The sequence below is a fragment of the Desmodus rotundus genome, chromosome 5 (genome assembly GCF_022682495.2).
Source record: "Desmodus rotundus isolate HL8 chromosome 5, HLdesRot8A.1, whole genome shotgun sequence".
Lineage (NCBI taxonomy): Eukaryota > Metazoa > Chordata > Mammalia > Chiroptera > Phyllostomidae > Desmodus > Desmodus rotundus.
Window position 1 is genome coordinate 110225485 of NC_071391.1, and position 72089 is coordinate 110297573.

The window sequence follows — 72089 nt, forward strand, 5'->3', positions numbered from 1 at the left end:
AAGTCACATAAAACTAAATGATGATTTTTTCTGTTAATACACTCATTACCTGAGCTGTTGCTTTTCACAAGTCCTTTCTTTGTTCATTTGCTGAAATCAGAACAACCAAGATAGTGGGAAATGTCAAAGAGAAGCAAGATTATCCTGACTAAAGATGAAAACAGAATAAAAAAATGCTTTGTATTAATTCTTCTCTCAGTGGCAGACTGTTCCCAGCAGAGACATTTTTCAACATGAACTCAGAAGTAAACTTTTGAGATGACTTATAAAGCAGAGGTAGGTCATAGCTATCCAAAATAAATCCATTGAGAAATATTGACAAAGCAAACAGTTCCCACCATTTCATCACATCTTTGTGCTCAAATGAGAATCTATTCTTCCTAGGAGGACACTATCAGACTGAACTGCTGGTCCTTTGAATGGAGTTATAGCTTAACGGATGTGAACTCATTCTTGACAATGGTTTGCTATCAGCTATGAATCTTCATTTACTTCAACAAAGCTGTAGTTCTTGAAGTACTAGACACTGCATCTGAATGGGCTGCTATTGACAACAAATCTTTAGCAATAAGAGTAAAAGAAAGAAATAAAACTCCCCCAGTCCTAATGATCACAGCTCAGACTAAGTGTGATACCGGGGTCACTAGAGGAGGCTGAGTGGTTGGGCTTCCTACCACTTCGTCCCTTTGTCCCTTCGTCCCAAAGGACAAAGTCTCTGACACTTCTTGGGTGATACTTTTCTGTGTTCCTGATCCTTTTCCTTAATATAGGCTTCCCCTATGCATCTAACTATGAACTGTCTCAGAACAGCTCCAAAAAACACATACACCTTAACATCTCTTAGGAAAGACTGACCTCTAATTATAGCACAGGATGAACACATAACATCGCACAGGTTTACATATTACAGTACAGTGCCCTCTTACATATAGTAACTGTGGTCAAAGACTGAATCTATAGCAATGCTTCCAAAACTACCTGTTCACATTCCTGAAAAATTACTAAAAATCCACGAGCATATTACAAAATAGATATTGCACAATAATGTTAGAAAATATTTAGAAAAATGAATTATTTTAAGATATTTAGAACAATCTATCTTGCTTCCTTATAAAATAGGAGCTGTAAACAAACTATGATCTCTAATGTCTATGATCTCCTACTCACTTTAAAAGTCTTATACTCAGCACTGCCTTCCTGAATCCTTACACCAGTCTCGTAGACAAGTGGGTTCTCCAGAAGTGATTCTGAGGCTCAGTTTAATGACAGAAGTTTTATGAGAAGGTACCTTATAATAAGCACATTTGGAGGAGATAAGACATCAAGAATTGGACAAAAACAAAGTCCAGGCACATGGCAAGTCCAAACAACAACAATGACAAGCCCAACATAGCTCTGAAGCTAAAATGTCCCATAAGAGTTGTCTCATATTGGGCTGAAATGGTCAATTTAAACATGTTTCCATCAGTCATTGCACATGGACTGTCCCCAGAAGGACTTGGCTTTGGGTAAAGTGGCAACTGAGGCAATCATTGAAGGGGTTAATACCTGAAGTCTACCTGTAGATATCACTACCATCAGCCAGGCCAACAAGTCCTTTGAAGAAGAATCTGGGCAGCATGTCTCCATGCCCACTATAACCTCTTCCTAAAATAGAAGAGCATAACAATAAGAGAGATAAGAGTACTTGATGTGTGTAAAACCTCATAGCAAGTGGTGGATCTGGAATTCATAACAGGATTTTTTTTACTCTATCATAAAACCACAGCTCTTCCCAATACTCCCAAAGTACCTCTTGAGAACTTAAAAAAACACAACACTGAAAGTCTTTAACATAATCCTTTTTAACACCCAATTTATAAAACACCTTTCTTTCTTCCTATTCCAACATATTACAGAATGTTCATCAGATGGACTTCATCCCAGAATAATATTCTCCACTTTTATTTTTCAAAAAATCCACTGCCTACACATTTCATTTTATTTTATCTTTTTCTCAATGTGTCTGAAAAATTGACCCATTAATCATTCCCTCTTTCTTACCTTCAATTTCCCCCCTATGGTTTATTTTTCTCATCACATTTAACATGCACTCAAAATGTCGGAGTTTGGACATTTCTCAAGGTGATGACAACTGAGAAGTTAGGAGACTTAGTAGTGCCTAAAATTCATTTTCCTCGCTGGCCTAGGCCAAAGATTTTTAAAGGTTATGGGACACAGATATGCTTCAAGTGTGCTAGCAGGGCAAGTTTTAATAAGAAGACCTTGGAACTTGGTCATTTATAGTAAAGGGCTATAACACCAATCTTGCCAGAGAGCGGACCCTTCAATTCTAAAAGTGTTCTGGTTCAAGTTTTATGTCCTGACAGCTTGCTCCATGTTGGGGAGGGGAGCATGAGACTTTGGTTCTAAGTGCAGTTGGGGGTCCAAGTTCTCTCCTTTGGGTATGCACAGGCTGCAGTTAAGACTTGTGGTCTCGATCTGTTGTCCCTGAAAAGCAACTCAGTATTTTGTTAGACAGGATAAGGTCATTTTGAGCCAGGCTGTGGTTACAAACCTAGTCCAGCGAGTAAGATGGATTTGAGGCATTTCTTTTCTCAAATATATTTTATTGATTATGCTCTTACACTTGTCCTATTTTGTTTCTTCATTTTATTCCTCACTGTCCTGCACCCACCCCCATCAGGATTCCTTTGCCTTAGTTCATGTCCATGGGTTGTACATGTAAGTTCTTTGGACTAAGTTGAAGGACTTAGTTCTCTCTTTCCCATACTATTCTTAACGTCCCCCTGTCTATTTAGTACCTACCGTTTATGCTTCTTGTTCCCTGTACCTTTTCCTCCATTCTCCCTGCTAACTCTCCCCGCTGAGAACCCTCCATGTGATCTCCATTTCTGTGATTCTGTTCCTGTTCTAGTTGTTTCCTTAGTTTGTTATTGTTTTTGTTTTAGGTTCAATTATTGATAGTTGTGAGTTTGTTGTCAATTTACTGTTAAAATTTTGGTCATGCTCTTTTTCTTAGATTAGTGCCTTTAACATTCATATAATAAGGTCTTGGTGATGACGAACTCCTTTAACTTGACCTTATCTTGGAAACACTTTATCTGCCCTTCTATTCTAAATGATAATTTTTCAGGATAGAGTAATCTTGGATGTAGGTCCTTGCCTTTCATGACTTGGAATACTTCTTTCCAGCCCCTTCTTGCCTTCAAGGTTCCTTTTGAGAAATCAGCTGAGAGTCTTATGGGAACTCCTTTGTCGGTAACTCTCTTTTTCTCTTGCTGCTTTGAAAATTCTCTTCTTATCTTTAATCTTGGCTAATGTAATTATGATGTGCTTTGGTGTCTAACTTCTTTGGGATTCTCTGAGCTTCCTGGACTTCCTAGAAATCTATATCCTTTGCCAGATTGGGGAAGTTCTCCTTCATTATTTTTTTCAAATAAGTTTTCTATTTCTTGATCTTCCTCTTCTCCTTCTGGCACCCCTATTATTCAGATGTTGGAGTGTTTAAAGATGTTCTGGAGGTTCCTAAGCCTCCTCATTTTTTTGAATTCTTGTTTCTGCATGCTGTTCTGGTTGAATGTATCTTTCTTCCTTCTGCTCCAAACTGTTGATTTGAGTCCTGGTTTCCTTCCCTTCACTGTTGTTTCCCTATATATTTTGCTTTATTTCACTTTTCATAGACTTCACTTCTTCCTCTATTTTGCAACCACACTCAAACATACCTGTGAGCATCCTGATTACCAGTGTTTTGAACCCTGCATCTGATAGTTTGGCTATCTCTCCATCGTTTAGTTATATTTTTGGAGCTTTGATCTGTTCTTTCATTTGGGCCATATTTTTTGTCTCAGCTCACCTGTTATGGACTAAGGGGCAGAGCCTTAGGTATTTGCCAGGGCAGGGCAACCCACATTGCTGCATCCTGGTGCTGTATGTGGGGAAGGGGTCTGAGAGGGAACAATGCTGCTTGCTAGGCTCTTGTCTGGCTTTCAGTCACTTCCCTCGAACCCACAAGCAAATTGGACCCTTCTGGTGCTAATTCCTGGGTGGGTGGTGTGGTGTACATTCTAGGACCCTATGGGTCTCTCCAGTAAACTCTCCTGCAAGGCTGAAAGTTTCTCCCACTGCCGCAACCCCCATAGGTTTTTTCAGTCAGAGGTTTTGAGGCTTTATTTCCCTGCTCTGGAGCCCTGGGTTGTGCAGTGTGTCTTGCTACCCAGTTGTTCCTCCCAGTTTAACCACATGCAAATGTGGGACCACCTGCTCTGCCAGCCATGTTGCCTGCCCCAGTTCTCCAGCTGCTGTCTTGCCATGAGTCCTCTCCACCCCAGCTGCCCATCTCTGCCCCTCCTACCGGTCAGGATGAATGTTTCTTCTTTAAATCCTTGGTTGTCAGACTTCCGTACAGTTTATTTTTCTGGCAGTTCTGGTTATTGTTTGTTTTTTTAATTTGGTTGTTGTCCTTATTTTGGTTGTGCGAGGAGGCAAAGTGTGTCTACCTACACCTCCATCTTGGCTGGAAGTTGCCAGATTTGAGGCATTTCTATGTCTCAGTCTCCTTGTTTGGTGCCTTCTTGATCAGTAATCTTTTCATTGTCCAAACTCTCACATTTTTGGTTTTGCCTTTTTGAACCACTGGGCATATGAACCAGAGTTCAGTAGCAGAAGCCTCTGTGACAGAAAGTTATTCAGAAACATATCTTGTATTTATGAGCTATTCGTAGGTGCCAGCACTGTGGAAGTACTAACCAGTCATGTATGTAATGGAAACAATAGTATATGAGATAGGTACACTGCTCTCAAACCTATAACTAAATTTACACATATACAGATCTGTTTGGAAATACAAGATTAACACAGTTAACAAACAAGCAACTTTCAGTTATATTCAATGTTTTTTGAGTGCTCCCTGCAGTGCAGCTCAAAATGTTTTTACCAATTACCAGTGATAGAAGAGTGACACATATAAGGCAGGAAGGGGGTGGTAATGTTAGAAAACAGTAATATTAGAGTATTTTTCTTTTTTGCACTCATATTTTTGAGCAACATTATTCAATGCATGTCAGGAGACATGAGTTTAAAGAATGGGCATCAGCTTTTATAACACCCCTCACATTTCTTATTTTATTACTCCTAAATACATTCCTACACCAAACACCTGTAATTAGATATAAATCCATTAATAAGAATGGCCTGCAGACAGACCTTTAGGATTAGCAAAGAAATGGAAATAAACACTGAAGGTGGGGCATGAAGGCAAATTTTTCAATTTGCAGCTATGTCTGAAGTGGGAGGATGTCCCTCAAAGCATGGATTGATGATTGATGTTAAAAATTAAAATAAAATAGATTTTAAAAACTTTATCTTTATCTTTATTCCCTGGAAATTTTTGTCAAGAATACATTAAGGGCAGCTTGTTGGAGAATTTTAATCACAGAAATCCCTCAGTTTAAGTTGTAGCATCTGTAGATTGAGGGAGAAAAGAAAACAAAGAGAAGAATGAGGATTAGTAGAGCTTCTTTGTTTTGATATGCTAATAGGTCTTGTCTGAGGTGCTGAGTAATTGTAACACCCTATACAAAGTCACCTCCACTATGCTCACATTATGTTACTGTCCATAAAAAACATTCAAACTTGTAGAGAATTTTTGGTGAGTTTATTTGAGCCAAACTGATGACAATTGCCAGGGAGCAATATATCAAAGGATTGAGATATGCTCTGGAGAATGGCAATTTAATATATTATTTTATACATTAGAATCAAAGGAGGAGACAAAAGAGTGTCACATGAAACCCACTGGTGATTGCATGAAAGGCAAAATGATAGACACTTACTTCTTTTACATAGGTGAGTAAGAGATAGTCAACAGTTAACTGTAAACATGATGTCAATAACAATGAGAGGATTTGTGGTCTCAACTTGTGCCCAAGGGGTCTGGGAAAAAGAGAAGTTACCTGGACATTCTAAAGGTTTGATATCATAGATGCAAAAAGACGATAAGTCTTAGATGACTTAAAGGTTGACCTCTGTTTGTGAAAAATAGGCAGTAAATTTTTGCTGGGAATTCTCTGCAGGTCCAGCATTTCCTTAATTCCTGCATATGAGCAGAGTCTTTCTTGTATTCTAATGTTATTAGGGATCATTTTTATAATCTTCTAGATTTAAATTTTGTCAGATATTTGACTGGAGTTTATTGCAAATAAGATACTAAGAGAGTCTACTTACTGACATCTTACACCAATGAAAGCCAGCTGTTTACAGGTAAGATGGTGTTGTTAAAAAATAAAATCCTACTGAGTAAATTTCCATATCTGATTGGTTTTGTTGGTGTAAGAATCATTCAAACCTGTAGAGAATTATGTTTTTAGTTTATTTGAGCCAAACTGATGACAATTGCCAGGAAGCAAAACCTCAGCTAGTTGAGGTAATGCTCCAGAGAGTGGCAGTTTAGCATCTTCTTTTATACACTACAGCCAAAGGTGGAGACATAATGGAGTTACAGGAAATCCACTGGCGCTAGATTAGGGAGGCAGAAGGAAGCAAAGTGGGGAAATCTCTGGGATTGTCTAAAAAGTAAAATGGAGAGACACATACTTTTTTTTCATTGGTGGGTATACAACAGTTAACAACAAACATTCACAGCTCCCAGAGATGGTTTGCGGAGAACAAGGTAAAGATGAGGGGCTCTCCACTCTGGTGGGAGATTATGCCCTGAAGATGCAGATAAAAGGGAATTATCTTGGCATTCCAAAGGTACGTTATCTTAGATGCCAAAAGACAACAGACAGGCTCAGTTAGGTAAAGGTTTGTTAGGGAAAGATACCAGTTTAGGATGGGACTATCCACCATGAACTGCTTTTAGTTAGTAAGTTTTAATTTCACACCATCCTTTGTGGTACTTTGGGTCTCTCAGTTAGTAAGACTTCCCCTGAGTTTGTCAGGTTAGTATGTGGTCCCTTTACTACCACAGCTTTATTAATGATTCATGAATCCGGCAGCATCCCATCTAGTAAATGGAAAGGAGCACTGAGAAGCTGTACAAAATGAAAAGCATCTAGAGGCATAAAGAAGGTGGGAAAAGAAAGTGAAGAGAATGGGTTATTTCAGGAAAGGTCACCTTTCCTTAGGGAAAGACAAGGATTTATCAGGCAGATTATCTCACTAGTACTGACCAAGAAATTCCAGTTTGACTTCTGAAAACAGCATTCCTGTGGGAGGCTAAAGTTGCAACTAGGTTAAGGTATTGTCTTGTTTTGCTGATGTGGGCTTAGCACAAGTGACTTCATTTGGGGTCTATTGTAACTTAACAGTATTAAATAAGCTTGACTTTAGTGATGTGGAAAGCTCATTGTAATCCTTGCGACATGAATAATGAACTACTACTCTTTATTTGTTTCCTTTGGAAAATTTTCAAGACTTTTGGTGACAAATAACTTACACTTGACTTAGACACTCACTAATTTGTAACTATGTTTCTAATTTCAAATGTTTTTCTCCATCACCTCAGTTTCAATGATTGGTTCATACTTGTAGATAGAAGAACTTGGGATGAGACTTTGGGACATTCACTGTCATAGAATCCTGAGTCATACTCATGGCTGTTTTTTTTTCCTTACAAACATTAATAGTGCCAGCTTTTTCCACCTTAGAATCTTTATTTGATTCCTGAGAGAACATGGTGTTTAGTTCTTTGTTATGGATCTCACAGATTCAGACTGTGTATAACACTAAAAATAGTTGCATTTAAAACATATCTAACAACTTATCTAAACCATTTCAAGATCTAGCTGAGCACTAGAATACAAAATTTCTTGATATTAACAAATCTGATTGGTACTTTTTAAATTGCTCCAAATTATATCCTGTTTTGGACTTGGGGCTACTTTCTAAATGTGTCAGAGTGGATAGAGTACAGTACTATGTATTCTGAGGTTGCAATCATAGATTACTCAAACTGCAACCTCAAGAACTGGGTTATAGACTTTGTTATCTTATGGTCTCCATTTCTTTGGTTACATTACTCTTGTAAGACCACAATGCCTGGGCTAAAAAGTTGGTTTGACAGTGACATTTTCTGAAACTAGTCTATTTGTACAAATAACAAAATTTAAAATCTGATTAACCTGTGCATTCTAGCTAGCACCAACTGCACTGGCACAGAAAGATCTCAGGGATAGAATTGAGACATGATTCTCTCCCTGAGTTTATCAGTAATGATCTATAGTTCCTGAGCAAGGTGACTAGCTACAATGTCGTTCAGTCTCAATGTTCTATTCTGCAAAGCAAAGCTGCTTTTTAACAATAGAGAAGATACATCACAACTACAGCATTTTCATACTTATAATAAATTCATAATTTCACTTGGTATGGCCTCTTACTTTTAGAATCCACTTTTAACACAAGTCTTGAATGTGATTCGATATCATTGGAACAAATCTGTGCTTTTATATACTTATTCTGTTATATAATTGCAGTAAGACTGATATTCAATTAAAGATAAATTATTTTGAAACAGGGGACTTCCAGTAGAGATGGAGATATTGGTAAACATGTTTCTCCTCCTCAAACCATTAACAAAAATTACGATTAGACTACAAAACAAATATCACACAGATTCATCAGAAAATCGAGCTGTATAGAAGTCCAACAACCAAGAATTTAAGGAAGCCACATTCATCCAGACAGGTAGGAGGAGCAGAGACATAGAGATGCATGGAGAGGCACAGAGAGTTGGAGAGGTTCAGAGAGGCATGGAGACATGAAAAGATGGTCCCACATCCACATATGGGGGATAAAAATAGGGAAAAATACCTCGGGAACAAGGGATCCCAGCCCCAGACCAGGCTACCCAGCCCAGGGTTCCAGTACCAGGAAGTTCACTCCCCTTAACTTCTGGCTGTAAAAACCAGTGGGGATTGGGATGGCGAAAGAAACTGCAAGATTCTCAAGAGACCCCTCTTAAAGGGCCCAATGGACTTAGGACATACAGACTCACCCACTCTGGGATTCAGCACCAGGGCAACAGCTGAAAGGGCACCAGTGGCATATGGGGAGAAATCGAATTGACTGGCTACAGGATAAGTGCCGGGAGACAGCTCCCTCCTTAATAGAACTCCAGAGGACAGGCAGTGGCATTGTCCCCTCTGTAAGCCCTCCCCCACACAGAGCTACAGAGCGGTGACACAGGTTGCCTTGCCCTGGCAATTACCTAAGGCTCTGCCCCATACAATTTAGAGGTGTGCTTTTCTATAATAGGCCATACTACTAAGATGGAGTAAAAGCAACTCTACCTAATACACAGAAGCAAACACAAGGAAGTTGCGAAATGGACGAAACAAAGAAATACTGCCCAAATGAAAAAACGGAACAAAACTTCATAAAAAGAACTAAATGAAATGGAGGTAAGCAACCTATCAAATGCAGAGTTCAAAACACTGGTTTTCAGGATGCTTACAGAATTTATTGGGTACTTCAACAGCATTAAAAAACACCCGGTCTGAAATAAAGGTTACATTAAGTAAAATAAAGAAAAATTGCCAGGGGCCAAAAGTAGAGGGGATGAAGCCAAGAATCAAATCAATGATTTGGAACATAAGGAAGAAAAAAACATTCAATCAGAACAGCAAGAAAGAAAAAGAATAATAATAAAAAAAAAGAGGATAGGCTGAGGAGCCTCTAGGACACCTCCAAATGCACCAACATCCAAATCACAGGGGTGCCAGGAGAAAGAGAAAGAGCGAGAAACTGAAAATTACTTGAAAAAATAATGAAAGAAAACTTCTCTAATTTGGTGAAGAAAATAGACATACAAGTCCAGAAAGCACAGAGTCCCAAAAAGGATGGATGCAAAGAGGCCCTCTCCAAGACACATCACAATTAAAATGCCAAAGGTTAAAGATAAAGAGGGAATCTCAAAAGCAGCAAGAGAAAAGAAGATAGTTACCTACAAAGCAGTTTCCACAAGACTGACAGCTGATTTCTAAAAAGAAACTTTGCAGGCAAGAAGGGACTGGCAAGAAGTATTCAAAGTAATGAAAAGCAATGACCTATATCTTAGATTACTCTATCCAGCAAAGATGTCACTTGGAATTGAAGGGCAGATAAAGTGCTCCCCAGACAAAGTAAAGCTAAAGGAGTTCATCATCACCAAGCCATTATTATATGAAATGTTAAAGAGAATTATATAAGAACAAGAAGAAGATCAAAACTATGAAGATTAAAATAGCAATAAATTTGCAACCATCAACAATTGAATCTATAAAACAAACTAAGCAAACAAGCAGAACAGGAACAGAATCATACATATGGAGACCATTTGGAGGGTTATCAGCTGGGAGGGGGAAGATGGAGAATAAGGGAAAAGGTGCAGGGAATAAGAAGCATAAATGGTAAAAACAAAATAGACAGGGGGATGTTAAGAACAGTCTAGGAAATCCAGTAGCCAAAGAACTTATATGCATGACCCATGGACATGAATTAAAGGGAGGACTCCTGGTGGGAATGGGGGTACTGGGTGGGGAGGGGCACAGGGGAAAAAATTGGGACAACTGTGACTGCATCGTCAATAAAACATATTTTTTAAAAAAGGAAAATTGTTTTAGGCAAAAATTTTACTCCTATGTGGCAATTAGTTCATAGCGGTCTCTTTACAATGGTAACTGAGGCCAGTGATGAATCACTTTCAAATAAATACTGCCTCTGAATGGGGTATATATAAGTGGCTCTCACACAGAGCTGGGTATTCCAAGATACCAACTTGGATTTACCATGACACTTGGATTTGTATTAATTGTCACATTTCACTATATTTGCTTTGGAAATAGCTGCAGAAGTTCCTGAAACATTTTTGTACCTCTAAGACCAGTGCAGAAGGTAAGCTATCACTCGGGCTCTTTACAAACAGCATCTGACACCCTGGATTAGAAAACAGAGAAACACTGTCACTCAACCCAGGACTGACTTTCATCTTTGGAGTGACCTTTCCCTTAAGACAAGTGCCTTGATGATTGCTGACATTTGAAACAAAAATTTCAAAAAATAGAATAAAATCTAAAAAGGTTAAAAGTTTTCTAAAATCATGTTGTGTAAAATGTTTAGATCTTGCTAAGTGACAGTTGAAAGAACTCTGGGTGCTGTTTAAAGGCAAACATTCTCTTTCCCTTGCATTCATGCAACACTAAGATGGTTCCAGTTTAAAACAAAAGTCAGGAGTGCAAAGAGAGATTGTCCCCATAGCAACAATTTTTTTCATTCTCTGTAGAAGGTTTATGAGATTAGTAACCTGTCAGCTAAAAATAAACTCAAGCTGCCAAAGGATTGTGGATGGAGTACCAATTGTGATATTGGTACGCAAATCCAAGCCTTAAGCATCACCTCTGTGAGGCAAGGAAACATTTTAGTTCAGTTAAACTAAAAAGGAATTTTCTCTTTGTGCATCTGTTACTCAATATTTACCAATCCCAAGAAACAACATGAGGAAATATTTTTTCTCCTGAGTTTGTAGTAGGTATTGTTCTCCATAAAAAGCTGTATAATTCTTATCTTCAGTGCAAAAATCACTAAAAAGGGATTAATTTATTTACCAGCTTGTCTACAAAGTAAACAATACGTTTGATTTATGTTCTTTTCTCATCTGGGCAGCCAATTCATTCAGCAAAATCAAATGGATTTTTTAGAAGACAAGCATTCATTCAGTCATTCATTTGCTGGAGGCTTAAAGGGTAAGTTGATAAATGAAAGAATGAATGCCCCAAAGGGAAAGATAGGAAGAACAGAGATTATACACCATATGCCGCCCCCATTATTCCATTGGCAAAGCACAATGTGCGCCCTCATCTTGCTTAGGTCAAGCGGCTCCTACTCTACTCCATGAAGCCATAGCATTTGAGTGTTAGGGAATTATCTGAATCTGCAGGTATGTGATTCCAGACAGGTGCTGAATACGCGTTAATGGATGAAACACAGAGGTTACAGTTGAGGAGACCAAGGCGCAGAGACTAATCCAGCTGATAAAGTCAGATTTGGGTGATAAACTCAAACACTGAGATGGGCTGGTGGGGAAGAGTGGTCAGTGACTGTTGGTCTGTTTATTTTCAAGACCATTTTTTTAATGAAGGTGGCTAATATATAATGTAATAAGAGAGAGAAGGAGAAAAGAGAGATTTCAAATGGGGGAAGATGACAGTAGGCATACTGGAAATTAAGAAATAAAAAAGTAAATGTTCCTTACTATAAGTAGGATAGATCATAAAAAAATGATTATTCAAGCTAATAGTATTTATTCAGAGTTATGTGAATTAATCCAATAATGGTGTTCTTTTTCTTTCTTCTTTGTCTATTTTTCTTTGTTGTGTTTGTCTATTTATTCTTAGCTTCTGAGTTAAGAGAAATGGACATTTTTATTTTAATAAATAAAAATTATTATAATATATATATCTTTTAAATAAAATATATAAACATACATATATTTATTTTCATTGTGATTCTTGATTCTACTCCTGAGGCTAATTTAATTCTTAGTAGTATGACTTTTTATTAGCCATTCCCAAAATGTAAATAAACAATCAGGAAGGATTCCCAAGCGTTTTAAGAAAAGTTTAGAGAGTTTCAAAATAAGTAACTCTCTAGAGAAGTTATTTATGGTATTGGAGGAACAGTTTCTTAGGATCAGCCGCTGAGATTTTTATTTTTGTACTTTGCATGGCGTCTCTGCTCTGGCACATCCTGAGAACCTCACCGTGTCAGTCCCTCCCACTGCCAGTGGCCGTGGCCGCCGCTTCTCCGATGATCTACTGTTACCCATTTAAAAGACTTTGCGGTATATGAAGACTTTGCGGTATATGAAGGAAAAACATTTAAAACTGAGCTAAATTATACAATTAAAAGTAGAAACTTATTTTCTTTTGTCCTTAAATCAATATCAAAACAAACAACAATATCAACAAAATAACAATTTCAAAATAATTGGTCTAATTTCTTTTTCTTTGAATGAAATATTTTTCAGAATTAATGTACTTATAAGACTAGTTTAAAGAGGTTTGAAAAAGAATAAAATGGAGGTATCTTTTTTTAAGTAATTTTTCTTTTGGCCAAACCATCTCATTCTTGCTGGTATGAAGACAGAGAATAACATAATATCAATTTGTTACTCTTAACAATTTGTTCTAAGAATAATACAAATGAGTCAAGCAGGACAAATTGAGGAGGTGATAGAAAGTGGAGAGAAATAGTAAATGCACACTGAATAAGATGGAATGAGTTTCTAAGGTCCAGCTGCATTTGCCATGTCAGAATGAGGATCTTGCATTATTAAAAAGAAACCAGCTATACAAGCTAATGTAAAATCTTACATTAAAAATATTGGCAATTACACCACAGCTTTAAGAGAACTTCCTTCTTACACAAAATATACCCATGGGCCAAGTAGGGATTGTAGGCTCCCAATTTTTAATCTCTGAGTTAAGAAAATAGAAGTTCATCTTTATTTTTATCTCATCTTGGTTCTTGCAAGTGGCTCCCTCATTTGAATTAGTCACGTGGCAACAGGCATGAATGGACCCCAGACTGACACCATTCAAAGTTCACTGAAGCAGAAAAAAGATCTAACAGCTCTAGTCCAAAGCAGCAAGTCTGGATTTTCAGGAATTTTTACCAAGGAAAATTTTTCAAAATAAATTTTGATGACTTATCAATGTCAAGGACATTAAAACAAAACAGAAACTAACTGAAATGTGAAATACAACCTCTCCCACTTACAGTGAAATTTGACCAGTGATGAGGGGAGTGGTTGCTACTCACATCTGGTCCTACTTGGCAGAGGCCAGAAATTCTACCGAATATCCCATGATACACAGAGCAGTTCTCTTAACAGGGAGTTATGTATCCCAGAACGACAAGATTGCTGTGGCTGAAAATCTCTGCCTACTCAGAGTTGGCCCTCCGTTGGCAGGAAAGTTTATACTCAGCGAAACTTTAAGTTTGGGAATAAACTGATACAGATATTTCTAAAATATCAAAAGTACTTATAAATTAAAATTTAAAATTAGAACTCCACAGTTAATGAATATACTTGTACAGTATATACTTGCTGAGATTTTTTTCATTATTGAGGTCATATTCACATAACCAAATTAACCATTTAAAAAAGTGAACAATTTAATAGTACATAGTATGTTCACAATATTGTGCAATAATTACTTGTATCTAGTTCCCAGTATTTATCATCCCCAAAGGAGACCCTGTACCCATAAAGCAGTTACTCCCCATTTTCTCTCCACCACCTCTTTTTCAAGACCCAGGCAACCAACTATCTGAATTTTATCTCTATTCTGGATATTTCATGTAAATAGAATCATGCAATAAGTGACCTTCTACATGTGGCTAATATTTCAGTTACCATGTTTTGTTTTGCGTTTTTATTCCCCTCCACCCTGCACACCCCCTCCCACCTGCATTCTCCCCCTTTAGTTCATGTCCATGGATCATACATATTAAGTTCTTTGGCTTCTACATTTTATATACTATTCTTAACCTCCCCCTGTCTATTTTCTACCTACCATTTATGCTACTTATTCTCTCTACCTTTTCCCCCTCTCTCCCCCTCCCCCTCCCACTCCCTCACTGATAACACTCCGTGTGATCTCCATTTCTGTGATTCTGTTCCTGTTCTAGTTGTTTGCTTAGTTTGTTTATGTTTCTAGTTTTTTTTTTTTTTTTTTTTTTAGGTTCGGTTGTTAATAGCTGTGTGCTTGTTGTCATTTTACTGTTCATATTTTTTATTTTATTCTTTTTCTTAGATAAGTCCCTTTAACGTTTCATATAATAAGTGCTGGGTGATGATGAACTCCTTTAACTTGACCTTGTCTGGAAGCACTTTATCTGCCCCTCCATTCTAAATGATAGCTTTGCTGGATAGAGTAATCTTGGATGTAGGTCCTTGCCTTTCATGACTTGGAATACTTCTTTCTAGCCCCTTCTTGCCTCTAAGGTCTCTTTTGAGAAATCAGCTGATAATCTCATGGGAACTCCTTTGTAAGTAACTGTCTCCTTTTCTCTTGCTTCTTTTAAGATTCTCTCCTTCCCTTTAATCTTGGCTAATGTAATTATGATGTGCCTTGGAATGTTCCTCCTTGGGCCCAACTTCTTAGGGACTCTGAGCTTCCTGGACTTTCTGAAAGTTTATTTCCTTTGCCAGATTGGGGAAGTTCTCCTTCATAATTTGTTCAAATAAGTTTTCAATTTCTTGCTCTTCCTCTTCTCCTTCTAGTACCCCTATAATTCGAATGTAGGAACATTTAAAGATGTCCTGGAGGTTCCTGAGCCTCTCCTCATATTTTTGAATTCTTGTTTCTTCATTCTGTTCTGGTTGCATGTTTCTTTCTTTCTTCTGGTCCAAACCTCCAAACCATTGATTTGAGTCCCAGTTTCCTTCGCATCACTATTGGTTCCCTGTACATTTTCCTTTATTTCACTTTTCATAACCTTCATTTTTTCCTCTAATTTGCGACCATATGCAATCAGTTCTGTGAGTGTCCTGATTACCAGTGTTATCAACTGTGCATCTGATAGGTTGGCTATGTCTTTGTCACTTAGTTGTATTTTTTGTGTAACTTTGATCTGTTCTTTCATTTGGGCCTTTTTTTTTTTTTTTTTTGTCTCAGCACACCTGATATCAGTTACTATGTTTTTGAGGTTTATTCACAGTGTCACATGTAGCAATAGATTATTCCTTTTTATAAGTAAATAATATTTCATTTTATGTATCTCCCACAATTTGTTTATCAGTTCACTCATTAATGGAAAATTGAGTTGTTTACACCTTTGGCTATTGTGAGCCATGCTGCTATGAACATGTGTGCACATGTATTTGTTTGAGTACTTATTTTTAATTATTTTGTTATATACTAACAAGTGTAATTGTTTCATCAAATGGCAATTTTGTATTCAACTTTTGAGAAAATGTCAAACTCTTTTCCACATGGGCTAAACCATTCCCACTGGCAATTTATGAAAGTTCCATTTTTTGCCACATCCTTCCTAGCACTTTGTTTTCTGTTATTTTGACCATACCCATCCTGGTGGGTATAACTCATAATGTTTTGATTTGCATTTTCCTGATAACCAACAATGCTGTATTTTCATGTGCTTGTTGATTATTTGCATTTGTTTTTTTTGAGAAATGTCTACTCCAGTTCTTTGTTCACTTTGTAGTTGGATTGTTTTCTTTTGCTTTTGAGTTGTAAATGTTCTTTATATGTTCTGGATAGTATACTGTTATCCCATATATAATTTGTAAATATTTTGTGCCATTATATAAGTTGTCTATTCACTTTCTTTATAACACTCTTTGAAAAAAAATTTGGTGAAATCTAAATTATCTATTTTTTTTCTTTGCTCATGTTTCTGGTATCATATCTAAGAATCCATTACCAAACCCAAGATTATAATAATTTATTCCTCTGTTTTCTTTTAAGAGTTTTATGGTTTCAGCTCCTACTTGAAGTCCATTTATCCACTTTTAGTTTTTGTACATGATGTGAGATAATGGTTCAACTTTATTCTCTTGCACATGGATATGCAGGTCTCTTCTTTTCTTTCTTTTTATTTTTCCCCCATTAGCTGAAGAGACCATTTTTTCCCCATGGAAAAGATAAACTTCTTGTCAAAATTTAATTGACCAGAGATGTATGGGCTTATTTTTGGATTTTTGATAATATTTCAGTGATTCATATATCTATCTGATGCCAATATTACACTGTTTTAATTTTTATAGATTTACAGTAAATTTTGAAATCAGGAAGTGTGAGGTGACTACTTTTATATACACAGCACTGTACAAGATACTGGGTAAAAGTCAAAAGAAATTAAAACTTGACACATTTTATATTGGGAAAAAACTATATAGAAATGAATGGAAAATAATGCAAGCTAGCATATAACTTAATACTAAAATGTGTTGTTCATATAATAAGAAAAATAAAGTGGAAGAATAGGAAGATACAATAAGCTCAAATGGTTGAAAGTGTTATGGATGAAATAGGAACTGATATTTACTTTCAAGAAAAGGTTAGATTTTACATGATGAATGAGAGGAAATCTTAAAAATATTTACATTGAATGTTTCTTTATATATTTTCTAGCTCACTATGTCCTGCTATTACTCTGGTCTTCATGTACTAGGAATGTGGCTAATAAGTAACTGAGATCAGGAAAACTAGCTCTTTTGAACTATATAGAAATTTTCAACCTTTTTTTAATCTCATGTCAGACATGAACTAGTTACTAAAATTCTTTGACACTCCAAAATATTTACTTTTTGCTGATCTGCCAAAAAAAAAAGTTTGATTCGTTAACACCAAGTGTCTATTGTTTCATTGACTGTTGTCTCTTTTTAATTTGACAATCAAAGGGAAAAGAAGTTATTGCCTTTGACTAAATAGTCAGGTATTGCATGTTTTAAATATTCTTGCAGAACACCAGTTAAAAATTACTAATGTAGGTGATTGAGTAGTAATGAGTTCTAGAAGCTAAAGACCAATGAATACTGCCAATAATGGTGTTACAATCAAGAATACACCCTGGCTGGTGTAGCTCAGTGGATTGAGCACAGACTGCGAACCAAAGGGTCACAGGTTCGATTCCCAATCAGGGAATATGCCTGGGTTGCAGGCCAGGTCCCCAGGGGGGGCCACATGAGTGGCAACAACACATTGATGTTTCTCTCCCTCTCTTTCTCCCTCCCTTCCCCCCTCTCTAAAAATAAAATCTTTAAAAAAAAATACCTTCCGGGTAGGTCCTACCTCATTCTTAAAACCCCCACTGTGCTCTGGCTTTGCTGGCAAGCTAAGTGTATGGCCTTCTTCTATACTGGGAGTAACCTAATTTACTCTTCTTGTTTACTTTGTGTGGGGTCAATACAAGGCTCTCCCAGCACTCTTGTGGAGGGCTGGCCTCAGGGCCCCTGGCCAGAAGGAATGTACATTGTTTTGGGATGGATTGTAACTCTCTCCTTATCTCCTCCTGTGACTGCTTCTTGACCGTTTCCTTCCCCTAGTACACATTGAAGTAATGTAGCTCCAGGCCACATGCAGGTTTGTGCAACCTGGGCCCATGCCGCCTTTGTCTGGGACCTCTTATAATGAGCCTCAGACTGGAGGAGGTGCGGTCTCTCTCTCCCTCACACTGACCTGCTGGCATTGGTGCATTTTCCTGTTATGTGAGTAACAGCATGTTCACATCTCTACTCCTCCGGGTGGTTCCTTTCAGAATATCACTTAAGTAGCTCCCCAGTTTGGGGCTCCTGCGCTATACTTCGTTACACATTTGTATTGTGCTTGTTTTTTGATGAGAAAAAGTATCTACATATGCAAACTAAAATGATCAATGACTTTGTTTAAAAAAAGTGAGCAGCAATTCAGCTTCCCCGATTTTTTTTTAACTGACCAATATATGGTTAACTAACTTATAGCTAATTTTTCTGTTCTTTGACTTCTCCTCCAACCCTCCCTCCATCCCTTTCTGCCTTTCTGTCTTTCTCCTTTTCTTTCTCTTTATTTTTAGAATTCATTTGTCTCCCCATGAAATTCCCTGCTTCTACTACAACTCTGGGCCCTCTTCCTTTCTCACTATTTAGGGGTTGTTAAAGCACAGATTTCATATAATTATTTCTTCCTTGTTTTTGCTGAGAATGTTATTAAGAAAGGTGGATTTGAAAATTATGTCATATTATCCTTAATCAGTTTTTTTGTACTAATGTTTAAGGTTTAGCAGAACTATTTTTAGTCTAGCCTATATCAAATTCCCTATCTTCTCTTCTAAAAAGTGGTGTGGAAAGCAATTGATGTTGGTTTGCCCTAACCCTGCAGTGTACCTGAGGTAAGTATGTTTTCACAGGTGATTCTGTGTTCATAGAACCCAAAGAAAGTTTCAAGCTAAATTCGACAGGGTCTCTCACTCTCAAAAACAAATCAAAATAAAAAATAAAATTAAAATACAGAGATGATTTAATCAATGGATTTATGAATGACCGACCGCTTTTTGACATAAAGTTGAAAATCAGCCACCTAATTTGCTCAGTCTCTTTTTTTAAAATTCCTGAGTATTTTTAATCAAAGGTTACTAATCTATTTTCTATCTTAAGAATTATATGTATAAGTGTGTGTATGTATATATGTGTGTGCATATGTGTACATACATGTGGGGTATGCCTATTATTTATCTGCCTCTAAAGTGAGGTTTTAAAAAAATTACTGAAAATTCTAACTTAAAAAAGGTGGTTTCCAAAAGAAACTGTTCTTGCCCAAGATTCAGATAATTGAAGAGAGAGTGTTCTCAAGGAGTATAGTTTAAAAACTCCATTCTGACATTTACTTGAATTTCTATAATAATAATCATCAAACAGAATTAGTCTTCCCGTACTTGAGGGGGAGCTTTGTGAATATCTGAAGACATTCTCATAACTGTGAGCTGTATAAAAGTGTGTACATTTGTAATGAAATATAAACATCTTAGGCTGATTCAGTCCTTAGAGGCTGTAGAGGGCTGAAGGAATAGAGAGGGAACACTGATTTATTGTAATGCTAAATAGTAGACCAGGGGAGTCTGAGATCCAGCTCGAAAATACGGAGCTAAAATTCACAGAGAATCCTGAGGATTGCATTCGGCAGCAAACATAGACAGAATTTCTGATGGCACAGTGTTTTCTATAGTTCTGCATCCACGCATAATTGAGTATCACGTTGGGGTTATGGAGACAAATGCGCATGCCCTTCATACCTGCAGCGGCAGGTGACGTTAGGTGCGTTGCAACTGTGTCGGTGCATCTTAGTAGACTCACCTGTGCCTAATTTCCCTGTGGAGCAGAGTGCCTAGCTCTGGGTTAGTTTCTTTTCATTGCAACGTTTAACACTTATTTGAACTATTTGCATGGGTTTGACAAAGCTGCTCAGCCTCTCTGAATTGGTTTGCTTAGCTGTAAAGTGAGACACTTCAACTTGATGCAATTTAAAACCTACATGTATGTAAAATCCGGTGTGTAACTGTTGCATATAAGAAAAATGAAATAACGCCTGTGTCTCAAGTGGTTTAATTAAAATTTAGTTCAAAACCCAGTATTATGAATTAACAACAAGGTTTTTAGGGATAATTTTCACAGAATAATGGAGCTGACTGCCTCAAAAAGATATTCGAGCTCAATTCTGTTTCATAGAACTTTCTATAATAATGGATAGGCATTTTGCACCTGTGCTGCCCAATACAGATGTCACTAGCCATGTGTGGCTATTAAGTTCTTGTAGTGTGGTTAGTGTGAACCAAAAACTACTTTTTAAAAAATGTTAGGTAGTTAAATTTAAATAGAAATAGCCAAATGTGGTCAGTGGCTACTATATGGCACAGCACAGATTCTAGCCTTCATTTCTTAAAAATATCAATACTGTATACAATTATAAAGCAATTGCTTGTTTACATCTTTTCAACCACAGTTTAAAGAAACACTTAGCATCTTAGTTCACTGTTTTCATTCTCAATGTTGTGTTTAGCATCTTTTTGTGCCAGGGACTGTGGTAATGACTTGGTGTGGTATGTTATTTGGGGCATGGCCCATGGACCTCAGGTAGTACACTGCCTGCTACATACGGGTATTAGAAATCCTGTGACAGTCATATGTGGTTTGATACAGGTAAGCATAGGGTGTCACTAGGATCCAGAGAAAGTCATTTACATCTGACTAAAAGAAAACGCTTCCAAAAAGAGGTGAAATTTGAATTGAGTGTGAAAAATAAAAAGAAGTAATGGGATGCAATTACTAAAAAAAAGTCCAGCAATAAATACTTAGAATTTCTGGATTAAAAAAAAAACAAGATAGTTTTAATAGAATAACTATGCTTACAAGAAAATAAAGAACTTTCCAGCTTTTTAAAAAGTAAAAGAAACTGACAACTAGATTGGTAAACACATAGACTAGCAATGCATCTCACGGGGGACTAGAATGACCCTGGAGGCTATTGCTTGGTGTAACCGGAAGGATTGGGGTTTGGAATCTCTCCAGGGTACTGGACCGGGTCCTTGGATTGGAAACAGAGACTTCCATAAAGCCAGGGTGCTGTAGGAAAGGGTCACACCCTCAGTGAAAGGGTGCACAAGCCACCAGAGAAGAAAGGCCACCAAGTTCTATTTCTGAGGCAGCGATTCTCAAACGAGGCTGCACATTGCTCCTATCACCTGGGATGCTGAAAAATAAATAAGTGCACACCAAAGAACAAAACACAAAGCTACCAAGGCCATGACTTGCAGAGTAATTAAATCAGAATCTCTGTCGGTAGCCATCTTAATTTAAAGCTCCGCAGGCAATTCCCAAAGTGCAGTCAACTTTGAAAACTGCCATGGGAGGTGATCCTTCCTCTCTGATATTCAGGACCTACATTTCATGCAAAATTGGGATTTAAATTTATTTTGATGCCTTGAACAGAAAATTATAATCAGAAAAACTAGCAAGAATATCTTCCCTAAACTTGATAATCCTGGGGCTCCTGGAAAAGCACCCTGAAGGGATATTCCCATAATTTAGGGTGCCAGAAATCCCCACACATAAAAGAAACTCCTCCACAGTTGAATTAAAAAATAAAACAACAAACAAAAAATGTATGTAAAAAATTTTTACAATGAAGAGCTGTTAGCGATATAGGACAAAATTAGAAATCCAAGATATTAAGAAAGTTGAATGATAATTTGAAGGAAAATATGTCTTTGATAATGATTAAAACTATAAAAAATAAGAACTATAGGAATAGTCAACCACTACTGATGGTTTATTTTGTCCCAGCCCGGGCCAGGTACATTCTGTATGGCTTTGGTGTTGCACGCAGTGTGAAAAAGTAAAAGCAGAAAGAAACCTATAGGAGAATGTGTTTATGAGGGAACTTTTTAAACTGACTTTTATCTTTTATTTTGTTTTTAGACAGAAATGGCTTTTCATTGCATTGTTGCTAGGATAATTTTCCTAATACATATTTAACAGCTAATTTTCACGGTATTTCAGAGAAAAGAGGAAAACTTAGAACACATAGCCTGTCATTATTCATATATTCTATTGGTTTTGGTTGTTTCTCTGGAGAATCCTAATACATATGATGAATTGTGTATTGGCTCTAATTCTTCCCTGTTTTCTGTACGTAGATCAATTTACATTTGACTTCACACCCTCTCCTGATGAACATGGAGTGTATTTCCCACTTGGTCTTGTGCCTTGCTTTGACCATGAGCTCTTAACAGACTAACTCTAGCAGAGGCTTAAAAACATGCTTGCTTCACTGGGCCTTCTGTCCTGTGCCTCCACCATCCTCAGCAGAAGGCTGCATTCTAACTAGTCCAAGGAAGACTGGAGACACATGGGAGAGAGTTGATCCAGATCATTGAAGCCACAGCGTGGATGACTGAAGTGAAGATGAAGACAAGTGATGAAAAGGGGACTGGGGCCTGTTATGCAAGTCATCCATGGGAATATGACAGTCCTACTTACTTTGGGGATTTGGGAAATGATCAACATCTCCTTGAAAGAGATGTAAATTTTAGAGATAAGATAAAAACAAAAAGCATGCTGTGTCAAGGATCAGGACATAAATTCTTGCTTTAATATTTTCACATGATTCATAGAATAATTAAAGTACTCTCTACTTAGTTATGCTGGTAAAATAGTAAATAAATGTAATGAAAATAAACTTGAATCTTTGTCTTTGAGGTAACCCAGGGAACTTGATAAATATTAAGTTCATGTTAACCTTAAAATATTTTTAAAGTGTATGTAATCAAGCAAGATTGGATGCCGAGAGTATTCCTGTTCCCAGGATACATTAGACCAACGGAGTAATAGATACACAGTTTGTTACATTGGAGAATGAGTTGACAAAGAAATATTATTAATTTTTGACAAAGCCAGAAACTTTCATAATTTATCTTAATTATTTACTATGTTTTTTCCTCTTTGACTCTCAAATTTTCTTGTGTTCCATTCAAATCAAACCTAATTGCAGAACTTTGAAATAAACCTGTCTAACCTTAAATACCGAATTTTCCATGTAACAGGTGTGTGACCATGAGCATATTATTTAAACTTCCTAAAGCCCAGTTTGCTTATTTAGTAACATGAGGGTGAAAGCAGAATGTATTAATGTGATTGGGTGCATGATAACAAACATAACCCAGTCAAAAAGCATATCACACTGCCCAGTGCCTGGTGTGTGCTCAAAGGTTCCTGTTAGCAGTGATGATGATGACCGCAGCCCAAAGCCTGGCTCTCCCTAAAGTCCAGGGAGGCAAGCATCTTCACTTCTGTTGTTTTCTTCACACAGCTTGACACAAAAACCATGTTCAATAAGTATATATTAACAAATATTTCTATCTCATAGGATGTCGTCAGGATTTGTCATCAGTCCCAGTGACCTCCGAGTAGCCTTGCATTTCTCTGAGTTGCTTGATACCAGGATTCCTTTTCAATCTATTCCTTCAGTAGAGGAAAAACGTTGAAATCTCACTTATCTTAAAACAATATTCAAAATACTTCTTAGACTAATTGCTGCTTTCTGCATTTGATATGCCCACTCATAGAATCAAAGCTGTGTTTACACTCGCAGGAGAGGTGCTGGCTACACATCCTAACCCATCTGACTTCAGTCTCCCTCTAGTCTCTCTGTCCATCCCCTCAATCATGGGTATCCTGGCAAAGATGACCAAGGGAAATTTGAGAGATTCAATTAAAAGAAAGATTACTGCAGGGGATCTATCTGCCTGGCCTTCCAGGGTCAGTGGTAAGGTGGGCAATGCAGAATAAGAGAAATTAATGGTAACTCTGCTTTCACGATGGCTTCTGATTTATTTCCTTGTATCAGCCCTTTTCGTCAATGCATTCGCCGTCAGCATCAGCACCTTGCAATCAATGTATGTACTTTCTTTTGTACAGATTGATCTTCTTTCCATGAACTTATCCTTTTTTACCCCCTTTTTCTGCACAAGGCAGCTGTCAAAATTAAGATTTTTGTAGTCAATGCTGAGCAAGAAAAACTGAATATTCCTTATAAGGACCATAGGCCTAATGTTCCTGATGCTTTCCCATTACCTAAGAGTTTTCACAACTGTTTTCTCTGTTTCTATGGATGAGTTTCGTGGTGAATGTCATTTCCTTGCCTTGACAGGAGGGTAAGGAGCCCAGCAAATTACATTCTTTTTTTGTTTGTTTATATTGAGGGTTTTTTTTTTTTGGCTAAATGAGATAGAATAAATCTTGACTCATTTCAAGTTCCTCTTACACAGAATAAGAAATACATACATTTATTTTTACGCATACTTCTAGAATATTTGACACATCAAGAAGAAAAAAAGGCAAACTACTTGCTTTGTCCTTATAAAATGGATCCATATCAAAGAACCAAATGCATAGTATTTTATAGCTCTTCTTCCCCTGGTTGTCTTAGAAAGTGTGTTGTTAATCAAGAAAAATTTCAATAAGTACTTTTGATGTACAAGGTGCCAAGAACACAAAACTCATTATTTAATGGACATGTGAGCATGTATTAAATATCAGACACTATCTTAGATACTGCCCCAGAACTACTTACTCCACATCGAAGCCATAACCCCAGCATTCAGGAATTCAGTCATGTCACCTGCAATCCAACAAAAAAAGTCCTATATTATAATTAATGATATATCAAAATCTGAACAAAATGTGCAAGACACAGGAAGGGGTGGGAAACCTCATCTGTCAGCAGATCGCAGAAGGTCTTCAAGGAGATGGAATTCATTGGCCTGAAAAAATACGAAAGGACCTGCTTGAACAATAATGTGGAAGATGAACAGGTAGAGGAATTATAAAGCCAGGAGGCATGGAGCTTAGGTTTTAAAAGAGAGAGAGTGTGGTCTGTAATACAAATAGCTAAATGCAAAAGTCTCTTGCCAACCATTTCAGATTTCAGGAGAGTTTCTCCAATTGCAAAATCCCATAGAGCATCTATGTACCATACATACTATTTACCTGAATTTAAAAAAATATCACAACAGCATTACAAAGTTTAACATAATGTTAAATACACATATAATCATGTGAAGTTGCAATGATTTGAGGTAACTTTTTCACACATTTAAGGGCATATCTTTTCATGCATTGTTCTATGTAGATACACAGATACATTTATGAACAAAAATAAAAATGGTTCACACTTTTCCCCAATTTCTCAGTGTGTATTTGTTAGTGTTTATTGCTTATGCTATTACAGTGTACCTGCTTTTTCTCCCTTTTCCCACCTCCACCCCTCTCCATCTGCATTATTTTAAAGAATGTGTTTTTTATATGAAATTCTTCTTCTGTAATCCTTATTTTTTCAAGTTGTTATACCTCCAAAAAAATCATCTATCTTTCATAAGTTCTTAGATGTCTAGTTGTTGGGCCAGAGGACACTTTTTAAGATATTTTTGAGCATTTTAATAATTTTCTCATTGTATTGTTTTATAAATACGAATCTGATGCATAATGTTCATTGCAGTTGCATTAAAAAAAAACTTTAAACCCAGAAATAAATAAAGTGAAACATTAAGAACTGCTATCTTCCAATTACTCTCTCACTGTCTTTATTGTCACCCCAACCCCACTATTATTGTTATTGTTTACATGTTTGGTGTATACTCTTCAGATATTGTTTCATATTATTACATATTGTTTACATTATTATTGGTGTGTACTCTTGCAATGCTTTGGGTTTGATTCCATGTACATGTGGTAACTCTAACATCTTCATATATATATTTTCTATATATATATATATATACATATATATATTATTGCACACATGATTTATCATTTATAAAATATTAGTAATTTTAAATATTGTCTTTCAAATAATTCAGATAATAAGCATCTTTAATACCAGGGCATAAATGTTTAACTGATATTTTTAGCTGCGGTGCAGCATTGCATGTTACAGATTGGTCTAGTTTTATTAGGTCCAACCCATGTTCAAGTAATTTGAAAGAAATTTACATTAGGAGGAATTAGTAAAACTATTACCCAAAGGTTTTAGATTTTAAACCCGAATTTCATTCAGGAATTGCTTAGTGGGTAAATTTTCCCTGTTTTAGTTAAGTACAGAAATGATTAAAAGTCATATGAATATAAAAATTGCAATAGAACAGCTGGCTACATTGATGTATTAAATGTTTCAAAATAGCCATGCAGAAGCTTTTTATTTTGATGAGGTTCCATTTGTTTATTCTTTCCTTTAAGTCCCTTTCTTTAGGGGACGTGTCTGTGAGGATGTTGCTGTGTGGAATGTCTGAGATCTTCCTGCCAATGTTTTCCTCTAGGACTTTTATGGTGTTACAACTTATATTTAAGTCTTTTACCCACCTTGAATTTATTTTTGTACCCTGAAACACCAATCCAAAAGAACCTATGCACCCCAATGTTCCTAGCAGCACAATTTACAATAGTCAAGTACTGGAAGCAACCTAAGTGCCCATCAGCAAATGAGTGGATCCCAAAACTATGGTACATTTACACAATGGAATTCTACACAGCAGAGAGAAAGAAGGAGCTTATACCCTTTGCAATGGCATGGGTGGAACTGGAGAGCATTATGCTTAGTGAAATAAGCCAGGAGGTAAGAGACAAATACCATATGATCTCACCTTTAACTGGAACATAATCAACAAAAGAAAAAAGAAAACAGAATATAACCAGAGATGTTGAAATTGAGAACAATGTAACAATAGCCAGAGGGGAGTGGGGAGGGGATAGTGAGGAGAGGGGTCTATAGGAGCTACTATAAAGGACACAAGGCCAAAATCAAGGGGGAGGGTAGAGGTGGGTGAAGGAGGTGGGACTGTCTGGGCTGGGGTGGAGGGATGGGGAGAAAATGCAGACAATTGTAACTGAATAAAAATAAAAAAATAGATAAATGTTTCAAAATAGTAATAATGTGGAAAATTAAATATACATAAGATGAAAAGATAACATGACAAGATGCAACATATTTTAATCACAGTCTCTGAGGAAGTGCCCCTAACACGCTTACACATCTGTGGCTCCTGGGGGGGGGGGTGGTGACATTCAGAGAGCTGTTAGCAATGGGTAGCAATGCAAGACTGAGCCACAGTATCAAAGGCACTTCCACCTACAAGGATTTGAAAGGCTATAATTATTCTGTAGAACTTCTTTCTTGTGAGAAATAATTTTATCTCCAATTCTCAATATCTTTATTTATAAAAAATGGAATAATATTTGTTCTGTCTTGCAGAAATGTTGTGAAGTTCAACTTAAAAATCTGTATGATAATGCATATATAAGCTAAACCATCATCTAAGTATAAGATCTTGCATTGAAAGTTGCTGTATGTGTGTATGTATAATAATTATACACATATAAGTATTAAATGATATCAATTATAGTAATATCTGTACTATTATTTAAGAAATTATTTACTGAAGACTTTCTAGGGCAGGCTTGTTCTATCACAATTTTATGTGAAATACTCATCAATATATGTATCACTTTTTGTTGTAGTTTCAGCTTCTACATATAGTTTTTCAGCTATTGAAAATTTTCTAAGTGTTCAGATAGTATTTTGTACTGGTTCAGTCAAGTTTTTGTATGACCAGTTAAAATATTAATAACACACATTAAATTCCCTCCTCAACTTCAAAATGTGTTGCCAGGATATAAGGGAGGCAAAGACTTCTATGGGCCACTCATAAGCTTTTGTAGGTGGAGACATGATTTTTTTTTACCTTTCCTTACTTGAGTTTTTGCTTCTGGTTTATTTGTATTTGTATTTGGGTGTTTTTTTTTTTTTTAAATCTCCATGACCCTGACTGGAGTGACTCAGTGGATTGAGTGCTGCCCTGTGAATCAAAGGGTCGCTGATTCAATTCCCAGTCAGGGCACATGCCTGGGTTGTGAGCTGGGTCCCCAGTAAGGAACATGTGAGAGACAACCATGCATTGATATTTCTCTCCCCCTCTTTCTCTTTCCCTTTCCCTCTCTCTAAAAATGCATTTAAAAAAATCTCTATGAAGTGCAACTTGCTAATTTACCCATTAAAAGGCAGAGTCCAACTTTAAATAGTTTATTCTTTCCACTTCCTTGAGATATAAAGGATTTTGAAAATGTTTTTTGTTTATACTAAAGAACAGAAGGTTTGTTAATCATATTTGGTTCTGCTTAATCAAATTTGTAAAAAACATGTTCTATTCTCACAGTCATCATTCTTACTTCTAGGTTAAGTGTGTATATTCTCTTTACTAAACAGGTTTTATATACTGGAAGTATTGGCATAAATTACAATAAATATGAAGTCAAAGTACAGAATAGAGTATCATGGAAAAACTATGACTAACAGTGCAGAAGTAGCATTTAGCAGATACATGTTTATTGTTGAAAGAAACGGAAAAATTAAAAAAAAACAGTGAATGAGTGAGATAGACAGAAAGAACATCTCTATAAAGAATGAGAATGTCACAGGGAGAAAATCTTCAAGTTCCTTTATTATAACAGCAAATGTTATATCCAGTCTACAAAACAGGCAAGTTAACATATTCAACCTCAACTGGCCAAGATGGGCTCAACTTTCAGTAGTTATCCACAAATTGTTGTCAAAGCAATAAAAAACAAAAAAAAAATATTAGTTGAACCCTAGGGGATCCACTATTTAGAAAGAGAAGGAGCTAAAAGAGTGTGGAAGTCTACAGAGCTAAGGAACATTCAGAGGAGTGGATTCCCATGGGGGAGTTAACCAGATTAATTCACTCATTGTGTGTCATTTAGAAAATTTGCACTAGAAGATGAATGATATGTTTGTATTTTTGAAGACTCAACATAGGGGATAGCAATGTACCTGAGAATTGAGTAATGTTTCCTGCATTCATGTAAAAGCATTTCATCAGTGAACATGGCAGAGAAAAACAATTTACAGAAGTACAGGACAACTTGCAAAATGAACATTAGACCCTACATTAAAAAGAAGAGCCATTTAGAGAGTGTGCAGGCTTTAAGTTCAGAAAAGTAGCATAAATGAGCCGCTGCCCACATCTACCTCTGTCCTCGATCATGTCACTTGCTGCAGGCTCTCTGCACGGTGGTACCGTCAGTCATGCTAATAAGCTGATATGCTAAATGGTTTGGGATGAGATTAAATTAGTTACTACCATTTCAATAATTATTTGTCGCACCAGATAGGTATTAGAAATATGGAGGGGAGCACTTTGTAAAGGATATAATTGTTTAACCACTATGTTGTATACCTAAAACTAATACAAAGTAATATTGAATGTAAACTGTAGTTTAAAAATAAAATGTAAAGTTCTTTGAAAAATATCTAAAAAATAAAAATAAGGGGGTACAAGTGTACCCCCGTACCCCCTTGTTTATTAACAGTAATAGTTCAAGCATCCATTTCTTAAAAGTACATTATTCATTTTAAATGACTCAGAGTAGATTTATGTTATATACTTGCATTGAGATGCCCTAATTTGAATGAAAAAGAAAATATGGAGTTTTAACTCATCAGAATTGGACTCAACTTTGAATAAAATCATTGAAAATATGATGCCTTGGAAAAACAATACTAATGTTTGCAGTGACACTGCCATGAATATTTCTCTTGCAGCCAGGCAGAATCCCTTACCTTTCTCTGAAGCGCTTTTGTTCCTTATACCTTTCCTTCGGACTCTTTGTGATCTGCACTATTGATGAGGGACTCAAGAGTTGGAAAATTTTAGTATAAGGTAGTAGTTAATAAGCCTAGTAGTTAATGCCTGTAAAATGCTATTGCTTCAGAAACTGCAAATACAGCCCACCCTGACTCCAAGGGACCACAGCGATTCACCTTTGAGCTCCAGAAGAGACCATAAGCAATCAAGGTGGTATCCAAGGAGCCATTGTGTTCCTGGGAGAGACGGTCCACCACCCAGGATACAGATGAAGAAAATCACCAGTCAGTGAATGAAAAGATGTTAGGAAATTGCCAGGCTGCAGTTTTTATTAACCTCTTTCCTGAATTCCAAATCTCTTATCTACACTTTTCCCCCCTAGAGTTGCAGACCCTTACCTACACTTGTACCCCCTTATAAAAAGGCTGGCTTGAAAGGAAATGTAAGATGGTCCGTTAGAGTACAAACCCACTGTCTTCTCAGATCACTGGCCATCTGAATAAAGCGCCCATAAAGATTCAATCCCTATCTCTGCTTATTGGGTCTGGTAGGTGACAGGCAGCCCGAATGCTGGCTTTTCCGGTTTCACTATCTCCCACCAGTATTAATCATCCTTTCCCATATTTTCGTGATTATAGGAAATCTTTCCACCAATCCCTGCAGAGAATGACTTTATTCCAAAATATGTTATCATTGGACTTACTACACGGGTATTGTTATTGTTTATTTTATTTATAGCTTACAAGACTACAAACCTATTGATTTTTAGATCTTGCCTAATTAGTCTCCAGATTCACAAAGTTTAACACAGGGCCTTTGTATATAACCAGTAAGGAGAATAATATATATTAAATAAAAAATTAGTTTTCTTGATTTCATGCAATAACAAGAATCAACAAAACCAATTTTTTAAATGATTTTATATTGGATAGCATGAGTTGAACGATGTTGCACATCACGATGGTAGAGAGTAGCAGATTAATTTTTTTTCTACTTTTGAGTCTTGCTTTTTGGAATGAGTTGGTAAAGCGGCAGTGTATTTTGCTTGTTCAAAAACAAAAGACAGTGATCTGAAAGGGCCAGTTTCTGTTTCTAGGTAACACCAGAAACGAGGCCCCAGACGATTGACAGAGTTGCTCTTAAAACCTGACCTGGGTCAAGGATTGGCCACCCTGTACACTCTTGTGCTTCAGCATGTCAAAGAAATGAATCTCAGGTCCTGTTTTGATGACAATAGTTCTTTGACTTGCAGAACTTGGCAGAATTTCTCCTCAGCTTTAATCATTTGCAGGTAGGCCTTCTGCCATTCATGGTCTTCACAAAATGAAGAGAAACTACCATAAACTATGCAACAAAATAAAATGTTATCTAAACTAACATCAACATTAGTTTTGTGGCATTTAAATTAGCCAGAATTGATCACTAACGTAAATTTAGCATGGTAATTCGAAGTGTATCTATCTCCAAATAAAAACTAGGGGGTTATGCACATACTATTATTTTATTGCCCATGGATGAATGATAGACATGACAGAGGAGTTAAGAATATTCTCGGAGGCCTGAGCTCAGTAATCAGCCCTGCCATGTATTACCCCATGCACGGGGCTTTTCAAAGGTGGCATTTGCCTACATAATTGTAACTACTTCATGGTTTAGTTGTGGAAAATTAAAAGAGACAATATACACATTATCTTCTGTAACTAAGTTTGATTCTCCATATCCTTTTTGTTTATTTAAGTTTACTGGGGTTACCTTTGTTAATAAGATCATATAGGTTTCAAGTATACATTTCTACCATAGTAGAAACCAACAACAAAACAAAGAGACAACCGACTGAATGGGAGATGATATTTGGAACATCAGTTCTGTCAAAGGTTTCAACATCCAAAATATGTAAAGAACTCATAACACTTAACACTGACCAAACAATCCAATTGTAAAGTGGGTAGAGGATCTGAACAGATACCTCTCCCTAAAAGACATACAAACAACAAGTAGATATATGAAAAGATGTTCAACCTCCCTAGGTATTAGGGAGATGCCAATCAAAACTACCATGAGATACCACCTCATACCTATTAGAATGGCTATTAACAACAAGACAAGTGATAACAAGTGTTAGAGAGGTTGTGGAGAAAAGGGAATCTTCAATCACTGCTGGTGGGAACATATGATTTTTTTTAAGCACTAAACTTTATTGAACTTCTACTACACTGAAGGTAGTGAGGTAAGTTGTTTACATTTATTATCTCATTTTATTCTCACAATATACTATTATCATTTCCTCTTTCCAGATTTGTCGCTGAAGTTTACAGATGTTTAGTGACTAGCTCAAGTCCCTGAGCTGGGCAGTGATTAATATACTTTGTATTTTGAACATGAATTCTCTGACTTTAAAACCCAAATTCTTATCAACTCTACTATGTTTATGAATGAATATTACATCTCTTTTAAGAAATTCAATTTATTATGTCTTCCTTACTTTAATGGCTAGGAAACTTACAAGCAGATTTTCTTTTATCTATTAATAACTCATAAATTACTTTTCCATCCCTGTCACTCCATGTTATTTTCTGTATTTCTTTAAGCCATATCAAGTTATAGACAACAGAATAAATAATGCAAGAATTTGAAATACTAATAGAATTGTCCAAGGCACTGAGAAAATCTAATAAGAAATTGACAACAGTTTATTTTGTCAATAGTCCTGCAATAAAGTTAAACACTTATGTACATCAATACAAGTAATCTTACTGTAAGACATAGGTAGATGGAACTCTCTTAATGAAGGAGACAGGACCTCCAAAGAGGCAGTGATTTTCAGTGCAGAGAGCACCAATGTTGGGGTCAGGGGCCTTTGACCTAGTTTCTCTCAACGTGACCTTGGGCATAACTGGCAGTGCCACTGAGTGGAGTGCCGGTTTCCTCCTCTGCCAAATTTTCTCACCTGGTAGTAGTTCCCTATTCATACTGCAAAGTGAAGCTTTAAAATAAGTGTATGAAGCATGATAAGCGTCTTCCACTATTGCCATTTGGCATTGTTAAGGTGCTATCTTTAAAAAGGGAAAAGATAAGAGATCTTTTAGGTCCTCTTTAATAATTGCATATTAGGATTATAGTCCTAGTCTAAATTTCAATTTAGTCCTACCTTATTTTGATCTTTTTATCACACAAAAACTTAGACTACAAGAAGATTCTGCCAAATATCAAGGTCTAGCCACTTTCTAATTTCTAGAGTACCTAAAATATAACAAATTTGGGGAACAAATGAGGCACATGATGAAACAGGGGTATTGGCTCTCTTATAAATCGACAAGAAAAAATGTTTCACCAGATTATACCAGGGTGCGCATGTTGTTTGTGTTCATAGTAGAATTTGAGTAGCAAAATCACACATATTTAATAATTTTGATCTAATTCTCAAAAGACATCATTAAATATAAACACAAACAATAAAACACAAGCAACAAAACAGTTAAACACTTTCAAAGAATGAAATAAAATATCATAAAATGTATTTTTATTTATTTATTTTTATTATTCACACTATTACAGATGTCCCCATCACAAAATACATTTTTAATTGCTTTAGTTAATACACATAGAGTAAGTCATTGATGTTCATACTATATATTACTTCCAAGAAGGTCATTGGTTAGGAGTGTTTTCCTGCCTGTGCTAAATGTACTGTGGGAAAAAATTGGGAAGAGAGATCCCACAGTGAGAAAGACATCTGAAAAGATACCTATGGCTCTATAAAAGACATTCACTTTATTTCTTCCTTTGGCAAACATATGAGAGCTAACTAAATTACACCACCTGAATTTCCTGGAATTTCTTAGAATAATTTCAAATATCACATCTATCCATGGGTGTAGATGAGAGGATGTTGAGTGGTAGGAAGAGGGAATTTCCATATATACATAAGGTAATTTGCATATATACATATGCAAATTTAAGTATATAAAACTCATGTTAGATAAGGAAATAAACAAAGGTGTCATTCCCCTTTAAAGAATTCCCTTAACTGTAAGGAGTTAATTATTTGTGTGCTCATTCAATGTTTGTAAACATGAAAGCAGAGAAGATATCTATCTTTTTATTTGTTTATCTATTATGTCTAACAGTGTTTATGGCACATAGATGTTACTTAATAAATGGATTTTCATTAGGAAGTAGTGGAGTGTATAATCAAGCTAATGAATGAATGTATTCTAGGAATGGAAAAGTAGGCAAATCAGGCTTACTTACAGAAAAGATCATAATTGGAGAGTAGTATTTTTTTAATAGGTTAGTTGAAGGAAAACTAGATTTTTGTGATCTTGAGAGCTGGGTAGAGGGATTTCAATTTGATGTGGTAGAAATAAAAAGCGAGTAGACAGGATGGCAAGAATAAATTGAGAGATAAATTGGTTATTAACAATAACCAATTTGATTTATTCCATTGTCTACAGTCTTTTTCTTCTCAAAATTCTTTCTCGTAGCCTTAATTGATTTCTCTCGCTCTAGAACAGAATGAAATAATGGAAATGTAAGGGCCTGAGAAGAAGCTTACCTGATTTAAGAAGAAAAGAAAAAGAACAAGTGGCCCACCAGTGTGGCTCAGTCAGTTGGGGGTCCTACAGCAAAGTGGAAGGTCTCTGGCTCCAGGCAACCAATCGATGTTTCTCTCCAACATCTATGTAGCTCTCCCTCTGTTTCTCCCTCCCTTCCCCTCTCTCTAAAAATAAATAAATAAAATCTTTATAGAAAAGAACAGGTGGCATAGAACCTGATTAGAAATCAGGAACTGACAGCCAGGATACTCACACATGGCATTCACACAGCTTCAGCCTAAGCCGGGCAGCAGCCCACTGTGTCAAGGGTCACCAAGATGACCCTCAGGTTAGATGATCTCGAATTACTCTAAAGGGACTATGTTCATGTTTATTCTTTATAAGAGCCAAAAATATAGATTTGGATCAGTAAAGAAAAAGGTGCCTCGGGCAAAGTCTGAACGAAATGAGTTGCAAGCTTTCAAGTATCCCGTTCCGGTGAAGTCACATGGACTACGTTTAACTTTCCCCAGTAATGATGTATGACAATATACACAAAAATGTTGCTAACCAGGAAACCTCATCTAGTCTATGTGTTCAGAATGTTTACTGGGGATCTGTTATATAGGCCTTCAGCACCTTTGTAACTGACCTCAGTTACTAAAGTTCCTGACCCTCGGATAAAAAGTTATGTTCACCATAAATCACATTGTTAGTACAAACTTTTTGTAAAAACTAGTGCAGTATGACTCAAGGTCTCAGGCATGCAAACACACTCTTATCAAATGGAAAATTTCAGGAGCTCAGTTCCAAGGAGTAAGGCAAGGGCCAGCCCTGAAAGCAGGCCTTTCCTGGGAATGTACATGGTTTGAACAATCCAGGCCTTCAGAGTTAACCCTTTCCTGTGCACCTACATTTTAACTGCCAAAATGTATATTAAACATGATTGTGCCTGAAAATTAAAAAGTAGGACAAGGCATAAAGAGGACAGAAAAGGTCTAGTCTACCCTTAAGCTCTATTTAACAAGCGAAGTGAGCAAGAGGGGTTAAGAACAAAAACCAAAAAACATATAATTTTAAAAAACTGCCTCTACTTTACAAATTAAAGAGGAAATTATTTAGCAAAATTCAGCTGACATTTTATTGAAATGACTATGCAAGGCACTTGATAAATACCTGTGAAGGCCTGCCCTTTATGTGTCTACCCTGGAATCTTGAAAAAAAAATGATTAGCTAGAAGGTATTAGTTCAGCTTATATGGATGCTATATTTAGGACAGCTTAGGCCAATGACAGAAGATGCATTGCAAAAACAAGCTGACAAATACTTTATTATTTTTAAACATTTTCTTGTCATTCCAACCCACTAATGGCCCTGTGCATGTTAATGCCCATTTTAACACCAACTCAGACTCCCTTCAGCAACTTCACTTAATTTGAAATTTGTGGTCCAGTAGAAAATATCCAACTTTGTTTTTTAAATATATTTTTGTGGAAACAGATGCAGATAAAGTTTTGCTCAGTGAATATGTCTAAAGGGACCCTTAAACTATGACTTTAAAGATTCATCATGCTGATGCAGAAGCCAATAAAGTTAATTATTCCTTAAGAAGTCTGAAGAATGTTGAAATTTAAGAACGTATTTGGGAATAAAATATAAAAGTGACTCCCACATGGTCATCTAAACATATAATTAAGTGACAACAATAATACTCCACCACGTATAAAAGTCAGTGATGATCCTCACAATGAATACTTGCATTGCCTCTCTTTTGGATACAGACATGTCCTGAAACCATACGCAGGCTTAGTTAGAAACTGGTGAGCTGCACATGGACCAGGCTGTATTTATCCTCAATTCACATCCATTTTTATTAAAATTAGTTTCACTAGGGAAGAGATGATGTGTTTATCACATTCTTGCTCATGGAAACATTTATATATTAATAGAAATGCTAATTATCATAATATCTGGTTAAGGATTGTGAAAAACAAATTTTGCCTCAATCATCTCCACTGGGTTGGTATTATGCTTTAAATTGTCTTATATCAATCCACTGGCCTCTGCAGCTTTTATTTTTGCTTTTTATATTATTTTATAATCTGAATGTAAATCCATAAGAAGATATTTTTTAGTGTGTGAGGTACAGTGGCTTTATTTTCAGTGTTACTCTTATGTCTTATTGTGTACATTGCTGGCAAATTATAAAGTAAAATGCTATGGCTATCAATATCTGTCCCTAATGCATCTCATTAAGTAAAACAATAAGTTCATGTTTTGCCTTAAACTTCTCAAGTGACCTGTTTTCTGTGATTTCCTGGGGAATCCTGAGGAAACCAGAGATTTCCCCAAAACATAATCTTTTTTTATTCCTTTTCTTTTTGGGCATAGAAAAAGGCCAGGTTTATGGTGCTAATGCAAAAGTGAATTTAAAAAAAATATGTCTGTTTCAGTTTTTGATATCAGAACAGAATACAAGACAATTGAGGTAAACTAACAGGTGGCTCCATAAAACAAGCAGGTAATTCTCTGTGACTCTCCTGCTCCCCTGGTTTGAGCTCAATCTCTGCTAGTGGCGATGCCTCATTTGTGAAGAACACTTCAGAAATAAAATCTCAGGGTGATTTCATAAAATGAAGTAATGAGTGAAAAGACCCAGTGACTTCATTCTTTGAATCAAAACAGGCAATTTTAAAAAGTTTGTTAACATTTCAAGATTTATGGAAATGCCCCCAGTTGTCATTCTAAACTTTTGTTAATATGTTTTATTAATATTATTTTGGTATGCATGCACTGATTTGGTATGCATGCACTTAATTTAAAATGAGGGCAAAAAGGGGTTATTTTTCTACATAAACATGACCATAAAAATGTGGGTATATTGTACGAATAAGGTGCTGTGGTTATCCTCTGGGGTCCTTGTGTTGTCTACTTGAAGCCAAATGTCATCTCAGATAACGACTTTCTAGTACAACTGCTTTACCCACCGCTACCATTTACTAAGCAGTTACTATGTGTTAGCACTTCTGAAAGTATGTTGCATGCATGGTCTCATTCAGTTCTTAGTTTCCGAGATGGAAAGGTAGAGAGTGTTTTTGTTGAGCAGGTAAAGAGAGTGAGGTTCAGAGGACTCAAGCAGCAAACCCAGCATTATGCAGAGAAAAGCCTCTGAACCAAGTCCCACAATCACAGGTCCAGAGCTTTTCTCAAGGGACCCACCATTCCAGTCCCTGCCTGTATACCAAACACCTCACAAAATAAAAGCACCATTTCAATGGGGCTTTCCATTTTGTTCCACTTTTTATCCCTCATTTAAAGCTAAAGCTCTGTTCGCTGATAATTTTCATAAAATACAATGACAAATGTGGTGATGAAAGGACACATTCTTTGGGCTCAAATTAAACACATGGCAGAACAAATTTAGTAAAAATGAACTACTGCGATATTGGGGAACACAGAACATTGTGGTAGAAGTGGAGAGAAAGGGACAATGAGGTCTCCAACTTGCAAGAGTGACATCTAAGGTTACTCTCACACTCCATTTTTTTTAATGGAAAAAAGGGGAGAAACATATCTGAGTGAGGGCAGAGTAAGTCAGTTGGAAAACTCTCACAGTCATGGTATATGGATAAAATCAATAACTGCTACAATTTGCCAAGGATGAGTGTAGGAATTTGAAGAGATTGAGTGAAAAATATGACTGGGATACCACTGCATGATAATGGCATTTTACCAGAGAACCTGAACCATCTGCTTCCCGTTGCGTCAGTGATGGGAGCAATGGAATAAAAAAGCATCTCACAGGTGAGTAAATATTCCAAAGTGTTTCACAGTTTAGTACAATAATATTTTCATATGAATTCAGCAATTTAATAGAAGAGTGAAAAAACCCAAAAGAGCAGCCATTGCACATGAAGTTGTTCACTTTTTTATAATTTTGGAGAATTTGTGTTCAATATGTGCTTGGTGAGCATAACCCAAGAAACTGGCTAAAGAAAAGGGAACCAACCGTATGGGAAAACATATTTGCCAATGATACCTCAGACAAGGGCCTGATCTTCAAAATACATAAGGAACTCACATGACTCCACTCCAGGAAGACAAACAACCCAATTAAAAAATGGGCAAAGGACCTGGACAGACACTTCTCCAAGGAGGACATACTTCTCCAGAGACATATGAAAGGATGCTCAGCATCACTAGCCATCAGAGAGATGCAAATTAAAACCACAATGAGATACAACTTCACACCAGTCAGAATGGCCATCATAAACACATCAACAAACAACAAGTCTTGGAGAGGATGTGGAGAAAAGGGAACCCTAGTACATTGTTGGTGGGAATGCAGACTGGTGCAGCCACTGTGGAAAACAGTATGGCATTTCCTCAGAAAACTAAAAATGGAGCTACCTTTTGACCTGGCAGTTCCAATGCTGGTATTATACCCTAAGTATCCTGAATCACCAATCCAAAAGAACCTATGCACCCCAATGTTCATAGCAGCACAATTTACAATAGCCAAATGCTGGAAGCAACCTAAGTGCCCACCAGTAAATGAGTGGATCAAAAAACTATGGTACATTTACATGATGGAATACTACACAGCAGAAAGAAAGAAGGAGCTCCTACCCTTTGCAACAGCATGGACTGAACTGGAGAGCATTATGCTAAGTGAAATAAGCCAGGCAGTGAAAAACAAATACCATATGATCTCATCTCTAAGTGGAACCTAATCAACAAAACAAACAAGCAAGCACAATATAACCAAAGATATTGAAATAAAGAACAAACTGACGCTAAGCATAGGGGAGAGGGGAAAGGGATAATGGGGGAGAATAGGGAATGGGTCATCAAGGAACATGTATAAAGGACACATTGAGAAAGCCAAAGGGGGTGGGATCAAGTGTGGGAGGCAGGGAGGGGTGGGGTTGGGTGGCCAAAGAGGGGCGAAAATGGAGACAACTGCACCTGAACAACAATTTTTAAAAAAGAAACATAAAAATATTTTATTTCTAAGAGTATTTTACACATTATAAATAATTTCACCGCAGTGATAAAAGTATGTTATACACATCCACCTGTTACTTAATCCACTAAGGAAAATGCACAAATATAAGAAGTGTTGTGCAAACACAGAATTAAAGGGGCAGGAGTGAGAAAAAATGTGGCCTTAGTGGAAGAGAAAAAGTGAGATTGGAAACAAAACCAGTAATTAGGAATGATGTGGCCCACTAAGGCAAAACTAATTTAAAACACTGGCTCGTAACATAATACATGTTTTCTAGTGGTCTGCTTTAAAAGATTAGTCCCTAAAAAAATGAAAATGGGCATTAATTTGCTTTTCACAGGCAAGAAGTGTTAATAAAATTAAAAATGGTAACATTTTTATTTTATTAACATTTATTTTATTAACATTTATTTATATGTGACATATAAATAAAATTTCACTCAAAAAGGGGTGTTTCTCAGTAAATGTGATTAAATAGAACATTTAACAATTTTTAATCATCTACTACTACAACATTTTTCCCTACTGCAGAGTTGACCTGTTATCAAGGAGACAGATGCGTATATGCAGAGTTTATTGCAGCTAGTTAATGGTACTATTTAAATTCAGAAGTATCACATACCACTTAATAATTTACAGTCCATGTGGAAGACTATATCATATATTATTTATAATAGTAAAGTCTCAGGGACATAACAATACAAAATATATTCCTCAAGCTCCAATTATTGCCTTTTGGGTCACTTTAAAGTGAAAAACTTTGATTTGCTACTTAGGGTATTCACTATTCACACCAGCCACTGAAAGAAATATCACTGATTGATGGCATTCTCTGGAATGAGGTTAAAAAATGGGAGAAGCAGGGAGGTGGGTGGCGAGCTGCCAGTGGTTGCTCTAGTGATACCCGTGAGTCATTCAGATCTGGAAATTGTCTTTAAGCAGGGCTGAATCTGAGCCATTAAGAAAAACAGGTATCTGTCTAGGTGCAAGAAACCACCCTTTCCCTGCCAGAAGTATGTCTTCCACCTAGCTCACTAAAAACACTGAGGGGTGATCTATAAAGACATCTTCATTTGTTGGTTTAAGCAGCCTAATGGATTCTGCGGAATACCCCAGTGATGACACTTCCTACTTAAAGACTGAGACATTCATTGCCCCAGCTTGTGGACACTGGCATCATAAAATGTCACCTGAACCCTTCTCTGGAAACTGTACTATTCAGAAAAGCACTGAGTTGCCCAAGGTTATGACCCTCAAGGAGGAGCAGCCTCCATACAATGATGGGTCAATGAAAGGGAATAAGGGGTTGGCCTCTTTGTTTTAAGAAAATAACTTTATAAAATTGTTTCATGTCCAGAAATCCCCATGGAACCAGCTGAAGACTTTATAGTGACTGTACCTCAGTTCAGTGCCTCCCTCTGCCCTGTCTCCTTCACTCTCTTACTATTGTGGATCACAGAGCCATTCATCAATTTTGCCCACAAATACCAGCTTCAGAATCTTTTTTACCTGACCTAAGATAGTTTGTGCTAAGAATGCCTGAGGAAGATGACTTCCAACTACAAATTTGGAGCTACTACAAGTTAGCTGGCAATCAGAACCCCACTGCTGCTAGAATGCAGAACATTTTAGCGCCTTGCCTGTAAGAGCAGTGCAGTAATTGAGTCACCCAAGAAGGGCCATGTGCACTATTAAAGGCATATCTCGGGTACTTAAGAATTCTGTGGAAGTAATAACCATTAGGACAATAGATTGAATGGTTCTTACCAGGAACTATTGGTTCATTGGGTAAAAAAAAAATGGCAGAGTACGATTAATGACCAAATGAAAACTCAGAGTGAAAGCTAGAGGGCTTCCTTGGGAATATTTACTGAAATCACCTTTTTTTTTGTTTCTTTGTAGCTGGAGGACAGAAAGGGCTTAAGATCAAACCCAAGACTTACATATAACAGTAGCACAGTTGTAGCGGAAGTTGAATTCTCGAACTTGGAATATGCCTTTCTAAGATCAGGACCCTAATTAGGAAGGAGTGAAACCAGGAAGTATGTGGTAAAGCTATGAATTAGGTAAATGAATTCCAAAATATAAAATACTCAAATACTTCCAAAGATTCTGGGCCTTACTAAGAGGCCCACTACTCTTTGCCAAAAACCAGAACTCTTCCCTTGATTAAATTCAATGTAGAGGTTATTACCTTGCAAAAAAAAAGCATGCACCCCAATCAAGATCTATTCACACCTCTCTAATCCACAAATCAATAAGTAGTATCAGATAACAACATAACTAAGCTGGGGAAGCCCAGGGCCTACTACAAGGGGGAAGACACTACATCCTGAATTAATTGCTGGGCTCAGCCAAAGTTTAATATTAGGAATCAGGGGAGTCCTCATAAAGTTAGCTTTGAGAATAGAAAGTTGAAAGAAGAGTTTATGGATAAACCCCCATAATAAAAGATTTAATATCTTGGCATGCTAAGGTTGTTTTTTGAAGCTTTGGGAAGGTGATGGCTCATTCTGAATGATATAAAACCATATATAACATAAGACTGGAGATCTCACTAATGGGGAAACTAGAGGACACTCGGTTTACCCAGTGATAAGGTGTGCTGGAGATAAGGGTGCAAGCACTGTCCAGCAGCTCAGTGGTTGTCTTCTGCAGACCAGAGCTAGCAGTTAGAGATGGCTGTTATAGCATTGGGCTTAAAAGTGGAGATAGGAATAAGATTGTAAAAAAAAATAGATAACAGGTGGTGGACAGGAGGTCCAATCATCAAAATAAGTAAGACTACCTAAGAGGTTGCTGGAGAATATCTTCAATAAATTAAGAAAGATCTAAATGACTATCAAGATGTTTAAAAATGCTTGAAGTCCCTAGAGAAATAGTTTTCAAACAAGAGGAATTTTGTTTCTCAAGGGACATTTGGCAAAGTTTAGGGATATGTTTGGTTGTCCCAACTGAGAAAATGATGCTACTGACATCAAGGAGGTAGAGGGGCTGGGAATGCTACTATACACCCTACCATGCTCAGGAAAGCCCCATAAGAAAGTGTTACAGAGCAGGCTGGGGATGGTTCACAATAAATCATTACAGAAAGGATTCCCCCTTTCTGTCTCTGGAGGTTCCCCCATGCACACACACACCTGCTAGGTTCGAAATGTCCGCCGCCAGAGAAAGCCATCTCTCAATGCCAGAGACTGGTGAAAAGGAAAGGAATTATCTATTTAAAAGTTACACAAACTTAGAGTAATGACTTAATGTCTTCAATAAGATACTAAGGTCCTTTAGAATACCCACAGATGCACACAGTCCTTCCCTCTCCCTCTGCGCAGTCAGGGGTACTGTATCTCAGGAAAAGAAGTAGAAGTCCATGATTCAGGCTCCTGGCACCATTAGCCGTGTGGCTGCTGCAATCTCCAGTTAATCCAAAACTGTGTGGCACCTTCTCATGGCCCACCAGCAAGAGTCCTTTCTCCCCTTTTCTTCCCGGCAAAGTCTCTCCTGCTGTCTAAGCTGCGTGGCAAAAAAGCACCCCAAAGCCTCATGGTCCTCTCCTATTCACTCCTCAGAACCGTGTGGTCATCTCCTCTCCTTCAGAACCACATGGTCCTTCCTATTCACTCTGGAACCGCATGGTCCTCTCTATTCACTTCAGAACTGCGTGGCCCCGTTCTTTTCCCTCAGAACCTCATGGTCCTCCCTCTCTATGGCTGCTGCGCCTGGGTTTAAATCCCACTGCCCATCTTCCTTTGGGGCCCCATTTCCAACTCTTCCTATAGTCAGTTACACCTGCCAGCATCCCCGTATTCTTCCAGCTTTACTGGGCTGCCATAGTAAGTCTGGGCAGGTGTGGCCCCATGGCATGGAGCCAATCTTCTCCAAGCTCTCATGCAGGCCCTGTAACCAGGGGGAGTTGCTTCCCAGTCCCATCTTCGGTGGAATTCACTCCCATCCCTCTGGCTCAAAGCATGGCCACAGTTATTTAACATATCCATGAAACCAGTTAAAGGTTATAGACATGTTAAATGACCATGCCAGGGGTTAGCTGCAAAGCTGTTGCCCCCAAAACATCTCTGAATGGCCCTGTTCCATGTGTCCCATCCCCCCTGGCTCAGGCTTGTGGGGGTGAGGATATCCTATATATTTTTTTCTAACTGGACACGTTCAGTTCTGGACCCCATTACAAATCCCTTCTTGGGGCCCTCCTCTTGGCTGCATCCTGCTTCAAAAGAACAATCCAGACTATATACAGTGCCCATAGTTCCTGGTTTGAGAAACCCTGTTGTAGGAATAAGGCATATAGAATCAAAATAAATTAAGGATATAGCTCATCAAGAGGTAAAAAGCAGACATTACCGAACATGTCTTAACTCCTAGATTAATTTCCAGATTGAGGTCAATTTTCTAGATCCAGAATCCACTGACTGCAGGAAGCATTGGGAATCCTGGGGAAAAGACCTTAAAATGCCATAGTATGTAATGATTGACATGGTCCTTTTACAAATAGACCTATAGTCATTTACTCAGGTAACTTCTGTGGGGAAAGAGGACACACAAACATTTTAAAGATTACTGGACAAAGAAATCAAGGTAATATTACCATTCATGGACAAAATAAAATCATTAAGGCTTCTAGCAGAGGCATATGTTGGGGGAGGCAGATAATAAATGAAGGCTTGGAACACATTGGGGTCTCTGTGTGTCTGCTGTTCCCACAGATCCAGCCAGTAATTATTTTCCATGTCCCCAAAGTATATTTGATATTAAGGTGTATAAATTGGCAGAATTCAAAAATTGGTTACTTAACCTGTATTAGATCAGTTATAATTCTGGAAGCCTCTATAACTAGCTCTATTCACTGCCAGTCAAATAGTAAATCAGAAACAATGGTCAAAATTATTTTCACCTTTAAAAGATAAGGGAAGCTCCCAGCAAAAATGGTATAATAAGAACTACTGCATGAAGCAAAGAAAACATGAGAAAATGTATATAAAACAGCAATCTTCCAAAAACTAGGTGTCATGAAACAGAGAGTGTTCTGTGAGAGATGGGAAACAAAGAAGAGAGCGCTAATATTTTTCAAGCTCACTGCCCTTAGAAGAGTTTCTGAGCACAGCACAGGAATACGGAACCCGAGATGAGTCTGGCAGATTCACAGAATTGAGGACATGGAATTGAGCATCCAGGGAGGCCAACGTGGAGAGAACTTTGAGGACCGAGAAAAGAATGCAACACAGGGACAGAATTCTGGAGATCAGCGGAGGAAGAACTCCAGAGATCTGCAGAGGGTTCTCTGAATATTCAGCAGAGTAGTGATGACCACGTGCATATGAAGAAACTGCCTGAGACTGAGAAAGGAGTCACTTGAAAGAATTGAGGAAAAAGTATCTAATACTCACACAAAGTAGGAAAAATTGCTTAGCATACCACTCAGAATTATAAACCTCATAATCCATGTAGACGAATCAGAACCTTTTGTATTACTGGTAATGTATGTATGGCCCCATCTAACAGATCTTAAAAAGCTAGACCAAAAATAATTAACTATTTCCCCAATACTTAACATTGTAAGATTCTTACAGTGAAAACACTTTAGTTTTCACATTATAATAATGAAATGCAATGACTGAAAGTGATAATCTAGACAGCAAAGGCTGGAAGCAAGCAACCATTTTGTCAATGTAGTTACTTTCATCCTTACCTGTGGGTAGTTTATTGCAGTATTGCTCCCAAATTTCACTCATACTATAAAATCTACCCATAGTGCATTTTCTCTTTTAAATAATTATTTTAAATTTTTACCTTATTTAGATATCATTGGCCATTTCCCTCTTCCAGAAAGTCAATTACTATCACTGGAAAGGGGACTGGAATGAAGGTGGGTCTGCCCCAACACAGTCTGGAATGTGTGGGTTCTTGACTTTGTGCAAGAAAGATTACACAGTATGAGTCCAAGTAATTTTAGGAGTATGTTCATTAAAGCCTGGGAAAGTGTAACAAAGGAAAGGCTTAAGGTGGGAGAGGCAAGATCATAGCAACAAGAGGGAGCCTATGTGGAGCTGCCTTGGCCCTTTGGAAGCATGAGGAAAAGTGAAGCCTAAGCAAGGCTGCCTTGGTGATTTACGAAGAGTCACAAACACAGAAGAAGTGAGCCAGCTGGGCTGCATGGACTCAGGAAACAGGTTCCAGGGGTAAAAGAAAGGCTCAGGGAGTTAGCCTGGGACGAGCTGCTGCTTCCTGTTGCTCCCCTGGTTGCATGTCCTCCAGGAATCTATAGAACTTATGACAAAGTACCTGGAAAAAGAAGGCGGGGGGGGGGGGGGGAGGTGTGGGCATATCCAAGGGAGAGAACACACTGGGTTCTTTGTCTTAAGGGTTTTTATCTGTTTTCTAAAGGCAGGAATTTTATGGGAAGTCTCCAGGAAGGACCTCAATAGAATATTCATCAGCTTTTCAGGTGTGTCCTTTAAAAATTTTCTAAATTCTTACCTGAGGACATGCTCATTGATTTTAGAGAGAAACAAGGGAGGGAGCAAGAGAGGGAGAGAGACCTCAATGTGAGAGAGAAACATTTATTGGTTGCCTCTCATATGTGTCCTGACCGGGGACCAAACCCACAACCTAGTCATGTGCACTGACAAGGAATTGAACTTGTGATCTTTTAGCCCATGGGGCCAACCAACTGAGCCATACCAGCCAGGGTTCCAGGTATGTCCTTTTGTATGCTGATTCATGAAAATGAGCATAGAGTGTCATTCTCCTGTCAGTTTCACCTTCAAAGCATGTCACCTAGGAGAGACTGAACTGAGCACAGTCTAGAATGGGTTAACCATTTGCCTTTAAGTGTCTTTGTTTAGAGAAGATAGAACATTGCGTTCTGGCTATAAATTGCCTTGCTCTTTAACTATCTGTCTCCATTCCATTTGTCAAGGAGTGTTCCTAGCTTCTTAGTATTCTGCCTCAGTGCCATCATTCCATTTCAATCCCACACTGATTGGTTGTTTTTCTATATTCTTGTTGGTGGGATTATGAAACAAATCATTCTCTAGTTTTGACCTCCATCAACATTTATCTCCATTTTTAGGGAGACCTCTTTGAATCAATCCCAATGTACTATGCTGCTGTTACCTCTTCAGCTTGTGACATTATCAGTCTCCTTCCTTATACTGGCTTATTCCCCTGACTTCTAAATTAGATGAGGCTTTGAAATTTTATCTTGAATTTTCTATTTGTTCCTCTTATTTCACTGATTGCTAAACATCTTAGAAAGCTGATCAAATCTCCTGACTACTTTTTTTAAAATATATTTATTGATTATGCCATTACAGTTGTCCCATTCCCCTCCCCACTCCACTCCATCCTGCCCACCCCCCTCCCTCCCACATTCCCCCCCTATAGTTCATGTCCATGGGTCATACTTATAAGTTCTTTGGCTTCTACATTTCCTACACTATTCTTACCCTCCCCCTGTCTATTTTCCACCTATCATCCATGCTACTTATTCTCTGTACCTTTCCCCCTCTCTCCCCCTCCCACTCCCTTAATGACAACCCTCATGTTCTAGTTGTTTGCCTAGTTTGCTCTCGTTTTTGCTTTATGTGTGGCCATTAATAACTGTGAGTTTGCTGTCATTTTTACTGTTCCAATTTTTGATCTTCTTTTACTTAGGTAACTCCCTTTAACATTTCATATAGTAAGGGCTTGGTGATGATGAGCTTCTTTAACTTGACCTTATCTGAGAAGCACTTTATCTTCCCTTCCATTCTAAGTGATAGCTTTGCTGGATACAGTAATCTTGGATGTAGGTCCTTGCATTTAATCTTGGGTAATGTAATTATGATGTGCCTTGGCGTGTTCCTCCTTGGGTCCAGCTTCTTTGGGACTCTCTGAGCTTCCTGGACTTCCCGGATGTCTATTTCCTTTGCCAGATTAGGGAAGTTCTCCTTCATTATTTGTTCAAATAAGTTTTCCATTTTTTGTTCTTCCTCTTCTCCTTCTGGCACCCCTATAATTTGGATGTTGGAACGTTTCAAGGCGTCCGGGAGGTTCCTAAGCCTCTCCTCATTTTTCCAAGTTCTTGTTTCTTCATTCTTTTCTGGCTCGATGTTTGTTTCTTCCTTCTGGTCCACACCATTGATTTGAGTCCCAGTTTCCTTCTCATCACTATTGGTTCCCTGTACATTTTCCTTTGTTTCTCTTAGCATAGGCTTCATTTTTTCATCTGTTTTTCGAATAGATTCAACCAAGTCTGTGAGCATATTGATAACCAGTGCTTTGAACTTTGCATCCGATAGGTTGGCTATCTCTTCCTTGCTTAGTTGTATTTTTTCTGGAGCTTTGAAGTGTTCTGTCATTTGGGCCATTTTTTTTTTTTTTTTTTTTGTCTTGGTGCGTCTGTTACTTTAAGGGGCAGAGTCTTAGGTGTTCACCGGGGCGGGGTAATGCTGGTTGCAGCGCTGTGACACTGTACGAGGGGGAGGGGCCGAGTGGGAGCAATGGAGCCCGCTTCACTCTCCTCCGGATTTCAATCTTTCACTCCGCTACCCACAATCAAACTGGGCCCCTCTGGTGCTGGTTCCCGAGTGGGCGGGCCTGTGCACACTCTAGGCCCCTGTGGGTCTCTCCAGCGACCTCTCCTGTGAGGCTGGGAGTCTCTCCTGCTGCCGCCCCAACCCCCACAGGCGTTTTCAATCAGAGGTTTGAGGCTTTATTTCCCTGAGCTGGAGCCCTGGGTTACGTGGTCTGCTTCGCTCCCTGCCGTTTGTCCGGTTTATCTGTGGGCAAATGTGGTGCCGCGGGGTGCTACCCGCTGCTCTGCCTGCCCCGCTCTCCGCCACTCTGAGTCCGGCCCTCTGGGTTTATCTGTGCAAATGTGTGGCCACAGGGTCTGCTAGTGCTTGGACTGCCTGCGCCATTTGTCCCACACTCCGCCAGTCTCAGTCCCGCCACAGCCACGTGAGTCCTCTCCACCCTGGTGCCCATCTCCGCCCCTCCTACCAGTCTGGATGAATGTCCATTTTCTATTTCCTTGGTGTTGGTCCCCCTTGCTGTTCGATTCTCTGTCAGTTCTGGTTGTGCGAGGAGGTGCAGTGTGTCTACCTACGCCGCCATCTTGGTTCTCCCTGACTACTTTTTTTTAATATTTGTTTTCCATTTTGAAGTTTTAAAGTATATCTGTAAAAGCTAGGTAGGATTTTTTAAATATTTAATTATTTATGATGCCTTATAATACAGAAGTTAGGATTTGGGGCTCTGAAGCCAGGCATCCTAGGTTTTAATTTCTGTTCCAGTGTTTCTGCATAGTTTTGAGCAAGTTGCTTTATAAAGACAAGATATCCCATACTTATTTGGAGAATTTCTAACCCAATGTTGAAATTTATGCATGAAATACATTTTGTTTAGTGAAAGAAGCCATGTTAAAAAGAAAACATATAATTCTAGTCATATAACATTCTCAAAAGGCAAAAACTAGGGGATGGAAAACAGAGCAATGTTTTCCAGTTGTGGAGGAAAAGATGGCTGCTGACAAAACGATGCACAAGAGAATGAATAAGGTAGTAGAATCGTCACGTACGGCACCGAAGCCGTGGACGCAGGGCTTTATGCACATATCAAAACCCACAGAATTGTACATCACAAAGGGTGAGATGCAGTGTATGCAAAATTAAAACAAAAATCTATCAGGTGCCTGGCATTCCAGAATGTAATGCAGCCTGACAAATAAACTGAACTGAATAAAATATTAGTGACATAACCTTACTGTAGGGAGTAGAGATAAAAAGAAGTTGATCTAATTAACACTGAAAAATGGTGTTTAGACTAGAAACTGTAAAGCTAACGCTAAATAGATCTGTGCATAAACCCTGTACAGGAGTTGGTACATGTATTCCATACTGATGCGTGGCGACGATTTTCAACTGGTGTGAACAAGACTTTTTAAAACAGGCAATACCTCACTATATAGTCAGGGGCACTGACTTCTTTTCCCTTAGTTTGTCAAATAGAAAATAACAACAGACAACACAATAATAGCCATCTGGTATAAATGAATCAAAATTATAACTAATTTTTTGTTAGATCGACAAAAAAATCTATTTTTCAGTGTACTGCAGAATTTCAGTAATTAGTTTATGTGCTATGAAATAAAAAAGGTTGCAAATTGTTTTTGTATGGTGTAACAGTTCTGAATATGCTTTGTCTGTCAATTCAGGTTAAATGAGTAAGAAAATGGATGGTGGGTTGTGGGGCCACGTTTCTCACTGTTAGACATATAAAATATAGAAAAGCAAGAGAAAGGGGCTAGAATGAATGACATGATACTAGACTGGAGTGAGATACACCAGTGTGAACTCAGGCTTAGTTTTATGTAGATAACTGATAGGTAGATCCAGAAATAATGATATACATAAAAATTATATATATATAAAATACATGAATATCCAACCTACATAGTTTGCTAAGAGATTCTGGAAGCAACAATAATCCAATCGCTAACAGCACACCCAGTGTTCAAGTTCTGGTTTCTAAATGCCATTGTTCAATGGAAAGGACAAGACTCCTTGTAGAAGTGGCTGATTCTAGAGCCAGGTCAAATGTGCCAAATGAGCTTGGGACACCTTCTAGTATTAGAAAGCATGGAAGTGCTCAAGGGATTAAGAAGTACACATTGATTACAGAATAGTCACAGGGACATAAAGTACAACATAGGGAATATAGTCAATAATATTCTAATAACCATGTTTGCTGTCAGATGGGTGCAGAATTTATCAGGATGATCACTTAGTAAGTTATGTAATGTTTAATTAGTGGGGTGTACACCTGAAACTAATATAATAATGTATGTCAACTGTAATTAAAAAGTAATGAAGAAGAAGAAGGTGGAGGAGGAGAAGAAGAAAAGAAAGTTCTCAAAAAGCTAAGGAGGAGGGGAACATGTCAAAAAAATAGAAAATCTGCCTGCCCGGGTAGTGCAGCTGACGGGAGCCTCATTCCTACACAAAAATGTTGCTGGTTCCATCTTTGGTAGGGGCATGATGGGAGGCAACCAATCGATGTTTCTCTCTCACTTTGAAGCCTCTGTCTGTCTGTCTGTCTCTCTCAGAAAATCAATAAACATATCCTCTGGTGAGGATTTTTTTTTAAAAAGGGTATATAGAAACCAAAATGAAAGAGCTACTAAGAAATGCCAGGGGAAAAAAAAAAAAAGGAAAAGCTACCAATGGTCAAAGCTGGAACGATTTTAGTAACAAAATGCATAGAGTAGTATTGTATTAAAACCTATTGCATAAAACAAATATAAATATGTCTATACTGATATTAATAAGTGATTGAACAAATAAATAATTTGGGAAGGGACAAATACTCCTTACAAAAGAATTACTAGTAATGTAAGTAAATACTGCCCCCTCCAGGAGATGGAGCTGAATGCCAAATCTATTCATGTTAAAACACTTAAAAAACTACATTAAAAGAAAACTTTCTTCATCTGAATGAGTATATCCAAAAATCTACAAAGATCATATTCAGTGGTAAATATGAAAACCTTTCCATTTGTAAACAGGAATGAGATACCTAGGAATACTAGCCAGTGATGCAAGCAAAGAAAAAATATGCTAAGAATACAAACGAAGGGGAAAAAATTCTATATTTAAACAAATGACATGACTGTTTACATGGAAACTCTAAAATAATATATGAAAAAAATTTATAATTGGTTGTTTCCAGGTTGTGATTCAAGGTCCCTATGTAAAATACACATATTTTATACATTAATGACACAAATAAAATATGAAACTTGTAAATATATCATTTATAATAGCATTAAAATGTCCAATACATAAAAATAAATTTTATAAAAGATGTTCAACACTTCTACCCAAAACATTGACTGACATTCTAAAGAAAATTAAAGGAAATGTAAGTAGCTCAAAAGATATGTCATTAGCTATTAAAACAGTCAAAGTTATAAAGACGTAACTCTCAAATCAATGCATCCTATACAATAACAATAAAAATTACCCAAACTCTTGAGAGGTTTGGGGGTGGAGTAAGGGGTGTGGACAGTATGAATTGAAAAGATTATTTGAAACTTTATATGGGAAAATAGCCAAGACAATCATTGACCAACAGTAATGATGGAGGCATCTGCTAGATACCAAGCGTTATTTAAATCTCCACAATATAAGACAGTATATTGGTGCAAGGATAGATGAACAGAGAATGGAATAGAATAGAGACTGCAGAAACAAATGCATGCATAGTCATCTGATGTAGGATGATGATCCTATATTGCAGTGCAGTAGAGAAAAATGGTATTTTCAATAGACTGTTTAATCTCTTCCTTTATATTTTTATTAATAAGCCTTTCAGTTTCTCTTATATCATTTTATTTTTTCCATTTTCTTGTCTAACATTTAGTTATTTCAGAAACTCTAACGCCTAAAAACAGACATGAGGAGCTTGACTTTCACATCTTCACAAAGAACGTGCTATGCTCTCTCCCTGGTGTGTAACTCCTCCGGAGACCCTGGCTTTGTGCTTGGTTGTTTGTCGGCCCCAAGCAAATGTTGCAAACACAACAAGAACAGTTTCTTTTCCATTGATTGCAAACCTGCATAAATTGAAGGTGAACTTTTCAAATGTATCATCACTTACCCTGAAAAAGTTAGTATCTGCTATATTTAATTGATTATTTACATTGACTTTTGTCTATTAAATAGGTATTTAAAGTTATGAATGTCAGTTTCAGTATGACTTTAGACATTTCCCCCAGGTTAGAAATTTTAGACCTTTTATTAATTTGTTTTCTAAATATTCCGTGATGTAAACTTTACTTTCCACGTTTACCCGTTATATAACAGGGAAATTTGCGCATATGAGAGAGTTTGTACATTTCTAGGTTTTAAAGTAACTTGGTTCCCATACCAGCTATAGTAAGTTCTCAGAATTTTGTCTTTAATGTTTATCTAATTTAAATTATTGTTTTGCTTATAGACTCTCTGTCCATTTTTTAATAAATATTCAACTACTTTAAGTTTTATGGTCTTTTTTTACAGTTTTCCTTAAAAACTAAAACTATACCTTCTCTTAGCTTTATTTCTTAATTAGTTCACTGATACTTTGAAAGGGTAAGGTTTTTGAAATTTTACAATATGGCCTGGTATTTAAGTCCATTATGTCATGTTTTTTATCTGGAGGAATAGAACAGTGAGTCCTGGCCCTGGCTGGTGTGGCTCAGTGGATTGAGTGCTGGCCGGCTAACCAAAAGGTCACTGGTTGGATTCCTAGTCAGGGTATTTGTCTGGGTTGCCAGTCAGGTCCCCAGTAGGGGCGTAATGGTAAGAGACAACCACACATTGATGTTTCTCTCCCTCACTTCCTCCCTCCCTTCCCCTCTCTAAAAATAAATAAACAAAATCTTTAAAAAAAAAAAGAAGAAGAAGAAGAACAGTGAGTTCCATTCTGTCTTGATATAAGACTCCATTGATGATTAGTCTCTTTCTGGTAACTGTTTTCTCAGAAGCTCTTCACTGAAAAGACTATAAAAGTGAGGATGGTTTTAATGTAGCAAATCCAAACTCTCCACCCACTGCGCATAGGGAGGGCTAGTTAACTTTCATGGTGTAAGAAATTCTGGATCTCATAGTGAGAAGACAAGACAGAGGTGGTGTAGTGCACAGTCTCTGATGCTGTCCATTTGTGAGAACAAGTTGGAGCTTGCCTTCAGAGGATGGCTGAGAAAATCCACATTAGTTATTATTGTTGTAAACTGCTTTTACTTTCTGTGTATTACTGGGTGTTTTTAGAAGGTTCAAGAGGTCAGATAATATTTTAAATATTCAATATTCAACATAAACTAGGATGTTTCTGAGTTTTTAAAGAATTACCTTTATATTAATATTTCATTTTGAAGTATATCACATTCTACATGGCTTTAAATATTGAAAACCCCTAGGTTAATCACGCAGGTCTTAAAGGACACTTGCAATATATTTTTTTGTATGTGTATCAGTAGCAGCTGTCTCCGGATCTTCATTTAGTTTTTTAATTCACAATCTCAAATGTAGACCTGACTGTCACCCTAAGTTCTTAAATTATTTTCCACCTTGCACCCTCTTTTTTCAAAGCCAAAAGGACAAGAGGCAAAGACTTGCAGAACAGCAATCCCATTGTTCTTGTCCCTCTACTTTTTAACCTTGTCTTTCTCTGGATGTCTGTTAATTTTACTGTAGTTTTATAGAGCAAGACTAACGTTGAACTGCAACAAGACTATGCTCCTCACTCCTTAGCATCATACCAGTGCAGACCCATTGTTAATGTTCTCTTAGAAATGCTATACTCTAAATTGTAAAATATATATATATATATATATATATATATACTGAATTATATATATGTATGTATGTGTGTGTGTATATATATATATATATATATATATATATTTGTATGTATGTACACACACACACACATAATCCAATGCTGTGGAAGTACAAACTCAATAAACATATCTCAAAAATATAACTTTGTCATAAGGGCTTAGCATCTCTCGTCAATATCTGAGAAGGGTTCTCCAAAGAATAAGCTTGCTAACATTCTAAATCATAAATAAAAAAATTATGAAAACAGAGGAACTAAGCTAAGTGGATGAATTTGGGTATGAAGCCAATGGATTATAAGACACGAGCCAGGTACGAGAAATATTTGTAAATGGAAGCTAAGATTTAGAGATTGAGCAATGTCTGGAGTGGCATCTGAGGCTTTCCCTAGACTGCCTGTGATCTTACAAAGGGATGAGAGGAAAGAATCAAAGGAAAGTGAAGCCCATATTTATATTGCTGTTAAATGCTGGAACTGCAAACCCATATTAAACTTTCTTGCAAAATACCTCTCACTCTGATCATGAAATCAGTGGAAAATTGCACAGGAAAGAAACAGAGACATATCACTTCACAACTCATCTGAAAAATAAAGCATTTTGGAGATTTCTGCCTGACACCTCACCATCAAAAATAAATGCTCATAAAGAAGAAGATGCCTAGAGTCTCAAATGAACATTCATATATTGCTTCAGAAAATGACCACAATTACTTTTATTGAAGTGCTAATTCAGGAAAATATGAGCATTATTTATAGAATGTGTGAAAAATGAGTTCTACCATCCAATCATGGAGTATCTTCTTTCACAATTTACTACTAACCTATTAATACTACCTTCTACATGCTGCTCACCTTCCTTATTTTTTATTATAGTGCAAACACCGCCATCTCTGCTAACATTTTTGCAACATTCTAAAACTCATCTCAGAGTTCAGGCATGCTGCTCTCCAGGCTTATCTCAATAACGCACTTAGAGTGGCATAGGTATCAGATACCACTCTCTTACTCAGAACACTTCTGGCATTTCCTTATTATGAAGCTTAATTTCTTCAGCATGACTTAGAAGGCTCTTCATGAACTGCTCTGAGTGTACATTCTTGCAATTTTGTTAATAACATCCATTTTACCTTCAGGATTTTTCCTGTGTTGTCAAGTTCACTATTGGCCACCAAATGCTTAGCACGATTCGAATTCCTAAATCTAGCCCAATATCTTCAAGGCAGACAGACATCATATAAAGTGATCATAGCTATAGTAATAAAGACTACATATTCTACATAAAAGTCTAGGAATACATAGAGAGGCATGTCTTAGTGAGTTCTCTATGGTGTAAGAATCTGGTTCTTAGTTCTGTGGCAAAGGAAAAAATTCAATATTGTATTTCAACTGAGACTTGAAGGATTAAACTTTGCATCATATTTAAAGTTACAGAGTTATGAAAAGATATGACCTGATGAGAACCCAGGCTAGTTCAACATTTAAAAATCAATAAATATAATCCATCACATCAACAGGCTCAAAAAGAAAAACCGCACGATCTTATCAAAAGATGCAGAGAAAGCATTTCTAACACCCATTCATGATGAAAACTCTCAATAATCTAGGAATAGAGGGGAATTTTTTCGATTGATAAAGACTACCAAAAAGTTGTAGGTAACATCATACTTTTTAAAAAATAAATACCATCATTACATGAGCTAAGACCAGAGGGAGGAGGATATGTTTGCCTCTCCGGACCTTGATTTTCCTCAGCAAGAGCCATAGCCCCTTGCCCTCCAGCACTCAGCCAGCTATGTCATCAGCTACACCGTCCTGGTCTTACAGCAATGCATGTAAGAAGCTTGCCCTGCTGGAACTGCTCCTCTACAAGACCGCTGATTTTGCCATTCTTTTTCCTTTTATCATATTTATTTTTGATTTTCTCTGATTGTTTTGTGTTTAAAATCTTTTCCTTCTCATCAGTCAGCTTGACCCCCTTCTCAACCCATAGGCAGTGCCTAGTGGAACTCGTACCACTGCTGTGCCCTGCCAACGAGTACGATGCAGTTCTGTACTAGGGTCTTGCTACAGACCAGTTCATTGTTGAGTGCATTGTAGATAACATCAGTAATCTTTGTTTTGTACGTACAACACTGCAAGCTCTAGGAGGAATTGCCTACATCCAACATCAAGGCTTGGTACTTCTTCTTGCCTTCCAGCAAGAAAACTCAATGGATGTGGTGAGGGCCAATCTTAGTGTTGGCAGCAGAATATTCCAGCTCATATTTTTGTTTCTTATTGTAGGGCTTTTCTTGCACCTTTTCTTGTGGCACTTGTGCCAGTTGTCCCAAGAGATGCCAATTTCTTGGCATCTTCTGGAAAGAGCACTAACATCATACTTAATGGTGGAGTACTCAAAGCTTTTCCACTAAGTTCAGTTACAAGGTAAGGATGCTTTCTACCACCAATCCATTTAACATATTACTAGAATTCTTTGTTAATGCATAGAGCAAGAAAGGAAAAAAAAAGGTATACAGCTTGGGAAAAAATACAAAACTGTCATTGTTTGCAGATGGCATGTCTATGTAGAAAATCTAAAATGACAAAAAAATCTCCTGGAACTAGTAAGCAATTATAGGAGGTTGCTGGATATAAAGTTAATACACAAAAGTATAATATTTTCCTATATTCCAACAATGAACATGTGAAATTTGAAAATTAAAAACACAATTATGTTACATAGCAACTCAAAAATGAAATACTTAGGTATAAATTAAACAAAATATGTGAAGAAAGCTACATAACTCCAATGAACAAAATGAAAGAATTTAATCAATGGAAAGATATTCCATGTTTAGTGATAAGAATATTCAACTTTGTCAAGATGTCATTTCTTTTTAACTTGATATGTAGATTCAGTGTAATTCTAATTAAAATTCCAGCATGTTGTTTTATGGATATTTGTACACTTATTCTAAAGTTTATATGGAAAAGTGAAAATCCAGAATCACCAACACAATATTAAAGAACAAAATTGAAAGACTGACACTACTTAATCTCAAGTCTTATTATGAAGCTCCAACAATTAAGACAAAGCAGTACTGGGGAAATACAAAGTCTGTCCAGAAAAAGTCCAGCCATTGTTAATATAATGAGAATGGTTTGCATGACATGGATGTAACCTGGTAGCCAAGGAGAGTGGACTGGAATGTGCATGCATGAACAATGACGACTTCACTGTACTAGTCAGTGGGGAGGGTAGACTCCATTGAGTGAGCATGTGTACTGTGTGGCTGTCACATCCAAAATGACTGAGTAGAGCAACTACTCCACATCAAATTTTGCATTAACCTTGAACATTCCTTCTTAGAAACTATTTGGATGATTCTGAAGTCTGCAGCTATGGGCAACTGGTGACTGGCAGTTTCAACATGACAACATGTCTGCTCATGCAACATGTTCCATGCAGTTTCTTGGCAAAATATCAAATCATCTAGGTCACTCAGCCCCACTACAGCCCAGATTTGGCACCCTGTGACTTCTGGTTTTACCAAAATGAAAATCACCTTTAAAAGGGAAAAGACTTCAGACCATCAATGAGATTCAGGAAAATATCACGGGGCATCTGATGGCAATTGAGAGAACTGTGTGAGGTCTCAAGGTGCCTGCTTTGAAGGGCACTGAAGCATCATTATTCAATGTACAATGTTTCTTGTATATTGTATCTTCTTCAATAAATGTGTCTATTTTTCATGTTACATGGCTGGATACCTCCTGGACAGACTTCCTATATCAAGGGAACAGAATAAAGAACCCAGAAATAGATTCCCATAAACATTTAACTCATCTTTTTAAAAACTTTTATTCTATTAAAGATGTCCCAATTTTTTCTCATTTGCCCTCCTCTGACCCTCCCACTCACCACTCCCACAATTTCCATACTGTTGTGCATGTCCACAGATGATCTATACATGTTCTTTCACTAGTCCCTTCCCCTTCTTTCCATCATTATCTCCCTCCCCACTGCTCTCTGGTGACTGTCAGCCTGTACCATGTTTCCAGGCCTGTGGTAGTATTTTCTTCGTTAGTTATTTTGTTCATTAGATTCTTCTTATAGGTGAAATCATATGATATTTGTCTTTCACTGACTGGCTTATTTCACTTAGCATAATGCTCTCCAGTTCCATCTATGCTATCACAAAACATAGGGGCTCCTTCTTTCTTTCTGCTGCATAGAATTCCATTGTGTAAATGTACCAGTTTTTTGATCCACTCATCTACTAATGGATACTTAGGCTGTTTCCAGCACTTGGCTATTGTCAATAGTGCTGCTATTAACATAGGGTGGTATAAGTTCTTTTGAATGAGTGATTCGGGATTCTTAGGGTATATTCCCAACAGCAGAATCACTGGGTTAAAAAGCAGTTATATCTTTAGTTATTTTGAGGGAATTCCATACCACTTTCCCAGTGGCTGCACCAGTCTGCATTCCCAACAACAGTGCACTAGGGATCCCTTTTCTCTAATCTTTAATGAAAGAGAAAAAGAAATACAATGAAGCAAAGATATTTTCTTAAACAAATGGTGCTGGGGCAACTTGACATTCACATGCAAATAGATCTATATATAGACCTTAAACCCTTCACAAAATTTAACTCAAAATGGAACATATATCTACATATGAAATGCAAAACTACCAAACTCATAGAAGGAGAAAATCTAGATAGTCTTGGATATGGTGATACCTTTTCAGATGCAACACCAAAAGCATAATCCATGAGAGAAAGAATTGATAAGCTAGACTTTATTAAAATTAAAAACTTCTGTTCTCTGAAAGACAGTGTCAAGAAAATAAGAAAAGCTCTGCCCTGGGAGAATACGTTTGCAAGATACATATCTGATAAAGGACTATTATTCAAACTCAACAAAGAACTCTTAAAACTCAACAATAAGAAAGTGAACAACTCAACTAAAAAAAAAAAAGCCAAAGACCTTAACAGACACCCCACCAAAGAAGATATGCAGATAACAAATGAGTATAGGACAGGATGTTTCACATCATATTGGCATCAGGGAAATGCTAACTAAAACAACGAAAATGTGACTACACACTTATTGGGATGGTCCAAAGCTGGGATATTAACAATGGCATATGCTGACAAGGATGTGAAGCAACAGGAAATCGACATTGCAGGGGGGAATGCAAAAATGCAGCAGTTACTTTGGACACAGTTGGAAGTTTCTTACAAAACTAAATATAGGGTGGGACAAAAGTAGGTTTACAGTTTTTTGTATGGAAATAATACAATAATTAATAAATAATAGTACAAGAATAAACTCTGTGGTTTGCATACTCACAACTGCAGACCTGCCTTTGCCCCACCCTGTATACTTGTACCATGTGATTCAGTACTCACACTTCCTGTATTTACCCAACGGAGTGGAAAACTTATGTTCATGCAAAAACTTGCATATGGTTGTTTATAAAAGCATCATTTATAACTGCCAAAACTTGAAAACAACCATGTCCTTCATTAGGTGAATGGGTAAATAAAGTATAGTATATCTCAACAATGCACTATTATTCAGTACTAAAAGGATATGAGTGATCAAATCATGAGAAAAATAGGAAAATTTTAATTCCATATTACTAAGTAGGAGAAGGCAGTCTTCAAAAAAGTATATACTGTATAATTTACATACTGAATAATTCCAATTACATGACATTTTGGAAAAGTATGGAGACAATTGGAGGTCAGTCAGTGTTTGCCAAGGAGAGGGGGAGGATGGGGATGAATAGGTAGAGAAAAGAAGATATTTGGGGCAGTGAAAATACTCTGTATGATACTATAATGATGGATACATGTCATGCATTTGTCCAAACCCATTACATGTAACATAGCAAGGGTGGATTACAATGTACAGTATGGATTTTGGGTGATTATGATGTGACGATGTAGGTTCATGTTTGATAAATAAATATACTATTTGGGTAATGATGTTGAAAATGAGGAAGGCTATGTATATATGGGAAATCTCTGTATCTTTCTTTCAATTTTGTTGTAAATTTAAAACTGCTCTAACATAGTCTTAAAAAAACACTTTGCAGCAAATATAACATTAAAACGTTATAAAAAGTTATGCTCTGACGAGAAAATATGAGAAACTGAGTGTGGCTAAACAAGTAGGACAGGGGAACATATGTAAGAAATAATTTGAAGAAAGATTGGAGCCATATCATCAAAGATCACAAATTCCGAAGTAGAAAATGTAGATATGCTATAGTTAATGGGAATTGCTTTGAAGAGTAAAGTGAGGTGATAACATTTGTTAAAGACAGCTAGGTTATATTATAGATGACTCATTGGACTAGGGGATGTTTCAGAAAGATAAGAATGTCAGTGAATGAAGTGTATTCATTCAAACACAAGTCTTGGCAAGGCAAAATTTTGTGGGGTATATGATTAGAAGGTTTTGCTCTTTGTCTCACTTTATGAGAATTGATGTAGCATAAAACCTTACAGCCTGATAAGCCTAGATTCAAATTCTATCTCCAGAAAATTCTAGTTATGAGAACTTAGATAAATGATTTAGCCCTTGTTTTTCACCTATGAAATCAAGAAAATAATAGTGATTTCATTAAACTTGATAAAAATTATGGAAAATAGTCAATATCAAGCTCCTATATTGAAGTAACTAGCACAGAATAGATGCATAATAATCTATACTTGTTATAACTATTATTCTTAAGAATAATGCTTTAATGATTGATTTCTAAAAATGGTTTTGATTCTACATGTAATCAACAAAATGCTATTTGCTTAATTACATACCAGCATTTTCTTCCCTATGAATACAACTTCACTGTTGCATGTCTGTGCTCTTTCTGCTCCTTGGATTCTCTTTACCACAACATTATATATTTTGCGGCAACCATGGGAGGAAGGGAAGTTTAAACCACTCTGATAGAAGCCTCTTTGTACTAGAGACACATGACAGAAATTGGCTCTCCTCAGGGTGGCATGGTACTCCCTCTTTGTCACTATTTATTGTGCCTGAGGGTAGTAACCCACTTGATGGCCAACATCAGATGGGCCACCATAAGAAGTCACAATAGGCTATGTGAAGAGATGGTGAGATTTTACATCACTGTGTCTGTGGGATAGATTTGCATGAACACTTGTGGTGATGTATCATCAGTGACCTTGCTGGATAAGGAAAATAAGGTAGCAGGGAAAAAAAAGGAATTGATTTTTAGGTATTTGGCCTATTACATTGTATAATTTAATATTATGTAACTGATAAATCATTTTTTTTTCTTATTTTTGATTCTTTCTGAGATGTCTCACTTTCTCCTAGAACCTATTTGAACCTGTAATTCATTATTTCATAAAGTTTTCTCTAAAGGATACAATTCTGCAGAATCATCACTGAGAAATGTAGGATTTACTGAAGAAAAGGAGAGATATTAGATCACATGCTCTTAATAAATTTTAAGAAAACATAACTCTCTTAAAGCATCTATGTGGCTGAACCTTAATTTTCTCCATTTTGCTGATGACTCTCACCCCCACAGAACTGCCAGTCTTACTGGAGGCTCTTTTCTTTGCTGTTTCCCTTATGTATTTCTCCCATCCAAGCACTAACCAGGCCCAATTCTGCCTAGCTTCCAAGATCAGATGAGATTGGACGCATTCTGGGTGGTATGGCTGTGGACTCCTCTATGTATTTCTAATCACACATCCATTGTGATGTGGAATAATTAAGTCCTTCTCCTAGCTTCCATTTGTAAAATCACCCATGAAATTCATAAGATACTAGGGATGAAATCCTTCTCTTCCTGTGCTACATTTGATATAGTTTATAAAAATATCACTACTCCCAGAAGAGTCACATCCCCAAAAGAATAATGGTTAGAAACTCTTTTTAATCTTTGTATAATATTAACTATGAGAGAGAAAATCATTTAAAAACTAGGAAGTGTGGGTATGCATGGGAAGTGAGATTTGCTTGTGTTCTACTTTAATATAAGTTGTTTGCTTTCATAACATCCATTTGTGATGTCTAGTACACTGTTGGAAATAAAGGTGTTTATACTATGGCCAGGGATGCATCAGCAGGACTAGTATAAGTATGATAAGTAAGAAATGATCTGATCATATAGATTATAATACAATAGGGCTGGAATGAAGTGCTCTCGTAGGGAAGAAAAGGCTTGTAGAGCTTTCCATACCAGGATGTATTTGCGATTGACCACTCTGTCACTGCACTTACAGGCCCCCCACTAGATGGGAAATCTCCCATATCTCACAATATATTATGAGAAATCAACATGCATGCTCTTTTAGTTCCCTAACAACACGTAATAAAAAGCATTCTTTTATAAAATTTAGATAAAGTTAAAGACAGATTAAACCTTTTTTTAACATTTATATCTTTGTTTTGGACTGGATATCCCATGTTATGACTTGGATATGGCATTTGCAAAGAAAGCCATTATTTTGTGAGGGTTTTATGCTTTTTGTTTTATAATTTTTTTTAAATTATAGCTTACGCCCTGGCTCGTGTAGCACAGTGGATTGAGCATCAGCTTGTGAACTGAAAGTTCACTGATTCAACTCCCAGTCAGGGCACATTCCTGAGCTGCAGGCCGGGTCCCCAGCTGAGGGCGTGAGAGAGGCAACCACACACTGATGTTTCTCTCCCTCTCCTTCTCACTCCCTCCCCCTCTCTCTAAAAATAATATAAATACAATTTTTTAATTAAAAAAATAAAATTACGGCTTACATTTAATATTATGTTGTATTAGATTCTAGTGTACAACATAGTATTTAGACAATTATATACTTTACAAGTGTTATAAGGGTTATTTCCCCAATATTTCCAATACCACCTGGCACCATGCATGGTTATAATATAATTGACTATATTCCTTATTCTTTACATTTCTGTGACTATTTTGTAATGAAATGTCTAAAATTCTTTTGTTTTCTTTTTCTCATTAATAATTATCTAAATACTGATGGTAACAAAATGAAAAAAATGTATAATTCCCATCCTCCTAAGAATGGGCTGGTGATTGAGACTTGGTGACTTTCTTCCAAAGAATAAATAATAGAAAGGGGAAAATAGTACCTTTCTGAGGATAAACCTGACAAATGCTACCTTAGGCAAGTGATCAAAGATGACATCAATAGAAATAAGCCACACTGATATCATGTACCTCCTGATACGCGGTAAAAAGGGGGGGACTTCACATCTATGGCATTCTTCCTCAAAACCCACAAGCACAGTCTAATTATGAGAAAACATTGCGGGGAGGAAGCCAAAATGAGAGACATATAAAACATGGGCAGGGCTTTTGAGAAGTATCAAAGTTATAAAAAATAACTGCTGTATGAGAAAATGTCATAGATTAGAGGAGACAAAAGAGACACAATGATTAAACGCAATGTTTTTTTTTTTTTACTGGATCTTGGGTCTGATAAAAAAATTAGTGGGAAAACTACTTAGTGGTGAAATCCAAGTAATTTTTTTAAATTCAGTGATAGTGCTGTGCCAATGCAAATTTCTTGGCTTTAGTAAATGTACCATGGTTATATGTTATACGGGGAAGCTAAGAGCAGGGCAAATGAGTACTAAATTCTTCTGGTAACTTAAAAATCACTTAATGAAAAGTTTTCAATAATTACAGCATTGGTAAGTATTATTTTTGAGGGTGCTTTTGAGAACACATATGAAGAAGCATCTGGGGCCATGGCTGGCAAATTATACAGTCTGCTACAAACTCTGCCCGGCCTTTTGTGAGATGACCTGAGATCTAAGAATACTTTTAACATTTTAAAGGGTTGTAAATGCAACAAAACAACAAGAAAAAGGAGTATGTGAGACCTCTTTTTCTGAGACTTACATGGTCTGCAGAACTAAAATACCACCCATTGGCCCTTTGCAGAAAAATGTTGCTACCCCACAGTTGAGAGAATCTTGAAATAACCGTTGGAAGGAGCAACTTTTAAACTAAAAATGGACAAGTCAAAAGAAGTCATCCTAAGGAAGCACAATATGAATAGGAGGGAAGGGTAAGATGCTAAGAGTGTAAGGCAACATCCCAGCTCAAAGAAAGGCATGGGAGGGGGCAGAAAAAAGACAAAGTGAGATTGTGGCTTGTTTAAAAACTAAGAGTAAAAATAATGGCCACGGTCCTGGCGTGTTGATGGGCATGGGAGGGGCTGATGCCGGTGAGATGAACAAAGGCTGCAGCCTCAAGGTTCCGTGTGCCACACAAATGTATTCAGACTTTATTTGAAGTGGTTGGAGAGCGGCAAACTGGCCAGTGACATGATCTGCTGTGTATCTCTAAAACAGTTCTCTCTGGCTTAAGTGTGATAAGAGAAATTGAGGAAGAGGAAATCTGGAGACTGACAAATCATTAAGGCTTTTGTTATATTCTATTTAAAGAAGAATAATGTTGCTAAGTGAAATAAGCCAGGCAGCGAAAGACAAATACCATATGATCTCACCTATAACAAAAACTGAATGAACAAAACAAACAAATGAGCAAAACAGAACCAGAAGCGTGGAAACAAGGAGCAGACTGACAGCGACCAGAGGGGAGGTAGAAAGGAATAAGCGAGGGAAGAAGGGGAAAGGTCTAGTCAAGGATCAAGTATAAATGACCCAAAAACATGGAAAAGAGGGTGGGGACTGACTGAGGGACTGGGGCTGGACAAGGCAGGGGAGAACAATGGGGGAAAATTGGGACAACCGTAATACAGCAACAATTGAAAAAAAAAAGAATAATGTTGGCTTGTTCTGAGATAATGACCATGAGATAAAGGGAACTGGAGGAATTTCAACTGGTTTTATAAGGTAGAATGGGTAGCACAGAGCATAGCACATGGGTAGTTCATGGGTAGAATACAGACAGAAAGGGAGGGAGATGTCAAAACTGACAGCAGGTGTGGGTGTTACCAAGATTACACATAGATGTGGGGAAGCAGGTTTTGGAGGAAAGGATGCGGTTCTGAAGCAACCAGTACTGATAAACAGACTGTGTTCCAAGGTGTAGGTGTTCCATTGGGTGTTTTGGCAATGAAGCTTCAGTTGAAAAGCTGGCTACCAAACTAATGAAGTTATAAAACCTAAAATATCCTGTAACTGTAAGGACTACTTAGTCAAATCTCTAATCCTGGCTTAAATGAGTTGTGCAAACTTTTCTGCCAGAGAGCCATCCTCCTGATCTGAAATATAACTTCCCACCCTTGCCCCAAATGAACAAAATGCTCCCTGGAAACAGTGACCTAGAAGTGAAAGTGAAACATGGCAGAAAATCTAATAAGTAATGGATTCCTAATAGCTCTATTGTCCTAAAACTCCGCTGCAGACAAGAATGAGTGAAAGTGGGCGGCCTGTTGGCAGTGCCCCTAAACTCACCCTGAAATCTGGCTACTTCAAGGCAGGAGCGCTGGCAGCTGCTGCAGGAGGAGGCACACTGCTTGGTTTACTGCTCTGCTCTTCCCTGCATCACAGTGCTCATTTTAGATACAGTTAATGGCTATTTCCCAAGGGAGCCATTCCAGGGCCCTTCCTTTATTACTCTGGGCAACTATTCACCTCTAAACTAAAACTGCCAGTCAAGAATTTATTGAAAAGTACAGGAGAGGTGTCAGTTTAGTGTAACTTCAGAGTTTATTTAGTTAAGTTGTTCAATCTTTTAAAATGAAATTTGGTATATTCTTTGTAAGAGATATCCATACATATTCTTTCAAGTAAGAGTTTCCTATCACTCTAACTAAATTAGAATATTCTCAAACATATGTAATTTTAAATATTATTTTTGTTTTAGTTCTCTTTCTCAAAACTATTGTGTGGAATAAAACATGGTTTATTTAACCCAGTATAGAAACTTTGAAAAGCCTCACTCTTCGGCATTAAAAATCATAAACAAGTTGTTACCACTCACCTAGTGACTTTAATCCTGAGCATCAAAGTTCAATGACATAGGACTCAGTAGGTAAGGAAAAAATAACTAGGAAACTGGTGAGAGCTGGTCTTTCAACCTTAAATTAAAAAAAAAAAAAAAACCACTAAACTTTTTTGCATTTGATAATTTGCATATGAAGTAGTGTTTTTAAAATGTCTTTTACTAAGGGATAAGTAGAAAATATGAAAGGTGACTTAATTTACCTTGGTGATTTAATTTGCAAAGACAGTCTGCAGTGGATTCAGTTTCCTTGGATCTTCATGCTTCCAAGCACATTGCGTGTGTGTCTGTGTGTGGGTGTGTGTACTGCCATGCCAGCACCATCCAAAGCGTACATGTATGTCATTGTTATCTATAAAAATGATGATGAGATGATGCTTTCTCAAAATGCCTAGGAAATGTAAGTAGGCAGTAAAATGGGTTCTCTGGGAAGCCAAGGGGTAACTGAAAAAAAAAAGTCAAACTTGTACAGGAAATTTTCCCAAAATGTCTAAGGCCATGGAGGCCAAGAGTGGCTTCTCTGTAGTGAAATCACTTATCAAACTCAGATCTTGCAAACTCTCCATTGAAAATGTGACAAGAAAGGTTGTAGAATATTGTTCTTAATGAGTCAAGAATATCTCTGACCAAAACTCCCAATCTGGATAATTCTGATTCAATATTGTTGGTATTATCAAAGATCTACTATTTTCTAAAATGTCTGTCACAGAGAAAATATAAGGTGTCCTGGAGAATTGTACAGATCCAGACATATTTCTGATAGTTTCATTTTGCTTATATAATAATTTATGACATTTTAGACCACTTGAAACCATCGGAGAAAACATCAAAAAGAATGATATATTTCTGATATCTATGTAACTGGGCCATTTTGGAGCTTTGATGATAATGGAAGGAAATGTGCTTGATATTTCTCATAAACTTTTGGAAAGAAAAATTTTACATAAAAAGTGTAGCTATGATCCAGTGAGGAGACACTGTAGATAACAGAATGATTCTATATTAATTGGCACCTCAGAAATAAAATTCTGGTCACATACTCAGAAAAAACTTAAGAGGAAATGAAATGAGAACAATCTGAAGTGCATTGTAAAAGTCCAAAGACCTTTTGCAAGGTTCTAAATTTCCTTCCTCCCTTCCTTCCTCCCTTCCTCCCTTCCTCCCTTCCTCCCTTCCTCCCTTCCTTCCTTCCTTCCTTCCTTTAAATTATAAGAGAGTAGAAGAGATACAAATAACTAAAGAGTACGAGAGTGTAACAAAAATATAAAAGAGGAGTATCAGGAAGATCTGAGTTCAAAATGAACTGTGGTTTGAGACAGTATTGAATGTAAGAAAGGTGCTTCTTCAGGCAGCGTTTGCGGAGGAGGGTGCATGGGGAAGGGAGGGTCTGTTTAAGGTAGATGCTATTATTATAACAGAAGTCAAAGAGAAAGTTTATCCTACTCTAATTTTTCTTTTATTTCCATCATCAAGTAGAAAGCTCTTCAAACTTAAGACTGGGATAAATATAGAAAATAGGGAATTAAATGCTTAAATCTGGCATTGCGTGTTTCAACGCCTGTGGGCACCAAAAAGATAACATGAATTATTGAGGCATGCAGGTTTAAAAAAGGGTAGAATGTGGAATTTTAGAGAACTGAAGAGCACATGTGTATCCAAAGGGATTTATGTTTCATTACAAAAAATAAAAGTACTTTGTAGTGAAAATGCTGACCAGCAACTAATTCTTTTTCTTCTTTCTTTTAAATAAAACCCCTATAAACACTCATCTGGACTTTCAATTCTGGAAGTGCAGTGTATGAAAGGTCCTAAAAATTCTCCCAGTATATAACAGCCATGGATACTGAATGTATCTTTGTAAACATTTGTTTTTTCATTGCTTGTTTGTTTGGGTGGCCGGTTTGCTTTTACTTGTTTGTTTGTTTTCAAGTCACTTTTTACTACTGAAGAAGGTCAGAAACATCTCAGTGATCACAGATTTAAACCACAGGTAAGTCAGACTAGGTTTGAAGCTACTCTGAAGGTTATGCAGACACTGATAACTAAGTAAAAAGGTGTGATGGAAAAAAACATATTATCAAAAAAGACAATATTTATCAACTGCCCTGAATTGATCTATTGGTTCAAAAGGTGTTGCTCGGGAATTGAGAAGCATTCACCTGCATTACACAGATGTGCGTTTATCTTCTCTGTGTAGTCATGGATACACCTAGACAAATGTTAAATTGGAGTCGCCCACAAAACAAAAGTGATGTTCCGTTTAAAAAAATGAAATTAAATAATAGAACAAGGATCTTGGAAAAAGACACAAATATTTATGTTCCTGACATTGCAGACCTTGTTTGAATGGTGAAAAATGTAATAAATGCTGCTGGGATTATAATAAAATATGGCTGATTTTTACTCCACATTGTGTAGACAGTTCAATACAAGTGAATTAAATATTAGCTATGACAAAAACACTTGAAACTCTCAGGATAAAACATGCAATGATGTAATGATAACTTCTGTAAATAAATGGAATTCTTGTCACAAAATAAATTATACTGAAAGTATTGATAAGTTGACTAGATTTAAAATAAAATTTACTTAATAACAACTAGAAAAATTAGTTCAGCTACAAGCCCATGAAAAGATAGTTATAATACATCTAGCCAAATTTTTAAATATAAAATTATAATAAATATTATATATAAATTTATACATATAATATAAGGACAAAAGTATAAAAAATATGTACAAAAGAAATAATATACAATCCACAAAACAGGTCAATTGAGTTGCCAATAAATATTGGTAAAGATAATCACGTTCACTATTAAACATTGTCTAACTAGAAAACATAAATGGATAATTTTTCATACCCATCAAAAAAGCATTTTTTTAACTGTAAAAACAACAAGAAATGTCAATACTATCAATCTATTCTACAATTGGAAAAAATTGGAGGTGTATAACAAGCACTAGCAAATATGAAAATTTGTATGTCCTAGGACCCATAATCCAAATATATAGCCTGGAGAAAATATCATACACATGTGCAAGATGACATTTGCCAAAAAATATATTTTCTAATATTAAAAAATCAGAAAAAACAAAAATATCAAACAGCAAAAGAACTGATTAAAACATTGTTGTATATTTATAAATTCACCATAAAAAACTAGAAACACACATGTCAACTTTGGTGCATTTCACATTATTTGAGTAGAAAAAAATTCCAAAAGAATATATACAATATTTCCTCTACACACAATTTAAAAATATGCACAAAATACTCTTTGGTTTTTAAATTATATGTGTCACAAAATTATAAACCAAAGCACAGGAGGGGTTACAAGTCATGAGAGGAATTATACAGAGTGTGTGAGGAAAGGGCAATTCAAACAATGAAGGACATTGTGGAGTTCCTTTAAATTTTACTGCTTCTTAAATTAGGTTAACTAGATGGACATGTATTATTTTATTTTGTACATACTTACAGTTAATAAAATTATGATAAATACATTAAAAAGTAATTTAAATCCTCCACCTCTTCATCCTAATTTGTTTAGTTGATATATCTATATTGAAATTATTGTTTTCTTTTTTGAAATTATTTTTCAGTATAAACGTTCTCATAATTTCTAAATGAAAAGCTAGTGTGAATCCTCATCTGAATTTCCTTGATAGTTTTATACATGAGTGCTTACTATCTTCCTCTTTGTTATATAAAAATGCATTTAAGTGCACTTCATGGAAACGTGTGTGTGTGTGTTAACAAATGTTTTCAATGTTTTATGTTCCTTTCCATTTTTTGTTTTACTGGAATTCCAAAATAAGAATGTTAAACCTGTTATTGCTAAGGTTTGTTCCATATTTTTCCCCAAACCAGTTTTTGTAAATTATTGTACTTTTTGACGTTTTTCTCCTGTGATTTCAAGTGTACTGATTTTCATTCTTTGCTGTCAGAGCTACTCATAAGTTCATTCTAGAAATTTGCTTTGTTTTATTTTTTGCACTGTTTTTAGATCTAGACACTGCACTGTTTTTATTGTTTAATTTCCATGTATTTCTACATTATGTTCATGTTTTTTCTTTAAATCCTTGAATATATTTGTTACAAATTTGAAAGTATTTTTCTTTTAAATCCACCTACTACAGCATGGTTCTCCTGGAAAGGCTACTGAATGCCACGTCTTTCCATTCTGGCCGATAGCGCCATCTCTCTGTATCACACTCAAACATGGATCTTTATTTTAAGTTTAAAAATAACAAATGTTGTCAAAGATACACAGCAGCCAACTGTTACACCTCTCAGAGGAAATGTTAACCAGTGAACTCTGAAAATTGGTCAGTTTGCTACTCTGTGGTAGTAGTTTTTTTCACAGTAATTGTTATTGCCTGGTCCTGTGCGGTTGACCCCAAACGTGTACACCTTAGAATTAAAATAAAGACTCAGGAGGAATTTTAAATAGATTTCTGAAGCTCTGATAACCTTCCCTGTAAAACCTACCCACTTTCATTTTTCCTCAACTCTATGTCTTCCTAATTCACCAAGACCTCCGCATTTGCTTTGCAATAATCTTGAAAAAATGTCGAGCCAGAAGCCAGTCTGTAACAGGGCTTGCTGACTTTGTTTCCCTTATCTCAGGGATCGCAGACCATACTGCCTGCTACCTATTATCTGAAAAGAATCGTTTCACATATTTTGAGTTATTCAGTTGTTTAGAGGACAACTGAATAACTCAAAACCCAGCACCATTTACTCCACCGTGGCTACATATTTTTAAAATGGCCTAACCTTATTTAAATACCTATTTGATAAAAAGGAAGAAGTCCAAAGAACGCAGGTATTTTAGGATTGATATTGGTGCAAGTTATATATTTGTCCTCAACTGCACTGGGCAGCATAAAGCAACAAAAACTCCCCAAAGGAATTATATGTAATTAGAAAGGATTTGATAATAATAAAGTTTATTGAGTACAGTATGTAATCCCCAAATAGATAAAGTTACATTAAATCATATGTGTAAATACGTTTGTTGGCCTAGATTTTCTTAATTAAAAAAAGACTGCACTGTTAGCTGCTTCTGAATCAAATAAATTCACAAACCTCTTGAGCAAAGTTTTATTTGATTTTCATTTACATCAGATTCAAATTTGCCAAAATTATAATGAACTGATTTTGATGGGATTCAGCTAAAGAAGTACCGATATCTTTTTTAGAAATCCATGCTATTTGTTTATTTTTACATTTTTTATTGTTGTTCAAGTACAGTTGTCTCCATTTTCTCCCCATCATTTCCCCCCCAACCCCATCCATCCCCACCTCCCACCCTCGATCCTACCCCCCTTTGGTGTTGTCCATGTGTCCTTTGTACATGTTCCTGAAAACCCTTCCCCCTATTTCCCCCTTTACCCCATCCTACCTCCTCTCTGGTTACTGTCATTTTGAGTGAAATTAAGAAATCCATATTATTTTAATAAACAATATGCATATGAAGTCTGTATTTAAATGTTCTTTATAAGTTTTATGAATATTTACCTTTAGAATGCTGACCCTCCCTTGATCATAATTATTTGATATTATTAATTTAACTGGAGGAGACTAGTAGTCTAGTGGTCAACCAACATGAAGCATAGACTCAAAGCTTGAATAAAAGTGAAAATGTGCTTTATGACCATATGGCAACGATCACAGATAGTATTTATTAGGTACTTACATCCAGCAGGAACTTTTTGAGTACCTTATAAATTATTTTTAATCCTTTCAATATGCCTTTGAGATAACCTCTATTTCTATCCTTATTTTATTGATGTAATAACAGGGACTCAGAAAGATTAATATTTTTGTCCCAAGACACAAGAAGACTAAGAAAGAAAACCAAGATTCAAACACTGACAGACTGATTCTAGATGGTATCTTTTAACTCAACTAGATGTCACCATTCAATTTGCCACAAAGAAAGTTTTAGTAACATTTATTATAGTGTCCTGTCCCTATTTACCCTACAAGGAAGTGAATATTGAAGTAAACAAAATTGAATGTTTTAGGAATAAATATACAACCCAAATGCACATTCTTGTTACTTTCTTTTTATTTCAAGGATAAAAATCTTACTCTCTAATATGGATGCCTTTTTAGGAATTTATACCAACTCTCCAGTGTTCTTGGGATTTATTTTCCATCTATCTTAGAGGAAAGGGATTCATTAAAAATCTTCAACTAAAATGACATCATAGTTAGTTGAATGTATGTACATTTCTTATAGAGATAATTTGATCAACACAGATTAAGTTATTAACGAGTATACTTTATCTTTTCATCAGTAAATAATTTTTAATGAGATATTTCACAAAGAAAAGAAAATTATTAAACCAGATAAATGAATTTCAACTGTGACAGTGCACATTCACAAGTGTAAAATAATCCCTATTAATCATATTACTTTCTAATTTAATTCCATTGTGATCAGAAATTATTTATTTATTTGATAAATATTTGATATCTTTTAATATGGTAAAGGCTTTGATATTC

At 36.7% G+C, this 72089-nt stretch overlaps 1 pseudogene; it reads right to left on the reverse strand.

Moving 5' to 3' along the window:
• Positions 1–1464: 1464 nt before the first annotated feature.
• LOC112302996 (small ribosomal subunit protein eS8 pseudogene) lies at positions 1465–57559 on the reverse strand (annotated as a pseudogene).
• Positions 57560–72089: the final 14530 nt, after the last annotated feature.